Source organism: Typha angustifolia, chromosome 2 (genome assembly GCF_048772165.1).
Source record: "Typha angustifolia cultivar Huaian chromosome 2, ASM4877216v1, whole genome shotgun sequence".
Taxonomy (NCBI): domain Eukaryota; kingdom Viridiplantae; phylum Streptophyta; class Magnoliopsida; order Poales; family Typhaceae; genus Typha; species Typha angustifolia.
Genome location: NC_133240.1, coordinates 5833026 through 5905114, shown reverse-complemented (window position 1 = coordinate 5905114; position 72089 = coordinate 5833026). Strand labels below are relative to the sequence as shown.

General features: G+C 36.2%; 3 protein-coding genes across 4 annotated transcripts; 1 reads left to right on the top strand and 2 right to left on the bottom strand.

The window, feature by feature from the left end:
- Positions 1-22674: 22674 nt before the first annotated feature.
- On the bottom strand, positions 22675-27909 carry LOC140771343 (heterogeneous nuclear ribonucleoprotein Q). 2 transcript variants are annotated; one of them, XM_073112848.1, is made up of 9 exons: positions 27786-27909; positions 27062-27540; positions 26851-26967; positions 26608-26748; positions 26343-26519; positions 23914-24118; positions 23459-23652; positions 23234-23319; positions 22675-23146 (listed from the first exon to the last, which is right to left on the bottom strand). In XM_073112848.1, exons 2-9 carry the CDS (start codon positions 27464-27466, stop codon positions 23020-23022), a joined length of 1452 nt encoding a protein of 483 aa, XP_072968949.1. In that variant the 5' UTR covers positions 27467-27540; positions 27786-27909; the 3' UTR covers positions 22675-23019. The 2 variants fall into 2 exon arrangements, with proteins under 2 accessions (XP_072968949.1, XP_072968957.1); XM_073112856.1 differs by having other exon boundaries at positions 27628-27843.
- Positions 27910-40462: 12553 nt separating this feature from the next.
- Positions 40463-45564, bottom strand: LOC140768148 (L-gulonolactone oxidase 2-like). The gene is made up of 3 exons (XM_073108300.1): positions 44832-45564; positions 43663-43918; positions 40463-41432 (listed from the first exon to the last, which is right to left on the bottom strand). The coding sequence occupies exons 1-3, from the start codon at positions 45513-45515 to the stop codon at positions 40618-40620; spliced, it is 1755 nt and encodes a 584-aa protein (XP_072964401.1). The 5' UTR covers positions 45516-45564; the 3' UTR covers positions 40463-40617.
- A 15792-nt stretch (positions 45565-61356) lies between these two features.
- On the top strand, positions 61357-65889 carry LOC140775379 (probable L-gulonolactone oxidase 6). Its single transcript, XM_073118638.1, has 3 exons — positions 61357-62078; positions 63871-64126; positions 65053-65889. The coding sequence occupies exons 1-3, from the start codon at positions 61395-61397 to the stop codon at positions 65865-65867; spliced, it is 1755 nt and encodes a 584-aa protein (XP_072974739.1). The 5' UTR covers positions 61357-61394; the 3' UTR covers positions 65868-65889.
- The last annotated feature ends 6200 nt before the right edge of the window (positions 65890-72089 follow it).

Sequence of the window (72089 nt, the reverse complement as noted above, 5' to 3'; positions counted from 1 at the left end):
ATAAATTGCTACAATTAAAAGATAAAAGCAAGATAAATAAATTAGCTAAACTTAATATTCATTCAATGATGATAATTAACCCATGACTTCTCTTATATATAAGAGTAGAGTCATAGTGGTTCGAGTTCAATTTGCTATATTATGCTTACATCCACAGATTATCCACTTTAATTTAAATATAAAAGCAATCGATAAAATAAACTAACCAGACTCAACTCGACTTAACCTAATTGACTTGACTCTCATGGTTCGATCGCAATGCCTAGGCCACAAACATTAGGCTGCCACTTGGGTTGGGCCGCGGCCAAACTCGCAACCAACTTGGGCTGGCCTACAGCCCAACCCACCAGTTAGGTTGGGCTACCAACCAAGCCCAACAATCCAAGCCGAAGCTGGGCTAGCCTAGCCCATCCCATTCTTCTCCTTCTTCTCCCTCGATAGAATACCAGCCAAGAGAGAAGAAAAGAGGTGGTTGTCAGTAGTCACTATTGTTAGCAGCTAAGGTCAACCAACCAAAACTCTCGTGGGCCAAGGAGGAAGGCGTGAGGCACAACTTGATCAAAGGTGAAATAGGGGTTCACCTTGATGGGAAAAGGCTTGACGACAAAGGGAAGAGCAAATTGGCAAATCATTAGGGAGACCTACATAAAAACTAAACTAAAAGGATGAGGAGGTAGAGGAGAGTGTGTAAAGCCCAAAGCTTGGCCGACTAGGGTGGCTGAAGACAAGGGGATACCTTCTCCATGATTGGGCCATGAGAGGCCTAAGGGATGACTCGAACTGCTTCATCCCAAGAAGGGGAAGGTTCCAACTAGATATCAAGAGGAGATGCCAATGGAGAAGCCAAAAATATGCCTAAAAGTCAACAATAAGAGGCTACAAGATGTAGGCTCCACCAAATGCCTCAAGTACCTAAGAAGGGTATGTATATAAGGAAAGAGGATGCCAAGAGAAAACTTCTCAGACCAGTGGGAGAGGCATGGGGTTGACAGTATGTCGATTTCCTAACAAGGTCAAAACATTAAAGAAAAACAAACTAACCACGCCACTAAACTTAAATTAATTTGAAAAAAAATGTAAAGGACTCACCAGCAATTCGAACCATAGCGTGGCGGGCCCCAATGGTGCTCGGCAACAACAAAGGTGTGGCAAGAAAGAAAAGGGAGAAAAGAAGACCGCAGATAGGGGAGGAAATAAAAGAGAGGAAGAAAAAAATGAGGGTAAGGAAGGATAAGGCAGCACACATATGCTTGACTTTGATTTTTTTTTTTCTCAGGATGTCACAACAACCTCTCTATTAGAGTTATCAATGAGCTATCTTCCTTTCTTGCGTGTTAACCCTTCAATTTGGAGTTTGAAGTTCAATGACCTTCCTAGTCTAGAAGCTCTAGCAAGGGTATTGGGCTTCATCTTGGAGTCTTCCCCACATGGTGAGGCCTGATTTAGACCATCTATGAGTGTTCTATTAGTAGTCGGGTAACCAATAATTGCTTCCTCCATCATCCTCTGTGGACCATGACAACCTCTGACCACTTTTCCTCTTTGACTCCACTTTCACATTATCACTTATAGTGTCATTTTTTCCCCTATTTGACGCTAAATCCATCTCGACCTCAGCCTTTCTCACTCTCGTTGATAGCCACCTAATGCTTGCTGGTTCAAGCCACTTTTTTCTTCTTTGTTAGCCAACCTTTCACTTGACCCTAGTAGCCGGCCATTTATTAGTGTTCATCAGTGATCATCCTCTCCATTATGGGGGCTTGGGTGCGAGCAAGGAAGGGGAAGGGGATGAATCCTTTCTCCCTTCCTTCATTTCCCTATTTTGATTGCTAGAAGCCTAGAGTGGGTTGCAAGCTAGGCTAGACCGACCTCATGAGGGTTGCAAGCTGGCCCGAGCCTAGTATGGATTGTGAGCTTGGCTAGCCCAAGCGCATGCAAGTTATGCCTAGTCTCTTTTTGGCCTAACCCTATAATTTCTGAGTGGGTTTTTGCTAAGTCTATCGTGGGTGGTCTTAGCATTTTTATTATTTTATAGATTCAGAGAAGTTGGTGGAAACTCAGCTTTTGTCATAGACCTCCCTAGGACCAATGCGAACCTAGTTAGAGTGAGGTATTCCTGTCACTAGGGAATTTAACGTATTTAGGCAAGTGAACTCCTTTTTTGTTGTTATGAATTGATAGATTGTATGCTAGAACAATTTACATATGATATGGTAGCTTTAGCATTAATAGTTGCACATATTGATTTAGCATGATGATATTTTCTGTTATACTTGTTGTTTGACATGTTAATACTTTGCTTATATATCATTTATAATACAACACCTAGTTATCCTATAATAATGATGTTCTCGATTATGCTTGTCGATGTATTGTTATTCGACTTACATGATAGCATGACACTTTCACATGTCTACTATCTTGAGAAGTGTGACTTATATGTCGATAGTACTCGATACTTTCTCTACCAGGATAAAAGGTGAAAAAATTATACTATTAGTATTATATAGTAGGGTATAAGCTTGAGGTCTCAATTCGTAGAATCCCAGATAATTAGACATGTCATTCGCTAAATGATGAGAGATTATATTGTTGATTGGTGAAGGTAAAAAACCTTGGGTATTAAAATAAAATGAAGGTGGGATGGTGTAGACCTAGTGGTGATGCAGAGTTAGAGCTTCTATAAGTAGCAGCTCATGACTTCCGCATAGAGTGGGTAGCATCAATGCATGATATTGACTTATGGTGATACGACCTACAACTAAGCTCTTTAGTCTACAATGATGATCAATCAGATTGCGGTGATGAATAATCATTCAACTATTCACTGGGTATATGTAGACGATTCTACCACCAAGGTTATGCGCTCTTTATGCTTTACTGCTACTAGTGATAGTGTCACTTACTCAGCATTAGGCTCATCTATATTTGGTATATGATCCAAACTGATCATGGTCTGGCAAAAGCTTTTGTAACAATCCTTTTTGTGACGCGCTAGGCCTCCTTTTATCACTTATTTTTGTTATAACATTATAAAAGGTATGCTTTCCCCTTGTTATAGCTTAAATCTTGCATGCACTTTTATATTTTAGGTCTCCTCTCATCTTTGTATTAATGATAGACTTGATATGACCTACAAGCTGGTGATGGCGTATTAATTGTTAACTCTTTCAGCGTATATGTAGGTCTCATGTGAGGGCAATCTCACATGAGAGACGCGTCGAAGGTTTAAGGTGTTTTATCTAGTGTAATGGCAACTTTAGATGGTCTCTTATCTAGGGTGATGACAATTTCAAAGGGCCTCTCTTCTATTTAAAGTAATTTTCGCTATTCCACTATAATCTCCCAACACATTAATAAAATCTTTAGCCTTCAAGTTTAATATAAATTAATTTTGGTAATATATTATGGGCTTCTTTTATATATTCCCACTACTTCACCCGATGGATAATGAGAAAGGCACGTGTTAGCGGCCCGAACTTGAAATGCTCCATATACCAAGCCTTTGTAACCAAGATCATGGATGATCTAAAAAGTTATGCCAACACTATGGAATATTGAACAATACTTATAGTAAGCACTAGATAGCATCCATAGATATATATATATATATATATATATATATTTCAGTTGGTTCTATCCTTTTTTATTTTCTGCAACTTGGTTATAGTGGTAACAAGGGAGGGATAGCTTGGGATTATTATTATGCATGCGCCAAAGAATATCAATGGATGTCTTTCAATACTAAGCTAACTCTATCGAGCAAGCATAGTTGTACTTTTGAAATAGAATACTAATAAATATGCACAATATGTACGACCTAACAAAACTGAGGATGTTCGCTTTCAAATTACTATTGAACAGACGTTGTTAAACAAATTCCTAGCTCTCTTTGTTGATTTCCCTAGTGCTATCAACATGTCTTTGTAAAAGAGGAATTCATTTGAACATAATTGGACATATCAGAATGAATATAATCACCTTCCAATCACAAACCCAGTATAATAGTAGTCTCCTTCTCCTTCTCCTTCAACTAAACATGGTGGTCCTAAGAACAAATACGGTTCAAATTTTTTTGGGATTAATAATGTATGTCAATAACAGTTGGTGCCTGAAACACTAAGAGATTCTTGCATGAATGAGGAAAATTATTAGTGAAATTAGCGTTATGTGGGAAAGGAGCAACACGTTAGTTTTGTAAGTTTGCTCTTATGTTTGAAACAGTAATTACACATTACAAATTAATCTATTTATTTGAAAAGGAAATGGATGGTTGTAATGCCAGTGAGGAATAGAAGAATGGATGAAATCCATTGTGTATCTCTCATATCCATCGATTTAAAAAAAATATGTAATTTTATTATTACGATCCAAGTCAAAGTTGAATCTGAATATGAATATGCTCTAGTCTCAAAATCTTAGGTATTTACAATATGTGGAGTTTTGAAAAAATAATCATTACATATTCATATGATTTTTTTTTAAAAAAAATATATGAAACTAAAAAGATTGATTCAGTAACATTGTGATCTATGTTTTTCATATATAGATTTTAATCATATTTGGATTCTATCTGGGGATGAATTATGATATAATCTAGGAGAAAAGTATAATACTTGTTTGATAAGCTTATTAGTTTATTTCCTATTCCATTTTACTTATTTTAAGACTATTATATTATCTATAAATAAGGCCATATGACTCGTAACCTAGGAATAAATTGAATTATTGAATAAATATTATTTATTCTATCTCTCTCTATCACCCTATCCCTCTTGGCTATGGTCATATCTTTCGCCTCCAATTTTTCCCTCTTGTCTTTCTTTGTTTCAGTCATCTCTACTCTTGTACGGTATCATCCTTACATGTGCCACAACCGTCGGCCAATCATAATTATCAGCCATTTACTCATGTTTACAAACCACCACCATCATCTTTTGTCGAGCCACCTTTGTCACAACCCAAAATGGGAATCATGATCGGCCATGCATCTCAATATGCTTGAGATACAAGAAACCTTATTAATACTTTCTATATATATGATAGCAAAATAAATAAATAAAATGAAAATCTGCTTTATTAAATTTAAAACTAATTGCAATAAACATAAAACAATGTTAATATTTTTTTTTTGAATCTCTAAACGAAATAAATAAAACTTCTAATCTAAAATATAAAATCTAAAAGAGCGGAAAAGTAAATAGGTGATTCCTAAGTGGAGGTGGAGTCCAGATACATCTCGCTCAGTCGCCCCATTGACTATTACCTGAGATAGATAAATAAATACAAAAAAGAATCTATGAGCCAACAACTATAGCTCAGTGAATGGAATCCACTCAAAAACCAAATAAATTTTAAATCATATTAATGCTGAATAAAATTAAACTAAAAGCAACAATATCTATAACAATATACAATAGGCATGCTCTTTAAATAATAACAATGATAACATTTGAGATAGTCACAACTTGTAACTTTGCACGGTTTCAACATATTAACATCTTTTCAATATTTATACTGTCATATGTCTCAATAAGTCTAAACCCTATGGATCCACATCAACTAGAAGTCACCTCGAGATGACGCTTGGGACTTTTCTTCATAGCTGATCCGGTTAGAGTCATCAGATGGTATCACTATATGATCAACACACTCTGTCTTTTCTACTAATCGTTGAGAGAAGTTAGATCCTAGGACTGTTTCCTAACCCCGCCAGAGTCACCTAAGAAAGTCACTGCAGTGATCTGATTTAGGACTTTCCCTTAGACTTCCAAATAGATTTGAGTCACGATGAAAAATCACAAGCGATTTATACCGGGACTGTTCTCTAAGTCGTACCAATACTAGTCTCATTTTTCTTTTCACTAAATTTAATATTTGCACAAAGTATGCTGATACACCGAGTATAATGATTAAATGCACACAGAAAATATAACAATTAAATTTTTGCACATACGGATGAAATAAATAGATTTACACATAGAAAATATAACAATTAAATTTTTGCACGTAAGAGTGAAATAAATAATTTGCACATAGAAAATTTACATGGTCTGACAAATGTACGAAATATAATAAAATAAATATGTGAGTAAACCAACTCACCTAAGCCTAGGCAAGACAACCGAAATCTCAAATCTCTAGCTCACATACTAAAAATCACCACCTTAAATAATAAATAATAATAAAATTTTTAATTTAAATAATATCAATATTTTTAAAATTTAAAAACTAAAAAGAACTAAAATAGGTTTAATTTACCCATTGGATTGGGCTAGGCTATTGTTGGCCTGGTCCATTCCAAAAATGAAGCTAATTGGGCTGGGCCAAGGCCCAGTCGAGAAAATGGATTGGGCTACTGTTGGCCCGGCCCATTCCAAAAACAAAGCTAATTGGGCTAGGCCAAGGCCCAGCCAAGAAAATGGATTGGGCTGCGGTTTAGCACGTAGCCCATCCAATTTAATTGGTTCGGATCGGGTCTGTGGATCCAAAATCCGAACCCGAACCCAAATTCAAAAGAAAAAGGGGTTGGCTCGGGTTAAACCCGAGCCCAACCAACCCCTTCTCACATCCAACGCGAGGAAGGGAAGAATTGAAAGAGTGGCCGCCAGTGACGGGTCACGACCGCCTCTCTCTCTCTACTTCGTCGTCCTCACGAAGTGGAGGAGAACCCACCACCTACGGTCGACGCCAAGGCCGACGTCGATTAGAGCCACGAGGGCTCCCTAGAAGATATCACCGACACCGAGCTTAAAGCACGAAGCTTCCGGTGACGATGCGGTTGCGACCCGAAGCCGCCGGCCGGCTTGATTTATCGATAAAGCCGAGAAACCCAATTTAGGTATTTTCGCTATACTCTATTAATCTTTAATTAAATTTGAGGAGTGGGAGAAGGCTTACTAAGGAGTAACGTGGTGGTCTCCGTTGGCTCTGGCGGCGCTCCAGCAGATCGATTCCACGGCGTGACTCCATCGGTGAGGAAGAAGAAGGCGAAAGAGGGGAGGAAGAAAAGAGAGAAGAGGCTGAGGTGATTAAGCAGAGGGAGAAAAAAAATTAGGGTTTAATTTATAGATTAAAAGAGGATCAAATCTAATCCGATTCGGATTAGATGAAATCCTTTTCTGCACCTCGTCGCGTACCAAAGAGGGAGAGGGGAGGGGTCACACGTGCAGAGCACGTGAACCTTCTGTTAGGAGAAGGTGATGGTAAACTCAAGAGAAGAAGATTGTTCTCTTAACACTAGATGAAGTAGATAAAAAACTTTAAACTTTTCTTCATGTCCTTGCACAAGATAAGACCACATATATATAGTGGTTTACATGACTCTTGGATATACTATATGACTCTTAGTTATCATATATAACTCTTTGATTTTCATCATCTAGAGAATCCAAAGATTACTATCATTTAAAGGTATACAAACACTAAGAGTCACCTTAAAATCAAAGCATTTTTCTTGAATTCTATACTAGCCAATTAATCTAATTGACTAGTCAAATGGGCTAGCTTAATATTCTAACATTTTCCTCTTAAAGCTAGACCATTTCCACACCGAGTTTCTTCTTCAATTTGGTGAAGGTATCCATCTTGAGAGCTTTGGTGAGTATGTCTGTCTGCTAATTGATCTTGAGTCTTGCAATACTTGACCTCGATCTCACCATCTTTGACCAAATCTCGAATGAAATGATACCTAACTCGAATATGCTTGCTTCTACTATGGAAGACCGGGTTCTTTGTGAGTGCAATTGCTGATTTGTTATCACAAAATAAATTTGTGTCTTTTCCTTGTGGATGCTTGAGTTCTTCCAAAATCCACCTTAGCCATAATACTTAACAACCTGCTAACGACAAAACAATATACTCTGCTTCTGCAGTAGACAGAGCGACAACATCTTGCTTCTTTGAAGACTATGAGATTGCATCGGAGCCGACATTGAAAACATAGCCGGAAGTACTCTTGCTATCGTTGGTGCTTCCACCCCAATCACTATCACAATAACCAACTAAACATGAATTGTTAGTACTTTTATAAGTAATACCTTCATCCAATGTACCACTAATATATCTCAAAATTCTTTTCCCAGCATTCCAATGACATCTTCTTGGTGTTTCCATGAATCTGCTTAAAAGACTAATAGAGTACAAAATATCTGGTCTTGTACCTATTAAATACATGAGACTACCAACAAGACTTCTATAAAGAGTAGCATCTACAGATTTATCATCACCTTGCTTGCTTAATTTTAAGCCAACCTCCATTGGTGTGCTTATAGGTGAAGCACCTTCCATTCGAAATCTCTTCAAGAGATCCGTTGCATACTTCTTTTGTGAGATAGAAATTTTGTCTCCACTTTGTTTAACTTCAATGCCAAGAAAGAAATGTAGAAGTCCCATTTCTGTCATCTCAAATTCATGCATTATGCTTTTCTTGAAAGCTTCACAATAATTTGGACTATTGCCAGTGAAAATCAAATCATCAACATAAATGCATGTAATTAAAAACTTACCATGTGTACCTTCTTTGATGTAAAGAGTATGCTCAAATGGACACCTCTTGAATCCATTTTTCAAGAAATATCCATCTATGCGACTATACCATGCCCTTGGTGCTTGCTTTAAGCTATACAATGCTTTCTTCAACTTACATACTTTATGCTCTTCACCTTTCTTCACATAGCCTGGAGGTTGATCAATATAGACCTCCTCTTGAAGAACACCATTCAGGAATGCTGATTTGACATCCATTTGATGCATCTTCCATTTATTTTGAGCCGCCAAAGCCAAGACCATGCGAATAGTTTCAAGTTGAACAACAGGGGCAAAAACTTCGTCGTAGTCAACGCCATACTTTTGATTGTAGCCTTTTGCTACCAATCGAGCCTTGTGCTTCTCAACTTCACCTTTTTCATTCAACTTGGTCTTGTAAATCCATTTAACACCTGTTGGTTTATGCTCAGTAGGAAGATCTACAAGATCCCAAGTATCATTTTTTGTGATTGAATCAATTTCTTGATCCATAGCATGCCTCCATTTTTGTTGGTCTGAAGCCTCCTCAAAAGTGATAGGATCTGCATCAATAAATAGTGCAAAGTTGCTCATATCATCATATGATACTTCTCTTGCAGCTTCATAGATATCTCTAATGCTTCTTGTCTTCCTTGGAAGAGACTCCGATGATGAAGACGTTGAAGATGACGTGGAAGAAGAAGACGGGGAAGTAGGCGGAGTCCTTTCTTCTTCTCTAAGATCACAATCTTGACTTTCTTTTTCACCTGCAAGAATAGAATATTTTCTTTTCTCTTTTCTATCCCACCCCCAAGATTCTCTTTCATTAAATTTTACATCTCTACTTATAATAACCTTCTTGGTAAGGGGATTAAAGAGTTTATAGGCTTTGGACATTTCACTATAGCCTATAAGAATACATTTTTCAGATTTGTCATCCAATTTCTTCCTTTTTTCATTAGGCACATGCACATAGGCAATGCTTCCAAAAACCCTCAAGTGAGCAACACAAGGCTTGTGTCCACTCCAAGCTTCTTGAGGTGTCATGTCATGCACACTTTTGGAAGTTGCACGATTCAAAAGATAGACTACACATGCAACGGCTTCGGCCTAAAATGTATTAGGCATCCCTTTTGCCTTTAACATACTTCTAGCAAGCTCCATAATAGCCCGGTTCTTCCTTTCCACCACTCCATTTTGTTGTAGTGTATAGCGAGTAGTAACTTGATGTTTTATACCATGCTCTTTGAAAAAAGAGATAAAATCTTATGAATTATATTCACCTCCTTGATTGGAACGCAAAGTTTTTAATATATATTCACTTTGCTTTTCGACTAAGGCCTTGAATTCTTTAAACTTGTTCAATACATCTCTCTTTTCTTGAAGAAAATAAATCCATGTCTTTCTACTATAATCATCAATGAAGGTAAGGAAATAACGATTACCTCCGATGGATGTTGTGTGCATAGGGCCACATAGATCAGTATGAACAAGCTCAAGAGGTTTGGATGCTCTCCAAGCTTTTTCACTTGAAAAAGAGTCTCGATGATGTTTTTCAAGTGCACACCCTTCATATACTTGATCATGTTGATGAATATTTGGCATGCCTCATACCATATATTTCTTACACATGTGAGAAAGAGAGCTAAAACTCAAATGACCATACTGGAGATGCCAAAGCCATGACTCATCCTTTATGATGGTGTTGAAGCATGAAAGAACTTCACTTTGTATCTTCAAAGGAAACATCTTGTTTGATGTCATTTTCACTTTGGCTATAAGAATATTGTTCTTGTCTTTGATTTCGCATGAGTCTTCCTTGAAGAGAACATCATGACCCTTAGAAAGAAGTTGTCCAACACTTAAAAGATTTTGCTTAAGATCTGGAACATAGAAGACATTAGTAATGTATTTGACACCTTTATTTGTTTTGACAAAAATGTCACCACTCCCTTTGACCGGTAGCTTGTTGTTATCGCCAATGAGAACCTCACTTTGGATAGATTCATCCAAAGTGACAAAAGCACATTTGTTCCCTGTCATGTGGTTACTATAACCACTATCAACGTACCAAATATCATTAATAACATCTTCTTGTACATTACAAACAAGAAAGAGAGAACCATCATTCTTCTTTTGATCATTTTCTTGAGCATAGTTCGCATCTTTATTTTCCTCCTCGGCAATTCTTTTTCTACACATTCTTTTTATATGGCCATATTTGCCACAATGATGACATTAGACGTCTGCATATCGTCCTCGTCCTCTACCTCTACCTCTAGTTGAAGTAGATGAGAATGTATTGTCATTTTCATTTTCTTGGCCTCTTCCTCTATTGTTTCTACCTCTCCCACGGCCAAAATGCCGTCCTCCTCTCCCTCTAGAACCTCCTCTCAATGAAACTTGAGATTGAAAGGCTTGCTCTAAGGAAGGGGAATCAAATTGATTCATGCGATGTTCATGGGATTGGAATGATCCCAATAATCTTTCAATGGAGATAGTAGATAAATCTTTAGATTCTTCAATAGCAATAACAATATGCTCATACTTTTTAATTAAACTTCTAAGAATTTTTTTAACTACTCTTTGGTCTAAAGTTTTCTCACCATTAGTCCTCAATTGATTAACAATAGAGATTACCCGATTGAAGTAGTCTTCAACTACTTCGGAGTCCTTCATGTGAAGCGTGTCAAATTCAGCTCGAAGAGTTTGAAGCTGTACCATCTTCACCTTCTCCTCTCCTTTGTAGGACACATTGAGTATATCCCACGCTTCTTTTGCCGTCGACACGGTGGAGATTCGTTCAAAGATTGCCTCGTCCACCGCTTGATAAATGAAGAACAATGCCTTCTTGTCCTTCTTGCGAGTCTCCTTTAACTTATTGAGTTGTTGTGGGGTGAGTGTTGTCACGTTTTCTGGCTCAACATAGTCTTTCTCTATGATATCCCATAGATCTTGGGATCCATAGAGAACATTCATTTGGATACTCCATTGGTTGAAATTCTTTCCGGTGAAGCGAGGAAGTTGGGATTGCAACAAGCTATTGGAGGCCATTGTATTGTAAGGAAAGCTAGTTCTGATACCACTTTGTTAGGAGAAGGTGATAGTAAACTCAAGAGAAGAAGATTGTTCTCTTAACACTAGATGAAGTAGATAAAAAACTTTAAACTTTTCTTCATGTCCTTGCACAAGATAAGACCACATATATATAGTGGTTTACATGACTCTTGGATATACTATATGACTCTTAGTTATCATATATAACTCTTTGATTTTCATCATCTAGAGAATCAAAAGATTATTATCATTTAAAGGTATACAAACACTAAGAGTCACCTCAAAACCAAAGCATTTTTCTTGAATTCTATACTAGCCAATTAATCTAATTGACTAGTCAAATGGGCTAGCTTAATATTCTAACACCCTCCTCTCTCAACCCCTAAATTTTTTTTTTCTGGTTCTTATAACCTTTATCAACTACTTGATCTCCATTCTATCATCACCACCACCCCGTAGCCAACCTCTATCCTAATCGAGTTTCATGTGTAGCCCATAGATACTTTTCCACCATCATCCGCATTAGCCCTTGTGAACTATCAACTAGATCCACAACTTAGATCTTCGTACCACTTAGCTAAACCCTTCCATGGTCCTACCTTTACTCCAACCATCACTGGTTGGCCTCCTTCAATCCATAGATGCCTAGTGAGTCCCTAGAAGGCACAAGTGTATTGTTAACTACTCGAGACTGGTTACATTAGTTCCCTCACAATATACAAAAATTTTAGTTTAGTTGCACAAACAAAGGTAAATTTAACATTAGTTACAGGCTTAGAAAGGGCCCATATGGGCGGGGCTCAAGGCATGCAAGCAAGAGCTCGCTGCCATCTCGAAATCGATGCGGATTCCAAAGTATGGCCAGCTAATATAAGTCCTGGTCAAACTAGAGATATCCAACATTTGGTGCAATAGTGGACGAGGAGATCTAATAATCATAGGGATGGGATGGTAAGTAATTGGTCTAACTTCGTAAAAGCCAATCTAAACATGCTTTTGAAAGTGTGTTAATGCATGAATCCCACCTGTCTGGCAATTCTAATTATAATTAGTCAAATTCAACGATTGTTATATATCTTTCGAGCATGATAGGAGTCGTTGAATTTATAAATCGATGCGTTGGCACAAGCTCTCGAAATTAACCTCAATTAAGCACTAATTTATGCTAGTAGTGTTTTACTCTGCTTCAAAAATAATTGTTCACAAGAGTATTAGAAAATAGGAGGGAAAGAGTTTCTTCTCACCTCTAGGTCTCTTGTATAGGTTTATCAAAAGGTGATATAAAGGATCATAACTTACCACCATTAAGACATACAAGTTACAACTATGGTGTAACCCAAAAGATGAATATCATAGGAATTAAGTTACAAAAATATGGGGTTTTTCCCTAAGGTGGTCATCCACAAACATTATAGTGGGGAAAGCCTTTTAAATATCGAAGGAGAGTACATAATTCATTTGCAGATTAATATGATCGTCATACTTGCACTAATATAACCTTGCTAAGTAAAACTCAACGGGAAAATCTTAGCGAAGGAAAAAAAAAATACAACGGCCAAAAATTCTTTAATTACTTCCAGTAATTGATAGATAAGTTCTCCAGTAATTCAGCATGAGAAATCCTTGAGAGATGACTTATTCTAATTCATCGCAACAAAGAGAATTCTACCATGCATTCTATGGCAAATCTTTCCAAGGGTAGTATGGAAAAGTAACCATCACCACCTACCTCTTGATCTTACTGCGGAAAGTAACTTCTCCTTTCTAGTAGACATATTCTTCAGTTTTCCTTATTAAAATGACTCTCTCTCTCTCTCTCTCTCTCACTTTTGATCTTATGAAAACATCACCTTAAGGATACTTATCTTAGAATATAGTCAAAATATTCATGCAGATAAGATTCCTTGCAAATATAGATAAAAGGAGTCAATTTGCAAGGATATAAACCAAAAAAGATTCTTTGCAAATTATGCCTAAAGTATTAGGTGATTCTGCAAAAAGAAAATTATAAAGAGAAATCCTTTATTGTATATTTTTCTTTTAATCTCTCAAAAATATTTTGAATTAACGGAATAGAAATTTTGTATTACATTTTAAATATTAAAATAAAAGGAAATGGAGCAAAACATCCTACATTTTATTTTTATTATCGTTTGAACCTACCTTGTCGGTATTTATCATTCAACACAAGTATTATAGGTTTAATCCTTAAAAGCACTATGAGGTAAACTTAATTTGACGGCAGTTAATGGATTGGAGAATATTGTATTAATTTTAAAAATAAAAAAGTTAAACATGTAAATTATTTCTTGTTTTATTCTAAAATCGGTAGCAAAGGAGGAGTAGTGATGATGATCGTGAGCAGTACCGGTGGAGATCTAGAAGGTGTAGATAGAGGGGATAATGATAGCTAGGGTGGTGGTAATGACGTAGGGATTTAGAGGAGAAGAGGAGTAAGTAGATCCAAGATTTAGAGGAGAAGAGGCTGGCGATGTTCGAAGGACGATAACCTTAACTTGAGAGAACAAAAAGGAAGGAGATTGAGAGAGACTAGAGGTGAAAGAAGAGGCAAAATTGATTCCTAAATTAAGCTGCTCTCTGTATATTTATTTGAGGCATACCTAATGACCCAAAATTACTTAAGTCATAACCCTAAACAAACAAATCAAAAGAATCTTAATCAGACTGAAATTGATGTCCAAATATTCAAATGCCATTAGTTGGGTCTCCAAATGTCTCGACGAAGGCTAGTCTCGGGTTTGAGTGTTCAAAAGTCTCAATAGGGTCATAAAGCTAGGGGGTTCGAACATTATTAGCTAGGTATTCGAAGGCCTAAGCTTGAAACCAAAGGTCCTCCAACAATAGCAATGACTAAATTTATATAAACAAGTTTGATCCAACGAATCCAATGTCTCCCATGAGATGACCCGATTAGGCTCGAATCGCATAAGTTATTCAACGGCATATTGATCATTTTCACTTATGATTAAGTTAACTAATGTACATGGTAAAAATAATAACATTGAGATATCTTTTAGGATTAAAGCTATAATGCAAGGGCATCGAATGATAAATATCAATAAGATAGGATGCAAATAATAATAAAAGCAAAATACTTAGTATTTATAATTAATTTTTTATATAGAAATATCTAAAATATTCTTTGTTTGACTTTAAAAGACTGATTCTATATTTAACTTTTACGTTAATTGTAAAAAAACTTACCCAGATAACTAATTTTAAAATTATTTTACATCTATAGGTACGTAGAGTGTAAATATTAATAATAAAAGAAAAGAACGAGGTGTTTCTTGTAAATTTCCCCCAAAGAAAGAATCAAAGAAAATCACGGTTGGCGGCCACAGCTGACTCCCTAGTCTTCGTATTCCTTTCGCTCGTTCTCCCACACACACACACACACACACACTCTCTCTCTCTCTCTCTCTCTCTCTCTCTCTCTCTCTCTCTCTCCCCTCCTCTTCTGCCGCCTTGATAGACCAAACACATCCCTTAAAAGAAGACCCTCCTTCCTCCTCTTAAACCTCCATGGACGACCACCTTCGCCACCATCATAAATCCATCTACCCCCACGTCACCACTGCCGCCGCCGCCGCCGCTACTGCCACGAAGGCCGAGAAGCCGATGCTGATGCCGAAACCGATACTGATACTGTTCAACTTCTTCTTGCTTCTAGTTACTCTCTTGGGGGTAGCCATATTGGTTTGGTGGAGTCTCGTCTTCCACCCTTCCAATCGGCAGCTATGGATGGTTCCCGCCGGCTTGGTCTTCGCCGGCACGCCGGTCGTCGTTTGGTTTTCGCTCCTCGCTTCCTCGTCCGGCACCGGCCGGTGGCAAGATCAAGGTAAGGTGGTTGGATTGGTGGATGAGAGTAATAATGTGTAAATTTAGCATGGTTCCAATATATATATACACATATAGGTTGAGCCAATTCTTCTTTATATGGTTACATGTAATTCCTTTACCTCTTGCTCATCTTCATTCCCTTCTTCTTTTTTCCTCTTCTTTTTTCCTCTTCTTTTTTCCTTTTTAGAATCGGTTGGAATTTAGTTGTAAATTCTCTCTGGAAAGAAGAACTGAGGAAGATCTTTAAGCCAAAGGATATGTAGCTAGTTTCTTGATCTAAAAGCTTCTTCTTGGCAAGTTCAGATGATTTCCTCGAAGGTTTTGTACATATTTAGATTTCAAGACAAAATTGTGGCTAGAAAATTGTTTAATGCTTAACTAAATATTTAACATATGCTTTATTAAATTAAAAGATTTTATATGTAAAATGAGTCTTACCCTTTTCTCAAATATAAATATAAATTACTTTGTTGAATATAGGATTGATATTTAAATTTGAATTTTTTGATCAAACTTCTCCAAGGATGAGTTTCTCTCTGTATTGCCCAACTTATGGACATAATACAGTTTACAAACTATAGGGGGAAAAAGACTTATTTTGTCAAGTCAAGTAATTGCTTAATTTCTTGTAATGAAATTGTTCAGACTATAGAATTTTTATTTAATTATACAAACATAAAAGGAGTAGGTAATATCAGCAGCCAAAAATTATACAAGTATAACCAAAACTAATAAATCGTTAAGAATTCACCAACCAATAAATATATAAATATGATCACTATGAGAGATAGAGAAAGCAAGAGAAAAAAGAGGGCAAATCCAAGGAGCAGCTTTCTGCAGTTCTTTCCTTCTATAATTATTGGAATCTCATACGTAGAAAATGGAGTTGATGGTGAAAAAGGCTCATAAATTGTTAACTCGATAATTATTTTAAAAACTCAAGTTATTATAAAATAATTATTATTTTATAATTTTAAATAAAATATTTTAATCGGTCTAAGAAGTGGACAAATTTATGTTTTTAAACTAGCTCACCAAATAATAGCTGTTAAAGAATAAAAACTTTTAATATCTTATATTTTAATATGGATAAATAACTTTAGGGTTTCAAATCACTATCTTAATGAGCATTTTGTAATTAGGTCGCTAACTCAGTAACATAACAATTCATCTCAACTGAAGTCACCTGCTTTGGAGAATAAGTTTCAAAACTCAACTACTTTTGATACATTTTCTTTTCTTCTATTTTTGGTACACTTCTTGGTATGCAGGCCTAGTTTTGCAAAAGAAAAGATTCTTTTCTTTGCCTATGGTTTTTTTTTTTTTTTTTTTTGCATATTAAACCACGAATTCTAAAGATATTAACATGCTATTGCGTGTGGATGGAGTTCTCTTCCCTCCCTTCCTTTCTTTCACCTCCAACCAACGTGCCTTTCAGGTAGTGACTATCCGGGAAAGTTTGTATGCAAGGGAGGTGGAAAAGTGACATCCATTGGTACTAAAATCAATACTTCTCTATGGAAATATTTATATTTGATATATTGATCAAAACTATTATGCATCTTATTTTTATTATCAAATCTTATCTTATCAGTATTTATCATTCAAGATCCCTGTATTATGGGGTTTAATATTTCAAAATACTCTGAGTTAAAATTAACCTGAGAGCATTTGATGGAACAGAAAACATTCCATTTATTTTAAAAATAAAATATATAAATATATAAATTACTCTTTATCAACAATACTCTGAGTTGTGCCTTTTTTTTTTGTTACATTGTGTTAAATAAATTATAAAATATTTTTGATTAATTTTCTATTTATTTTTTTACTCTTTTTTATTGATACCCCCATTGCTTAGAAACATGCATAATTGGTAAGGAATATTCTTTTTCTTATCCAACTGAGATCATGCTGGGTTTGCAGAATCTTTCCTTTTAGAAGTTCTAGTCTAAGTAGGAGAATATTATTATTATTATTATTTTTCTTTTAGAAGTTTTATTTCTAATAAGATAGATAACAAATTTTGAGTCTAGATATAGTCCATGATGAGCTACTGCACTCTCGTATAACCCTGTAAACTTCATATATATAGAACCTTGAACACTGGGTTTCCAAAACATATAATTTATACTAAGTTTTTTATATATTCGACCCATTTCAAAGTCGAGCAAGCCGGCGAGCTTTTTTTGACAACCCTAGAGCTCTTTTAAGAATACTCTTATAAATTAACTAAATATATCAATATCCGAATCCTACTATAAGCTTGGAAAGCTCACATCATGTATATATCTTGGGCCCTGGAGATAAATATTAAGAAAAAGAGAGTTGAAATATCACTTTTTTAAATCATATATATTTATATATATATATATTTCAAGAGGTTGAAGTAGGGAGCTCCATAGTTGGGGAGTATCATATGGGTATGGAGGTCTCTTGGGTCGGTAGCATTTGGGGATCATTCGGTCTTCGGCTTAACGTGTGGATGCATATTTTTCTACACCCAGATTTATTTCCCCTCTAAAGCTCCAGTCCATGTCAAAGTCTTTCTTTCCTTTTCCACATATTATGTTTAAGATAGATAGATTGATAGATAGAAAGACAGATGGTTGGGAATTTGAGATGGTACCTGAGAATATTGTTATTACTCCTTGATTAGGATTTTGGGCACGTATTCTTATTTAATTAGTAGATATCAAAACATATTTCTATTATTTTCTATTTAAAAAAATTTATATATAACATCCTACTTTATAACATAATTATAATTTACACCCTATATTTTCACTATTTACAAATTAAGTATTATAATTTAGCAAATATGTATATTTTATTTTTAAAATAATTAAAATGCTCTTAGTATGATTTGATTGAGAATATTTTTATAATTTTCTAGTATAATTAACTTAATTTAGACCCTTATAGTATGTCTTAGGGATATTCTGGGTGATAATGAGAATGACGATGATGACAGACGAGACGAGGACGACTAGGATGACATGGATTGACCATGCGTCGAAACAGATGAGAGATCTAAATAGGATAATAGGAGGGTAGGTTGATGTGACTGTGGAGTGGGGCCCCCCAAGGTCCAATTGACTGTTGGGTTTGTAGAGAAGTCTTTGCCATGAGCTCGTGGGGTTTTTCTACTTGATCAACGTTAAACAATCGAAGGGGAAATCGCAGCGAAAAAGATTAGAGAGAGAGAGAGAGAGAGAGAGGGGAAGGAGACGAGTCAACGGTCAAAGGTCAAAGGTCAAAGGTGAAGGATTATCACTACTAGGACCTCAGAATTGTTGATAATTACATGGAAGAAAATTTTATATTTTAGGTCCGTGTGGTTTCGCTCAATTGCACAAAACTTTTATATATTATAAATTTAAGTACTTAACTAACTCGCTATGATACAACAATTATTTTTTCTATCTTAGACCAATATAAAAGTTGAATTAGATTCTGATTTGTGACCAAGTTTTAAAGGATTTGATAGATTTTCTAATATATCTAAAACAATATTGATTAGATTTTTAATGACAAAAAATATTAAACAAATGTATACTTTTATTATATCTTTGTCATCAAAAATTTTATAAGTATTATTTTAGATGTATTAAAAAATTTATTTAATTCTTTACAAGTTTTGTTTAATGGAAATATCCAAATTTCAATTCGTACTTGATTAAATATGATAAAAAATAACAGTTGTACTTTAGTCAAGAATTAAATGCTTAAGTTGAAAGTATACAAGGTTTTATAGAATTGAGCCAAACCACACAAGGTAAAGTGTAATTAATATCTAAAATATATTGAATAATTAAGGATAAAACTAGGTAATAAGATACCTAAATCTTAATATCTAGGATGAAGTGTCTATTTAGGGCAGTTATGTATTTATTTATTTTTAAAGCGCATCGTCCATTTTTTTATGGTAAGACTAGATGTGATTATTGGGCAGGCTGAGTCGAGTTCGGGTTGAGCTTTTCGGGATAACTAGGCTTAAATATTTGTTCACGACTCAACCCACCAATCACTCGGGTCGAGCTAGGCTAGAATAGTCTAGCCCATTATCGCTCGTTGGCCCATGAGAGATCAGGCTAGCCGAGCCAAGCTTTGCCTCATAATGGGGATTTCCTTACTGAGATGGATTTTCAGTGACGAGTTCTCTTTCTTGTTCTCAAAGAGAAAATTTTCTGGCTTGAGATCGTAGTGGATCACATAGTGTCGGTGGCAGAGCTGCACAACCTCGACGATGGTCCTTATGACTATGGCGGCGGCTCTCTCCATGTAATGCCCCCTCACTATGATCCATTCAAAGAGCTCTCTACCCTGGTAGAGCTCCATGACAAAATGCACTACGCTCTCGTCCTCAGAGCTCCATGACAAAATGCACCGCGCTCTCATCCTCACATGCCTCTAAGATCACGATGCTAGGATTCCGGGGCAAATGGCACATGATGGTGACCTCGTGGCTCACATCCTCGACGTCAACAGCAGTGCGTAGCTTGTGGTTCGAGATTGACTTGCAAGTTAGGAGCTCCTTCGTGTTGCGATCCATGCGAAGGTAGGTCACGCCAAACGAGCGAGCCAAATTAGCAAGCTTCCGGGCAGGGCCAAGCGAGCAAAGAGCTGGCCCATGTCGCCCATGGGTGGTTCGGGTTCGGGCCGGGCTGGGCTTAGCCCGGTCCAAATTGGGCTGGGTCGGGCGGGGCACAGGTGGGTTGGGCCTTTTATCAGGTCTAGGTAAGACCTTAACCATTTGTGATAAGTAGTCATACCTTTCTATGCAACTTTGAGATTAGTAAAAGAAATAGGATATTTTACAAATCACACTCTATATTTTATTTATTTTGTGATTCATATTTCGTTTCTGACGATTTTGTAACCTGATCCTTTATTTTTCTCTATAATTCTCGTTTAACATTTTGATATTATGTTGACTAATTGATATCGACTAAATTACTAAAATATCATCACCACTATTTTTTTTTCTCCTCTCTACCTCTTCTCTAAAGAAATCTTGGGTAATTTAGGTATTTATAAATTATTTCATATATTATGATGAAATATACATTTGCTAATTGCTGGTATCGTTTAAATTAACGAATGGTGTTAAATAAGAATTATAAGGAAAACGTCTTAGTCGAGTTACAAAAACCTCAAAGACGAAATATGAATCTTAAAATAAATAAAATATAGGATGTAATTTTTAAAATTTCCAAGAAACTATTATTAGATTTTCTTGGCTCAGAATATTGACGAAAAGAAACGGTAAAGTGGATAGAAAAATAAGCTAACATTTATTAGTAATGTTTGATTATTTTTCATACATAAGGAAGTGTTAATTCAGGGATAAAAGTACGTCTTCTTGTGGGCCCTAACTGGGCCTAATTTCCTGCTTAAGCTCTTATTGGGCCTAGTAATTGCAATCTAACAATAATTAGTGAGAATTTTGTCATTTCACCCCCCATAATACGTGTTTATTCCTTATAGCCATACGGCCCATGCTACTTCTCAATTGGACTTTTCTGAAGACATCCCCAAATAAAATGTTTATTTAGTGGAAACTGTAAAAGTGAATTAAAAATAGTGAAAAGAAAAGATGAGCTGCAAATCCAAATAAGCACATAACATATGGTGTGAAATGAAAATAATCCGTTCAATCTCTTGGCTCTCCCCAGCCGAATCCAACGATGTTCTCCAACGCCCACGCGGCCCACTCCTACCCTCTCTTCCCCTACTCCTCCTCTCGCGGCCGCCGCCACGCCGCCGCCGACTCTGTCGAGCTTCGCCGGAGGAGGATCACCTCGTCCCAAGCGAGCGAGGAGGCCTCGGAAGTCGCGCACGAGGGCCCGCCGGATGGGTCTTCTCTGAGAGGCGCCGACGTTCTAAGGGCGCTCCAAAAGGCCGTCGCAGCGAAGGAGACGGCGCTGAGAGAGAAGAGGAGGAGGAAGAAGAAGCGATCGCCGACGCCGGCGGTCGAAGGCGGAGGCATGGAATTCGAAGACGTCCAACCGATCGAGATCCGCAGCGATTGGGACACGCGGATCGAGGAGCTGGAGAAGCGAATCCAAGAACTCCAAGAGTGGTACTACGATTAGTAGAGTCGATTCACTGAGTTAGAATCAGAAATCTACTCTTGATTCTACTCTATGACAAATAGGCAATGGAGTCGAACTCACGTTTGAAATTTGAGAAATTTCCCTCTGATCTTTTTGATGATTTTTGTATACATGATAAGAAGTTTAGCTTGTTAGTATCTTTGCATGCTTAGTGTTCTATCTATATGGCATGGCATACTAAATGTACGTTTGATTACTTGACAAGAAAATTTTGAGAAAGTTATCCTTGGAATAGGTAAGTTTATATCCTAAATCCTCTATAAACCATTCTGATGAGAGGGTGTATAAGGGTTGGGATGCGCCTATGCTTTCACTGACGCGTAACCGATGGTTCTGATCGATCTCACACGAATCTGTTTGAATGAAAACCGTGCTTGTAATAAGACTCGATCTTATCTTAGGACACAATCAAACTAGGTTATTCCTCTCAACATCTATGGCTGCTAGGCTTTACCTCTTCTTCCACACCAAAACTCCACCAATGAAAGTAAATGACTGGTGAGAATGCTTCATTTGTGTCTCCACCTTGGCCTCAAGTATGTGGTGGTAACACACATCACTGCAAAGTCTACAGATAGTTCTTTCTCCACTGCAGTTCCAGCTCTGTCTACATTCCAATACCACTGTGGTGGCAACTATCCTTTTTAGCCATAAGATTTACCCATGGAAATTTTGTGGCATGCCCATATCTTGGTTCCTGATAGGGAGGGTTGGCCACTATTGTTGTGGCTCTATCAGATTGCAGTGGTCTAGTGATTGGTTCTTTGTGAAAGCTTTGGAAAAATGAGTTCCCACACAAGTCTCACACCTTTGTAGTGATTCCAAACTGATCCAGTTCCAGCGTTTCGTTCTAGTAGGAACTGGATTGGAAATTGCATTAAATGGTCATGTGGTACGGCCATTCCTATTAATGTAAGAAGAAACCTGAGCATCGAATATCAGGCCTATGCATTCCAATGGCCATAACACTGGACATAATAATTTGTAAAAAATAGATATTTGTGCATCTTAAATAAGTTTAATTAATCAATGAGGAGGGAAAAGTAGAGATGCTATCGAACTGGGACACAACAACCCAACCTAGTCATTGCAATTATGGAACCTTTTAATTCTTGCAAGATCATTGATATACGTAATGATAAGTTCATTTTCAGTTTTAAATACTTCATAATAGATTATATCACAAACACAACAACAACATGAATCATACAGTAACTGGGAAAGAGAAAGCACATTAAAAATTTCTCCTGTGTTTTTTACCAGATTGCTAAATTACCCAGTCAACTGCTTACGCTCAAAGGTAGCTAGTGCAATTCGATCATATGTTAGATATGGAACCATGTGACAAATTTCTACATCTTTTTACTCTATTAAGTACGCTGATGAATGGCCAGGAATGCAGTGATGATGATACTGGAACGGAACCAATGTCTCATGGAAGGTAGCAGCAAATAGAAGCTCAAAATTTTTTAAATTAGTAAGGATGGTATCGTCGTCCACGGCTGCCTTCGCTGTTTCTACCACCTCCACTGTCACTTGAGCCACCCCTGCGGTCACTTCTTCGAGGCGGGGGCGGTGGAGCTTGTGCACCAGGCTGCTGCCTGAATAGTTTGAAACTTATGAAAATAAGGTGCTGACCCCAAGAGTGCTAGCATACATAAGTACATAATAGATGACAATCTTCTTACAGAACATATCCCAGGCGACCATCAGGAAGTACCATCGGCACCATCCTCATCCCTGACGGCATTGGTCCTCTACCATATATTACGGGCTGCAAGATTTTCCATACAAAAAACTACTTCACAAACCAAAGCAACAAGCATATCCAGTTGATTTAAAGAACAGAAATGGAGCCAAAGATGCAAGAAAGAGGATTATCCAACTCCACTGAAAGTGAAAGAAATATAAACCTGGTTATATCCTGAAGAACCATATCCACCACTGCCACCACCGCCACCACCACCACCACCATACGCACCATATGGATCTGCAGGATAACCGTAAGGAGGATATGGAGGAAAACTTGGAAGTAACCCAGGCTTCTGTGAATAATCAGGCTTCTTATCTGCTTGAGGTTTGGCAAGGGAAGCTTCCACAACATGTCCTGTGGTCCAATAAAATTTAGATATCTAATATTATATAGCACCAGACAATATAGATTTCATTTACTAACTAGTTACAGAAAGCTGAAGATATATGATGGAATAGGTATACATGGAGCTAATCAGAAACAACTAGACACAAAATTAATTTTCTTGAAATGCCTTCAATCGGGACCAATTAAATAATAGACATGTTAACTCAAAAAATAATCATGATCCACTAAGATGGATGAAATGCATGACAAATACACAGAAAGGAATACCGTCAATTTCATATTTTTCAGTTCCTTTTACTGCCTTCAATGCACTAGATCTCTCTGCAAAATGAATAAACCCAAAATCCCGCTTCTGTCCAGCTTTAGCAGGTGGCAGGACAACTTTTGTAATCTCTCCATGACGTTCAAAAATCTCCTTAATCTTTTCTTTTGTGATATTCTCTGGCAGATTTTTCACATAAATAGCTTTCACCTGCAATTTAAAAGGGCATCACCCAAAGCGTTGTAATTGGTCATAACATGCAGCACAGTCTTCAGTGATTCTTGCAATAAATTTCCAAACAATAGGAACATAAAAAATAGAGCTTTATTTTACCTTTTACTTTACATGCACTGTGTGGAAAACAGATGATGAAAGAGATTAGTTCAACAACATATGCTCGAGTGCCAACAAATCAGATATGTAAAATAAAACCATCAAATGAAATTTTATTATTCCATAAATAGAAAAAAGATGACTCAGCAGTTCCATAACTGACAGAAGATACAATTAGGTTCAGAACTTCAACTTGAATCACAAAAGTGTGGTAAGCACCAGCCGAGAGAAGATACACTAACATTAGTGCATCACATAAGCAAGGAGAGTAAAGAGATGAAGATAGGTACAGGTGGGCAAAACTACACCATAAAAATATCAAACATGGAAAATCAGTTGCTTCTTGCAAGGTACTAAGAAAAGATGCCAACATCAACATATATCATAAAACAAATACAAGAAGATACACTAACATTAATGCATCACAAAAGCAAGCAAATGTGGAGAGATGAAGTTAGGTATGGGAGGTTGAATTGATAAATCCGGTGGGCAAAACTACACCATAGAATCAAAGACATGGCAAACCAGTTGCTTCTCATAAGGTACAGAGAAAAGATGTCAAATCAACATAAATAGCAAGAAAAATATAACTTCTATGCTAACAACTATTGACGGTACCTTGTGCAATATACAACTGGCAACACAATGTGCATCAAGTTCTATGATGTTTATACATGGACAGTAAATACAATTTTACAAGACAAAATGGTTTATCCTTGTGGCTTCATGATTGGACCTAGACCTGGATGCCGGAATACATGAGGATTATCCCCCTTTTGTGCAACCCAATAGCCGATTAATGCCATAATTATCCCATAAGACACCAACATTTCTCAGAGTTGCACAAAGTACCAGCCATAAAAAGAGAAAGTAAACTGCAACACTGGAAGGGCAGAACATGCTTAAAAGTGGTCATCTAAATTGTAGCTCGCAGCAACTAAAGCATAAGAGACAATAATCAGGTGAATTATATGAACTTCAAAAATCAGTCTACCAAGATGCACAGTACTGCAGCAATTCTAAGCTGTATACAGATTAGTGGCTCTGTGCAGCAGCAGAGAAAATGAACTAGAATGGAGGCCATAAAGGAAGAAAACCACACTGATCTTACAACAAAGATCACGATGGTATGACATGTAAGCAGATGTACATGAGACACAAGAAGTGCAAATATACAGACTGAATTTCAAGATTTGCAGGGCTCATGGTTATTACATTTCCCAGGTACATGGACAGCAACAATAAGTTACAATATGGTGATTGGCCAAGCAGCGCTTTATATGTAAAGAAAGGAAGAGACAGGTCACTAGAAAAGAAGAAGCTGCAGAGGAGCCTTCAGCATAGATTATACCACAAGCACCAAGAAGATAATAACCAATAATGCAAGAAAATTTCATTTCAAATTATCTAGGATGGTTAGTCCGTGAATAAAAACAATGACCTAGTTTTGTATAACCCTTGTTAGAGATCTAGGAATAGACATACATGGCACTGAAGAGATAGAAATCTCAAGTTAAAATTGAAAATTCAATGCCACGTAAAAACACAAAATTAGTTAATAACTTAAATATATCTGGGATTAATCAGAATCAACTGAAACTCTGGCACCAAATTAATGTAACTGAAAGGTAGCTGCTGAGAACCAACAAAAATAGCATCAGAAGGTAACATATCTCAAAACAAATCTCGAACAGACAACATAGTACATAATATGACCCCAAGCAACATTCTATTGGAAGGCTAATAACCAAAGGAGTAAATTATTATAAAATATTTGCTTCTATGATTCTTCTAAATACAGTTTCATTCTACTTCTAATGTAGTACCAATGAAAAATCTCTTCCTTATTTCATTATGATCCTATTCTGGCAATAATTTATCCTTCTGTGTCAAGTAGTTTCTGCTCAATGCCACAATAGTCCACCACATGGTCACTATCCTAGCTTCCGAAATACATCAATCGTATTATAAATGGCCATTAAGTCTATCAGCGCTATCAAACATAATAGCTAATCACACTGAGAATATAGCATGATGTATGTACCATACAGAATGTTAGAAGTTAGAACAAAGCACAATTTGTTCTGCATTTGACCACTACCTGAGCAGCAGCAGAAGAATCAGATGAGCTCTTAGGGTCAGCCCAGCTGACAGTCAAATTGCTTCCCTCAATTTTGAAATCAGAATTTGACATTTTCTGCCTTGCGTAGTCAGCACAAGCATTGTTATGATACTCAACAAAAAGAAAACCACGGTTACGGCTAGGATCATGTTGATCCTGCAATTGTCAAGGAAATGAAACATAATTAAGCATGTAAACAGAGCTCAAAGATGTGCAGAGCCATTAATTTCATCAAAAGAATAACCTTAAAGAATTCAACATTTTCAACACCAGGGCCACTCTCTTCAAGCATTTTTCTCAGTTCTTCCTCTGTCAAGCTCTTTGGGACATTCCCTACGAACAACCTGTGCTTAGCTTGTGACAAGGAACACCTCAGGGTTCTCCCCTAAATGAAACAAGAGAATGACCAATTACCACCTCATCAAAAAAGTAAAAATAAAAAAAATGTAAAGAAGGGACCAGACCCAAGACACCATTGAAAGCGCACCTTGAATTCTTTATCATGGATCTCTTCAATCGCATTTTGTGCAGCATCCCTAGTAGTGAATGTTATGAAGGCAAAACCTTTACTTTCTCCGGTATCCTTATCCTTCATCAACCTTACCTGATTCCCATCACCCAAACTTAACACAAGATCCTAGTATAGAAAAACCCACTGGAGAAAAAACAGATGGCATCACAGTTATCCCTTCTCTCACCTCAAAGATCTCACCAAAAGGTTGACAAAGCTCTCGCAAGTCCTCTTCCTTCGCATCTCGCGGCAACCCACCAATAAACACCTCCGACCCATGAGGTGGAAGGGCGAGCAGCTCAGCCCACTTCCTCCTACCCTCCTCGTCCTTCGGCCCGACTGCGTTCTCTACTTCTTCTCCTTCCTGAATCGATCCAGGAGCTTCGTCGGCCCCATCAGACGCCCCCGAAACTTTCTCCTGCCCCTCGCCTTCCGACCCCCACTCCTCCGCCGGCTCGTCCTCCTCCTCCTCCTCGAATCCCTCCCCAACCTTCCTATACCCCTCATCCTCCCCGCCATCCTCGTCGTCCATTATGTCCTCCTCGATGTCGTTGTCGCCCTCGAGGTCGATTTGCTCCTCCGGCTCCGCCATAACTCACTACCTCTCTCTCTCTCTCTCTCTACTCACCTCTCTCTACAAATTTCCGTTTAATAACCCTATCCAGACTATAAACCACGAAATATTAGTATGAGAGCAAATCCCAAATACGGATAAAAATGAGTGCGTAATAAGATCTATGGAATTATGGATACCTTCGGGAGGGATAAAAACGCGGATTGTTAAAACCCTAATCTCCAAATCGGGATAAAAATAGGGGATAAGGGTAGGAGGCATGAGGAATTTGGGGAATAGAGCATGAATAAATCTTTGTTCCATGAGAATTAGATTTAGAGTGAGAAGGCGAGCTTACTATTTCCTTTTTTTCTTCGGCGATCGATCGCTTGTGGTGTGTGGATTGAGGAAGAAGGGGGAAAGGCCGATAGAAATGGTGGTGGCATTTTATACAGGAAAGAAGACCGTCGGATGGAGAGCGGACGGATGGTGATGAAAGTGTGGCTTGGCGAAAGTGGCAAAGTTGGCAAGTTGGTCACGAGCTATTTTACCAAACTAGCCCTTTTGCCAATTTTATTTTCTGAAATAGACCCCCACCCAACCTTAATACTAAAACGGAGGCAGAAAAATACCATGTTCAACATTTTATATATAAAATATTAATCGGTTAGACATCTTATTATTAAAATTTATTTTAAGGTCATAATTTTCTAACTAATAATCTACTTTATTAATTTTAACCGAAAATTAATAAAAAATTTAGAGTGTCAGTATCTATTTCCCATAATTAACTGCTCTCAGAATTATAAATAGGAAGGATAGCTCATCCACCACTAGTGGATCACCTCATGTCTTCTGTCAGAAATAGCTAAGTAGGAGAAAAACATCATTTGTTTCTGGTAGCTATAGCTAATATATATATATAATTATTGAATAATGGTTGATGGTATTAGTTTAAACTATTGAGGGAGTAGGCAATTGTCCCCCTTGGATCCTTCTCGCTATTAAGGAACATTCATGCCGCAGGCAATCAGACACTAACAAGAAGGCTTAGAATATACATTAGTATTAACTACCAATATAGGTATTAATATTATACCTACGTTCTTTTTTCAGTATAGGAATATTATTCACCAGAAGTCCATTTCAAATCCCCCTTCACCAGCTTCACAGTTAAGGAACACTTTGTGTTAGGTTATTATTGAATGGTTGTAAAATCTCTAGACTCAAAGGAGAAATTTTATTGTGAGAATATCATGACTACTACTTTGGCTGCAACTCCAAAGCCTGAAAAAAGGTAGTTGAGTGGTTGACTCATCCTAATTAGCTATCACCATCAAGTCCTTAGCTATCACCATCAAGTCCTTAGTTATCATCATCATTATCAACTCCTCTATGTCAACCATCAACATCGACTCCTCAATTTTCGTCGTTACCGTCAACTTCTTTACATTCGTTGTTACCATTGACTCCTCCACGAATTTGAGTGAGCTCCCCGGTACTAGGTAACTGTTAACTATCAACACATGTTATAATATACATTTCTTGTCAAAATAAAGGTATTCTTCACCAAAAATCCATTTATGTCAAGAAAATATATTCACAAAATGTTACTAACAAAGTTTCGTGGGTTAACCCCAACTCATACTTTGTTGAGTTCCCCCGCCAATTTTATAGTTAGCTTTTACTGTGGTTCGTGAATAATCATTAACTGTTGATGCAGCTTTGTCTCTTTAGTAGAGACTTAAAGTGACCCTAAAAAAATGAAAGTCTACTGTGAGCATACTTCAATAAAAACTCTAGCTCAACTTCAAAGACTCTAAAGGAAAACTGCAGTCAACTCCTCTCTCGATTCTCTAGGGTTTCTACAATAATCTTAAGATGTCATCCTCTATAAATTCATGCTAGTGCGAATGATAGACTCACATGTTGAGTTTCTCATATAGTGTTACAGCACTTGTTGGCCTATTGAACTATCTACTCTTTGTCTGATTCTCCTACTATGATTGTTTCTTCCAACGTACCGATTGTGAAGTCAACCACTTCAAGAGATTTCCTCCAAACTTCTTGCCCCAAATTATGTAGTTTTTAAGATGCAAGTGCTCCCTGTCCTACCCCGCCATGTAGGGGTGTAAATGAGCCGAGCAGCCTGAGCCCAGCTTGGCTCAGCTTGAGAGATGGAAAATTTCAGCTCGGCTTGAGCTTGAGCTCGATTTGAGCTAGAAAAACTGAGATCGGCTTAGCTCATCTCCAACTCGATGAGGCTCGAGCTCTGGTCGACAGCTCAACTCACTATGGAGGATTTGAGTCGAGCATCAATGAGGCAGCAGAAGGAGGGAGAGGGTCTCGACATTGTCACCATCTTCAGTTTAGCCACGTTAGAAGAAACCCTCACTAGTGGCGGGGATAGCTTGCTGAAGAGCAAAGTGATGGAGGGTCCGATTGGAGAAGTCTTTGTAGACTCACATTGGCCAGAGCAAAGCTCTCATACCACCAACATCAACACTGCAAGTCACCACCTCGACCGCATCGATCACGCCCGCTTGCTTCCGTTGTAGCCCCACAAAGGACTTTGTTGAATCCTAACCCTAGCCCTAGTATTGCTCCAGGCTTAGTGAGGAGGGGAACGACTTCGATGAGGACATTTGGTGTGGCTTCGGTGAGGATGCTCTATGTAAATGAGCCAAGCTTGAGCAATGGAGATGTTTAAAAAAGATCTAAAAAATTATAAATAATCCAAGCATGCATGCAGGTTCGGCTCAGGCAGCTAAAGTATGCCCATCAAATCATTCAACTAGTCATCCTCAAGCTCATACTCGAGCCTAAGGTCTTGCTCATGGGTCCAAAGTTAGTCCACATGAGGTGGTAGAATTGATTCCCAAAAATTTAGCTTGCCTCGAGATTTGTTCACTTCATCTCCTCCATGCAAATGCCTTAACCCTAACTCTAGGGCTAAAAATAAATTTTGGCCTAAGGAAATTACCACAAGCCACTATAGCCTTAGTGGTGGCTGGGCAAAATTATTGGTCGATGACAAGTATTGTCCGGTAGGACCTTGCAGCAACAAAATGACGGTGGAGGACCAAAATCGAGCTCAAGCTTGATCTATTTCAACGATGGCTAGGGTGCGTCGTCGATGGGTCCACCAGCCCTTGGTGACTACAGATGGGGCCTAGGGCCCCACTATAATGGAGCGATGGCGATAGGAAGCCTCGACGAATCCACACCAATGAAGACGTAGCTTGCAATGATAGTAGTCATTAAGTTCGGCCACTCAATGATCATCATCAATTGTGGTGGCCACCATTGGTTGGCAGTCGAGCCAAATAAGCCGGCCATGGGCGTTAGTGGTCATGGAAGCATCGCACTCACGGTCACCAGCCATAGAATTGCTGTCGGGAGATTGGTCGTCGATAGCGAACTTCTGGCCTATGCTTATGCGAACGGTGGCCATGGTTCATGTGCGGGTGGTCTGAGAAAGGAAATGGATGTTAGGGTTTGGACTGAGCAGGCATGTTTCATCACCAGTAAAATGCTAAGGTTTCAACCCTAGCTTCCATCGTGGCTGGGGAAGACAGCGATGGGCACATCACGAGAGGCTGCACCAGTGTCTCTCTGATGGTGACCTAGGTTTGTAGGGGTGGAGGGTGCCCTATCACGACTAGAGGAAGGGTGGTTGCTACGGTTTGAGACTCCCTTCCACCTCCCTCACGGGTGGACTCATCTAGCTATGGCTAGCCCTTTCTACCGTAGTCGGGGTGACAATTTAGATAGAGTTATTTTGGATCTAGTTTGACGTGATTCTGAGATCGAGGTGACAAGATATGATCAAAATAATGGAGAAAGGTCAAAATAGAATAGAAATAAAAATATCTAATATTGCAGTGGTCGTCGAAGGGTGGTGGTTGGTCGGAAGGTGGTGGTGGATAGTTGTAGGTGTGGGTGGCTCATGGAGGGTGATGCTGGCTAGGGTTTGAAAGTGGAAGTAGGATTTTCTAATTAAATATACTCCTAAAAAAATAAATGGATATGATTAAAAAGTAAATAATGCTAAAAGAAATGGATTAAATCCCTAAAATAAATGTCTAACTTAATTTTTCTTTTAACATCCAATAATATCAAATGAACCATGATCACTCATATTTATAAGAGTAGAGTCCTAATAGATCAGATTCACATGTGAGTTATCTACTTTAATTCAAAATTAAAGACAATAAACAAATATAACCAACTTGACTTGACTCGACAATTGTGGTTGGATCATAATAATGATGTACTATTGTTGTTTAGCATATGTTGCTTGTAAATATGATCATTGGACGTTTTGGGTTATAAAAAAGATTAGTTGGAAATAGGCATGTGCATATCACTTTTCTATGTAATTTCCATGTTGCACGTTCATATTTGATCTATGCTATTAATTGTATTAGTACTATGATTATTCTTGTTAGAAATATAGTAGCAAAGACCACTTTAATCCAATACTTATTAAGTAAATGAACCATATTATTTAATTGGTATTTCTATAGTTGAATGGCATTTTTAAGCTCTACAATTATTTTTATCATGTGTATTATCCGGTGACATATGTAGCCTAAGTGGAAGATTGTTAATAATTTGACAATTAGTTAATTTCAATGTTTAATAAGATACGCATGAGTCTGCTATTTATGTTAAGCCCATTTAAGTAATCTACACATTTAAATTTATTATGGGCTTTAGAGTACAATTAAGTTCATATGATTCCAAATGTGTAGAAGCCTCGGTCACAATTGATGGCCTTGTGACAATAAAGCTTATTGGGTTGTGATCCCCAATAGTGGTTTGATAAAAACACATTCAGTTCATGCTCCCAATTGTTATGAAATTGCAAAATATGAAACCATCCCTTGGAAGTTTCCAACCGTCTCCCTTGTCTTCTTTTCGACATCAATAGCAATGATGATCGATTCAGGTTAGTTTTAATTGTTTATAATATCTCTAGAATTATATCTATATGATTCACCTGATTTTGTTTCGGATTCAAGAAAATTTTCATAGAATTAAGAGGGATTGTTAGATTATAGAATATAAAAATCATGTTTTCCTAAAAGCTTAAGCTTTTTAGAGTAGTTTGTAAGTCATCATCATTATCATTATCATTATTATTTTTTGTGAATCCAGTTTTTCATTATTGAAGCTGAGGGGCTTTTGTATTGATAGTTAGTAGGTTTCTATCTTTGAAGGATTGCACATAAGCAAGTTTCTTGATAATTTGTGGGTTACACTAATCTTCGATAAGGTGAAAGGTTTTTAAATAATTATTCCTGATTCCATCATATACCAAAGTTTCATCTCATCCACTTTGCTAGTATGCAAGTGCTACAACTCTTGTTTAATAAGTTCTTTAATAATTTAAATGTCTAAGAGCATCTCCAATCGAGGACTCTATATTTGGATCCTAACTCTAATGCACCTGGCTCTATATTAATTAAATAAGATATATATATATATATATATATATATTATTTATTTTAAATCACTTAATAGATCCTCTTAGTGTTATTATTTTTAGTAAAAAATATATAGTTAGAAAATTCTCATCGAGATCTTCAAGATAAGAATAATATTCAATAGTTTCGGAAGTAATTTTAAATTACTAATTTTTTAATTAAATGCATTGAAATTATATTACACAAAATAAACATTACATAGCATTACTAAAAATATTAAAATTACATTATACAAAATAAGTAGAAATGAACATTTAATAATAGAAATAATAACTATTTAATAGTCTGGTAAATATCTCTCATGCCACGATTTCAATAATTTCTTACTCGACATAGGAAGATCCAAAATAGAGAGGATCATTCTGAGTTTTAAAATGCACTGATTGAGCACTTACAAAAGAATATAATTTTTAATATAATTTTTATTTGATATATTTTATGTTTGAGGTTTTTAAATAATTAATGTATTTCATATTTAATGTATTAATATTTAATATTTACATTTGAAAATAATTTTGAGTCATTACTCGAATAATTTTAGGACATATCGATCTTAAATAATAAAAAAATTTATGTAATTTAAAATTTTAAAAATTTTAATTAACTTAAAAATAATTTAATATTAGACTCATTTTAAAGGTCTTGATGAGACCTTTTTAAAGATACTATTTTTGTTAAAAATTGATTAGTAAAACTAATTATATATTCAGTTTAATTAACTATATTATTTAATAGAGGATATAGATGAAACTAAAATTATTGAATTAAATATTTAAAAGGCAAAATTGAAAATTTTAAAAATCTGAAATAATATGGAGCCAGGGTCCAAATCTTTTGGTGGGGCATCTAGAGCTACGCTGTAGCTGTGGAGCCCGGTAGGAGATGCTCTAGCTTATCCGGATCCCATTGATTTTAACTTTTGTTATGTTTTATATTTACTTTATAACTTGTTACATGTGTTCTTATTGAAAAGACATATCCTCATACTATTTAATCTCATAGAGAAAAAAAAAATGCAGGATGATGAGAATTTGACAAAAGAACAGATTGAAGCAGATATAAAAAAGATTAAGGATGAAAAAGCTGATGATGAAAATCTGAAACAAAGGTTTTTTTAGTTCATATAATATGCTATTTTATTTCTAATTCGTGGTACAATCTAGTGAGTTGTACGAGGTGTTCTAGGCTTTTTTTAGGCATGATCATCGTACCTAATGGAAAGAGGGATGCATGGAAGCAGAGGCTAAACTCATTGTGAATATCATGTGTCATTCATGCTAAGGTTCTGAGAATTCATTGCAGTGAATTTAGCCCCGGATGACTTACTGTATTACGATTGCAGATTATTAGTAAGGCCTTCTTCATTATAACAGTGGTATAGTTGTAACCTTTGAAGAAGGAAATAAATATATTATATAGCATGAACTTTTGTGTACTAAATGTACCTTTTTAAGACAATATGACTTTCTTGGTGCTTTAAGTTACAGGCGTAAGCTGATATTATCTTACTTGTATCTAGTAAAATCTGAAACTTTTTTTATCTCAGGAAGTTCTAATTAGCTTTCGTTCTTCCAAATTTTTTCAGAATTTTCGGATGAAGTAGATACATCATTGGTTTTTCCAGCTAAAATCCTTTTTGCTAAATAGAAAAGGTCTGAAGTCCTTCAGGACATCATCATGAGATTCTAAGGTGAGTATGTTTATTAGCTTTTCTATGAAATCTATGTGCCCTATGGCCTTCTCTTTAAATGCTATGACTTTGTAATCTAGTAAGCTTATCTTGTTATCTTTGGTTTCTATGTAGTATTATTTTGGATCTAATTTACAGTGAAAGTGAATGCTCACATAACAGCAAGGTTGTGAAAACATATTTGGTCTGAAGCAGATGTTGAAAGGTGTTACGTAATTACTGTGACATTCATAAAGAAAATGAGTTGTTCATTGAGGTTACACTAGTACATAGGTGTATATTTCATCGTAATCATGCGCAATTAGATAAAGGAAGTTTAAGATCTTGCTTCATATCTGAATCTAATAAAACTTTGCTTTCACCCATGATTAGCAGGTGTTCTCTTCTTTCCTCTCACTTCTTCTGATTATCTTATCGTGCTCATATGGAGAAAATTCTTGGAGATGAGAAAAGGCTTTCTGAGCTTCCTCAACTTGGTATCAGGGGCAAATTCCAATCCATAAGATAAAATCCAAATGCTAAATGTGAAGATGGGACTACCTGAGTGAGGGTCCCTTTAGAGAGCCACAATCACGATCAAGTTTTCTTATTATTAGGATTTCATTGTCTTTGTATATGATGCAAATGTAGTTACTAATTCACTGCACAGTAATCATAAGATGGAAACATAATGAGCATTTGCTTCCCTATGCCTCTACTTGTTTTTCTTCTCTTCCTGTGATTGTCTTGAAGAATAGGGATGGCGAGACACCTTCCGTTGCTGCAGTTGGTTCCTTGAAAAGTGTGGATCCGGACAAGATTATTCTCAAGTTACTTGCGAGTCTTTATTACATATTTTACGTAGTGAAAACAGCTTCCTTCCATGAAAATGTGATGCATGAATGGTTCCAATGTATGATGAGTTCTTACTACATACAACACAATTTCTGTGTCACCCAAGCTGGACTTTCAAAAATCATCTTCATGTGTACCAGTAAATGCCCAACAAATTTCATAAGTTGTTCTTTAACCTACCTTTTGTATAAACTGTTAGCTTATCAATTACTCTAGTACTAGGTTATTCTAAGACGACCCTGTCGTGTGGGCTCAAGTGCAAGACATTTTAATGCTTGGAAGTTTCATAATTTAATTAATATTAACAAAGTTGGATTTCTTGTTGTTCCCTTTTCCTATGAACATGATACTTTGTGTATTCTTGTCATCCTCTTGCATTATTTTTTAAATTTTGGACTGTTACCCGTGTTATGTCTCGTGCACATGCTAGTTAACAACCCAAGAATTATGTCTCGTCAATTTTAGAAGCGTTTTTACTTCAAATAATTTGATAATTAGATCTACGAATTTGTTAGTAAAAATGTCAAATGCCCTCTCGTTTTCTCTTTGTGCAGTATTCATGTAAAATATTAAATTTAAAAGAAATAATTTTCTTGTGCAATTAACCCCCAATTGATCAGTATATGTTTCACAATCCAGATGATGTTAAAAGGTTCAAGGCAAGTTAAGATTTGAAGTTCATTTGATTTTGAGTGCAAAATTCTAACTTCTAGTTTTGAAGAAGGTCCATCTTTACTACTAGCAATGCTCCATCTCTTCTGCAAGAGGATGCAGCTTCAAGGCCGCATTTTGCTACGAGTCCAATATCGGCTGACCAATCTCTCCTTTCCATGCCTACAGATGAGGAAATATTCACTATTATCTCATTTTTTGCGACAAATAAAGCTCCAAGTATTGATGGATTAAATGCTAAATTTTACACATCTAATTAGAGTTTCTTAAAGCAGGATGTTTATCAATTGATCCGGTAAGTTTTTCAATAAGGTCGGCTTGATTTTGATCTTAACAGAACACTTATGGTGTTTATTCCTAAGAAGGATAATGCTGAGAAAATTGGTGACTACCGGCCCATTAGCTTATGTAACACCATTTAATTATAAGCTAATATCTAAGCTCTTGGCGACCCATAAGAAGCCTCTTATGAACTCTATAATCTCTTCTATTCAAAATGCATTTATTAGGTAGATCATTGATAATCATGTGCTTGCTCAAGAGGTGATGTTTTATATGGAATCGTCGAGCTCTAGGCAGGGTATGTTCACTCTCAAAGCGGATCTTTCCAAAGCATTTGACAGGATGGAATGACGATTTCTATGTGATTGTATGCTCCTTCATGGCTTACCATAGCACTTTATATCATTGGTGTATGCTTGTCTTTCATCTACTTCTTTGTCAGTAGACTTGGATGGTCAAATTGGAGGCTTCTATTATATTCAGAAAGCATACTAATGCAGCAAGAGATTATGCATGCTCTTAGTGTGATATCATTTTTGCCTGAAGATAAATATCTAGGTTCCCCCACTCATTCATGAAAGATCTAAATACCAAACCTTCATATTTATCTATGAAAGACTTTAGTGTCATCTAGCTATGTAGAAAACAAAATATCTAAGTCATACTGTCTTATCTTCTATACCAATTTATTTCATGTCTAATATGCTCATGCCCAAATTTTTGATAGAGAAGCTTGACGGCGTTATGAGGAATTTTTGGTGGAACCCTTCTATGACTAGACTTGGTGCTATGCCAACTTAAGAATAAAGAAGGTCTTGGTATCCGATCCTTGGAGATTGTCAATAAAGCTCTCATATTCAAGTAGGCATGGCGCCTTAACACTAAGACGTATTTCTAGAGAGAACTAAAAGCCAAATATCTTACCAATGTCTCCTTTTAGAAGGTACCTCATAAATTTAACTCTTCTTGTACATGGTAATACATTCTAAACTACCACAGCAAATTAGAGCAATTTATTGTTTGGGAGATTCACTCAAGGGCTTCAGTCTCTATATTGCATGATCGATGGATTCACAATATGGATATGTCATCCTATCGACTGCATGAAAGTATCACCACTATCAATCATCTCCTCCACTCTAATGGCACCTGGAATCCCACTACATTCCTATTTTCCTCCTGATGTTGTATCACACATTGTCTCTATCTATGTCTCTGAGACATTCTTAAATGAAAGAGACAAGCTCCTTTGAACTCCAGCTAAGAATGGACATTTCTCTTGCAAATCTGCATACCATTCTCTAGCGAGTGGTATTATGATGCATCTTCTTCAAGCTCTTATGTGCACAAGCTTTGGCGTTGGGTATGGAGTTCTAAAAAACTTCTCCCTCGAATGCAAACCTTTCTTTGGAGATGTCTTCAGGATGCACTTCCCTCTAAATTGACATTGCATTCTCGTCTGCCTCAAATAGATCCTTATTGCCTACATTGCCTTAAAATGCAAGAATCTACCTTTCATTTATTAGTGGAATGTGCTTATGCCCGTGGGATTTGATTTAGATTTGTCTACAGATAGATTGAAAATGCATCTAATTTCTTCCAATAGTATTCAAACATTATATTATCTGAACATAAGTATGATCTTGATCATATTACCATTGTATTATGGAATAATTCTGCTATATTTTATCATATCACATTTGATCCTGAACAGATTTCAGGTTGGATTTATAAAGACATGGTAGTAGTAGATCTAATGCATGAACTCCGTTCCAATGAAATTGCTAGCAATTCCCCTCAATTGGATAACTCTATCACATATGGGAATTACAATATTTGTTGGATAGATGCTACTTGGAACAAAAATTTAGATGGAGATTTGGTCTTTATTTTTGCGTAAGTAATCTGGGTATTTCGATTAAGCAATTTCTTTATCTGCCACATTGCTCATCGGCACTTGAAGAGGTGGTGCGTGCCATTCTAGTTGCATGTAGATTGATCTAAGATTATGAGCCTGCTGCCAAAACAATCATACTTTCTGATTGCCTTCACTTAATTAAATCCATCAGAGATTGTTTGTACAACATCATCAACTGGACTATTCGTCCGATCATCAATGATTGCAAAGCTGGGCTTAATGAGCTTTCTTTAGTTCAAATTTTGTTCACAGAATGTGAGAATAATCAAACTTCTCATGATTTTACTGCTTTAGTTTTATCTTCAAAGTCTTCTTCATTAATGTATGATCTTTTAAGCTCAAACTCTTTTGTTGAATGAAATGACTACGGTCTTTTTCCTTAAAAAAAAAGGTTTTCTTTGCAGCAAGTGGAGGTGTACTCAAAAACAAGGTTGCAGTGGCCAAATTAAGGAACATGTTGGTACTCATGGTATGCTTTGTCTGTTTATAGTTGCAACAACATTAATTGGTTAGGCTGATCAAAGTAGTTAGCTTACTTTGCTACACAAATTTCTTTCACAATTCAAGCTTGTTCTCTTACAGTGAATGGGTTTATTTAAAATCAAAAAATTTCAACCTAGTTTTTTTTTTTACTATCTCCGATCTTATTTCAGCCCTTTATTTTTTATTGGGTTACATAAATTTTAACCCTACCCCCGCCCCCAATACTTATACCTAAAATTATTTTACCTTCTGTACTTCAAAAAGTCTCAAACTAATCCCTATACTTATAACTAAAGTGAAACTGTTAGTTTTTCTGTTAAATTTAGTTGAGTTCTATACACATTTTGGTCATTTATCTATATTATCTCAAACTCTGTATTTCTTCTCTAACAAATATGATACAGGCATTTTGATTATTTTTTGTGCCATTTAGTTAAGTTTAACAAAAAACTAATAGTTTCATTTTAGTCATAAGTATAAGAGCTAGTTTGAGACTTTTTAAAATATAGGGAGGTAAAATAATTTTGGTCATAAGTATAGGAGGATAAAATATATTTAACTATTTTTAATTATATCATTAACCATTGTTCCTACATCATTGTATATATGATGTATATTTTTCATTGACCGTAAAATCTAAGATGTCAGCTAGTTAAATATTTGTAAGACTAACATTTTGCTATTCAAAGTATTTGATTGCATGCACTGGTTATCCAATGCACTTGAGAGTAGTACTCTCTTTTATAGATTTTCTTTTCTTTGAGGTAAGTTGTTGATAAATGATTAATAGTCACAGTAAACTTAAACCACCCTGCAAGGGAAATGTTAATACAACATGCTGCCAATTGCATGGATTTGCATTCATGGGAGGTTCTTCGAATAATTTTACTTTGTGATATAATCATAGTTGCATCTTATGATTAATAGTGTTTCATTTCTTGCAAAGCTCTTATTCATGAACATTTATATCTTTGCTTTCCTTACTGCAACTTCTTTTGTGATAAGAAACCTCCCTTTCAGATGTCTTTAAATTTTTATTTCGATTCAAAACACGGCAGATTTGATTTCATAGTACAATTGTTAAGATTATGTACGCTGAGTACATTCAGATGAGTAGATTATTTCAAAGTGAAAGTTTGGCTTGTTACTTTTGATGTAACTCGCTCTCTTTTTAATGAAAAATGTTGGATTTTACCTCGACATATCTTGGTTTACCACCTTAATGAAATTTTCTCCATAGAAATTAAAGATACATTTATCTTGCTTGAATTCCTCATTTAGATGTTAGTTATAAAGATTTATAAGAGGTTTATTTACAAATTTATTGGATGTGATACTAAACAATACAATATCTACTATAAATTCCTTGCTCTCTGAGACTTTTTTTTTTATGTTGTTAGAAAACCAGTTGATCAAAATCTTAAAGTTTTTAAGTAACAAGCCAATATTATACGAATGTGATATTAATGGGTTAGTTAATAAGTTTATATTGTATGAATATTCTCATGTTTGTATGAATAATTCTGGATTTGAATCCAAGGGCATCGGTTAAGACATCATTTGAGAAAAAGAAAAAAAAAAGCTACAAAATACAAACCAACATTATTATATACCATTCATTTATGAAGATGTAACACTTACTAATATCATATCGAATTTCTAAATTAATCCAAAAGTTATTATATAGCAAAGCAACAAGGTATAATACTATTATATAAACAAACACTCAAAACTCTCATTATAAACATTTGTTTTAAGAAAATCACACATATACAAAGACATGGATCTTACCACAGTAGGTTTGCGAAATAATTTTTCTTTATGCTTTCAAGTAAGTGCACACTCTTGCATCCTTGTAAACTTTTCCAGGCTGGCAAAAGTATCCTTTACTAGGAGCACAATGTTTGTCCTCAGAACAAATACATAGCCCTTCCAATGCACAACCCTCTTTTGTTATGCTTGTTCTCCCATTTATTCCAAGCACTTGGTCACTCCACTCACTTGAAAATAACCCATTAGGATCATACTTCTGTTTCACCTTCATAAACTCCCCACTCTTCGCATACTTTTTAATCACTCTGTCAAATGCAAGGTTGCGATTCTTCCCCCAATGCGGAAGCCCGTTATATTTGAACAACGCCATCTGCTCAATCTCTTCTATCACATCCTCATAAAGCCTCGGAGCCATCGGATCATGACTTCTATAATAAGTTATGTCGAAGTCTAACATGTCCACATGCTTACCTAAATATGCGGTCGACGCCTTGACGTAGCGCATGAGGATCCCATTATAGAGCTCGACACCACAAAGGGCTTTTGGGTTCATGTCACGGAGTTTTTGGACGTCAAGAATAAAGTTCTTGACTTTGGAGAGTGCAATACTGATGGTTGTCTGGTGGAAGAATCCGCCTTTGATTCTTGGATCCCAAGGGCAAGCAGTGAGGAGAGCATCCTCTGGGCTGGTGATGCAACCCCCTGAGGATTGCATCCGATTTTGGTAACCAATCACCGGATAGCCCGTGAATAAAACACCATTGTTTGTTAAGCCATATCTACTGAGGGCGATCGCGGAGTTTGTCAAGGTAGCATCGGTGCATTTGCCGTCGCCGTTGCGGGTGGCCTCCAAGCCTTCCTCTTCATGTATTTGAGTTTGAAAAAATAGTCAAGATAAAATTTAGATAGAAGTTACATAATATTTAGAGAGACATGTCCATGGATTAGATGTCCCTTATTTAGGTGCAAAACACCATCTAAATTTATTGTAGTAATTATCATAGTTAACAATCTCACACGACACCTTATTCATATTTTCTTATTCTTACTAAATGGGGAAGAGAGGAGAGGCTATTTAATGATGTTTAAGATCAATTTAGATATCTATTGAAATACCCTAAAGCAAATAGCATGAGCACTGTTTTAGAAACATCAATTGCTTTGATGTTTTGCCTTAATCTTACTCCATGTTCATATTTTAACAACCAAAAACTTCCTTACTTACAGTTAAAGTCACACCTTCTATTCTAATAATGCAACTAAACACAAAATAAAAACATGATTGAAGATTATTCTCCTCCAAACTAAACAAAAAATGAGTATAAAACTTTCTTTGATTTATCAAAATTCAATGACTACTATATTTTCATTATTTATAAATTTGATTTGCTTCAAATATATTCGATCCTCGAAGCTAAATTTTAGGTCAACCTCGGTCCAAAATATTCATTACATGCTATATTTTTATTATTGATAGATCCAGTTTATGTTCAGTTTTTGACAAGAAACTTTGAGATTTAAGTCAACTCGGTCAGACAAAATTCATCAGCTTAGGATGAGGGTATTCTTGTAGTATCATAAAAGTGATGTTTTCTTTTACCTATTTATACTCCTTCAGAGTTTATTATTTCATATTTGTATATATATATACCTTTTTGCAACTATAAGTTTAATAATTAAATAGGGAAAAGAGTCAAATATTTTCTTAACGGAGAGCATACAATAATAAAGGCTAATTTCATCATTAAGAAATTAGATACGAGTAGGGCTGTCAAAATAATCGAGCCGGCTCGAGCTCGGCTCGAGTTTGGCTCGATAATGCTCGATCAAGCTTGACTTGAAAATAGACTGAGCCAAGTTTGATCATTAAAGCTAGGCTCGAAATTAAATTTGAGCCAAGTTTGATCCCGAGTCGGCTTGATAAGACTCGAATATATATATATATATATATATATATATATATATATATATATATATATATATATATATAATATAAGTAATATTAAACTAATATGAATCATCAGATCAAAACCCTTTCACCTATTCAGAATTTCAGCCATTATTTTCTGACACAATTATCTTTATTGTTTGTAATTTATATTTTGATTGCTTATTATTTTCTAACCCATTTATTTTTATTGCTTGTAATTTATATTTTGGTAATATTTATATCTTTATAGTTGAATTAGGTTTTATTTCAAGTTTGATTCAAGCCTAAATTAATTCAAGCTCGCGCAGGCTCGAAAATGATTTTAAAATGATAAGGCTTGAAATTACTAATTGAGCAGCTCGTTTAAGCTCGAAATTGGCTCGAGTTTGAAATTAGCTCGGATTGAAATTGTTTCAATCCAAGCTTGATCATATAGATAGGCTCAAAATTAATTTCAATCCAAGCTTGATTAGAGCCAGGTTCGATCAAGCCCAGCTTGTTTACACCCCTAAATATGAGAGTAGAGTATAACAGGATTAAAATATCATAATTTACTACAAATTTTTTTGACTTATTGCTTTAGAATAAAATTATTATATTTTTTATTTCATAGTATACCAGTTATTCGTTAGGAATCCAAATAAGATCTATTCATAAGTCCGACATAATATGATAATAAATATATTTAATATAAATATTATTCGAGGGTATCCAAGTAGGAAAACTAATAATATTTAGATAGAAATTTTATCAAAATAATATAAACACCCTTACATAGATTTACTAGAGTTTGGGGTGAAAACGAGTCAGAATCCATATCCATATTTTCTTTCTTCCGATAGGAATAAGAATGAGGATAGTAAATAGATAGTAATCACTATAAACCCATATTAGTACAGATTAATCCGATACGAATAAGAAAATCTCAATCCATCCAACAATGGTCGAATATGGGACCAAATCAAGTAGGATTTTATCCACCCCATTTCGCCATTAGCTAGAGTCACTCTAATAGAGTGGGTGACTAAATCTAACGAGACTTTAGTATGAGCATAATTATAATATTTTCTTATGACCTCTTTGTCAATAATAATCTTTCTCAACAAAGAATTTTTCCCTTAGAATAAGAAACAAATGGAACTCTTGATGACAAAGTAGTACCTGCTAGTCTAGTTGCTGCTATCACCAGTGTTGCAGTAGATCGGAAGCCAATGAAATCAAAACGGCCATTGCCTGAGGCATTGACGGGAACGCGATCGTCGATACGGTAGAGGGCTTTCCGGTGGCCAGGAAACCATGCAACGTCGGCGAACTCATGCTCGTCGCCGAAGGTGACGACTGATTCCGCTAAGTTCGAGTCACTGCGTTTGGAGAAGGTAATTGAACGCTTGAATAATGGTTGTAATACAAATGTCACCTGAAATTAACAAAGGAATGGATTGAATAAGCCATTGTTTAGCACTAGATAGTGGTTAGTGGGTGGGAGGAGGGAACCCAAGAGGTGAGGTAGGGGCAATTTTTATGAACAGAAAATTAATATATATATATATATATATATATATATATATATATATATATATATATATATATATATATATAAAAGCATGCAAATTTATAAATTATTTTAATTACTAATAATAATTTATAATTGTCCATGGTGAGTTCTTCTTTTGTGGAGTCATTATATGACAATTTCATCTTTTAAATTATATTAAAATTTCAAATTCAAATCCTTACACCTAAGAATTGCAAACGATAATGATGATTCCCACCAAAGAATTTTAGTAATTCTAAGTTGAGGAACATTTGGTTGTTAGAAAGTAAGGAAAAAAATTATTACTATTATTTAAAACTTCTCTACTTTAAATATTTAATTATAAAAAATAAATAAATAAATAAACGACATCCTTACCTAGCAAAAAGTAGATCAACTTTTTCATTTTAATACAAAACCTATGCAAATTGTAAAAGATACACGGGTTAGTGAAAGATTTAAGAGGGGTCCAAATTGCAAAATTACATAGATATTTCTCTAATTTGGTTGTGACTTGTGGGTTCTAACCTTGGCTAATGCAAAGCTCTTATACTTGTCAGGATTTTTAAGACAATTAGAGTGAAACTCAGGGGTTAAGTTATATAATGAAAATTAGGGTGTTTTTATAATTTTATCATTATTAAACACGTTGACCTCGGGAATAACACTATCATCACCTCTATTTAATTCAACAGAAATACATAGAAATGATATGCAGAGGGAGAGGAAACAAGATAACAATTATATATATAATATCTTAAAAGTATGTACCCGATGAGAAGGGAGGACTACGTACCTGAGAAATGACTCCAAGAACCCCAAGAGAAACCTTAACCGCATCCATGTCAGGGTCAGTAACGTCCAACACCCTAACCTTCGCGTACCCTTCCTCCGCCGGCGCCGGCGTGACGATCCTAATCCCGACGACGTACTCATGCACGGCGCTCCCCTTCCCCGTTAGAGAGCTCCCGTGCGCGCCGGTCCCCAGCATCCCGCCGACCGTCAACCCCCACCAGTAGGGCGCGTAGGGCAGCGCCAGCCCGGCCTTCGCCGCCGCCTCGATCAAATCCTTCAGCACCACTCCGCTCTCAACCACGGCCGTCATCTCGTCCGCGTCCACGCTGACGATACGGTTGAGGCGCCTCGTACTAACGATAACGCCGTCTTCCCCTCCAGGGCAAGCTATCTTCGGAATGCTATGAGAGTACCTCGTCGCCGCCTTCATCTTCTTCCCGCGAGCCGCGGCGTCCGCCACCGCCGCGACCAGCTCCTCCTCGGTGGCAGGGAACACGGCGGCCGCGGCGCGGCAGGTGGAGCGGTCGGGGAAGGCACCGGAGGCGTTGCTGACAGTGCAATTGGTTGTGCCCGAGGAGCACACTATCGTGTCCGGTGGCGGGCTCGGAGAGGCAAGGTTGGCCAAAAGTAGGAAGCCCAGAAGGAGAGTAACTGTGGTGAATTCTTGCATTGCGTTGGTGTTCATCGTCTAAGTGGAGTCGCCACTACTATAAATGAGTGAAAGTTTGGAGTCGTGGCACTAATAGTTGAAGATATATCGAGGATCTAGCTTTCTACTCCACCGACCTTATATTGCATGGGTGACAACTATGCTGGATATTGACGTTGTATAGTGGGAATGGGTGGGAGAAGGCTTAAGTTCAGACCTACCTACCTACCAAGGCTTGGGATTCCGCCCTGGCCCAATGGGAAGTTGTTCAATGAATAATACTCCACTTCAAGCTTAAGCTTGCCTTTCTTCTGAGATAATTAAAAAGAGTGAGTGCAATAGAGTTGCTTCGGATTCGGATTTATTAGCTTATTATGCTCATTTACTACTATTACACTCAACTGTTGCTTGGGATTAGGAATGAAAACGGCTCTGATAGGTGCTAAACATTAAATTCAATAAGTGATCACGTTTAATTTGGCTAATATAATACCAAAATTTTGTGTTTATTGTATTCCACGTTTTTTTTTCCGTTCTCTCCCACACTATTCTTTGCTTCTACAGCTTGTGCACACATTGCAATGTTTTAGCTGTATGTTATTAATTACCTCTTAATTTATATTAGTTGATCTATTTCAAAGAATAGTAGCACTGAGATTTCATTACTGAAGAGATATTTTTCTATTTTTTTTTAAGCTTGCCCTTCTGTTTTATTGTGCTTATTAAATACTTATGGGACACAATATAAAAGAAAAATAATTTGTACCATTTTCTTCTTATCCTCCTTAGTTCTTCTACTTCTTTTTCCTTTTGTCATTATTTCTTTTTCTTATTTTGCTACTGCTATTTTTCGTCTATATTTTAGTTTTCTTTATTTGTCTATATAAGTCTCTATAATTATTCTTTCATTAATATAGTAAAAGACTAATTAAAGATAGTTTAAATAAATAAATTTCTTTAATCAACTTTTCAAAATGAGAATTTATTCTATGTTGCAAATAAATTATAGTATTTAGTTAAAAAACTATCAATTACTATTAGAATTTTATACTTAAATTACGGTTCGTACTTAAACATTGAGATTTTTGTTTTACAAGAAAGATTTCAAATATGAAAAAACTCTAAATATAAAAGTTTTAGACATGATATCATGGATTTTATCCAGTTGGTTTTATAAATTTTGGACGTCAGATTATTATCTTTTGAATATTTTTTTGAAACTATGTAGAACTGAAATTTTATAATTTAAATACAAAATTTGTACCTAAACTATGAATTTCAATCTTAAATTATAAAATTTTAATTTTGTATAGTTTTAAAAAAATATTAAAAAGATATTCATTTGACCTTCAAAAATATGAAATTAATTGTATAAAATCCCTGACATCATGAACTAGAATTTTACTATTTAGAATTTCTTCATATTAGAAATATATTTGAAGGTTTTTTTTCACCCTAAAAAAATAAGAAGAAGAATAAATATGGTATAGGTCACATGTTTTCGTCCTTAAACTACAAAATTCCAATTTAGCGTAGTCTTAGAAAAATATTCTAAAGATTGTCGAAATATTATGAAAACCAATCGGATAAAATTGGTTACATCATAATCTAGAACTTTTATCTTCAAAATTTCTTCTGATTATAAATCTTTCTTCAATGGAACAAAGAATTTATAATTTAAGTACAAAATTCTAACTATTATTTAATTTTTTTAAGTAGATATTATAATTTATTTGCAACATAGATTAAGTTCTCTATTTGAAATTTTAAGTGAAGAGTTTTTATTTATCCAATTTATCCTAATTTCTTCATCTTCTTCTTTATTTTTGCTTCTTCTTATTCTTTTTTTTTATATATAAGTCTCTCTAATCGCTCATTAAATTTTAAATAGCGATTAGAGAGACTTGTATAAAAAAGAAGAAGATAAGAGATAGAAGAAAAAGAACTAAAAAACGAAGAAGAAGAAGAAAAAGAAGTAATAGTAGCATCATAAGAAGAAAAGGAAGAAAAAGAAGGTAGGAATCATTTCTCTCTTACGTTGTCCTATGAGTGTTTAATAAGCATTAGATAACAAAAGGAAAATCTTACAAAAAAATAATAGAAAAAAGCGTTATCTATAATGGAAATCGAAAATATGTCCGACTCACAGAGATAACTAAGAAATAGCATTGCTATTTCTACAGTTAACACGTTTTTCCGAAGTCACTGTAGTAGTTCATGGATTTAATAAAAATCAAATTAACCTACAAGATTAACTTCCAAAACTAATCACGATCCCTTATTAGATATTAATGTATATTTAGATATTCTACAGCTATTATATGTCAAATTGTAGACAACTCCCATCTCTTCTTCTAATTTTTCAAGAGAAGTTAAGGGGAAATTCTCCTCTTGAGAAGATAGGAGATAGCACACGTAATTAATTTAATTGGGTGTTAATTAATCATGACTTTCGATACCAAAAATGATTTCCATATTTGCTTTAATACATAAACATAAGATAAAAAAAAAATCTAAAAATTTGTTATGCAAAATTATAGGACAATAGATAAAGTAATTGATATCTAAGTTTACATAATTGCCACCAAAACTTCAAAATATTACTATTGCCACTATTTAGAAATTAAAAAAAATTGTATATAGCACCCTGCTTTATTGGTTTACATCCTATATTTTCACTATTTGTAAATCGAGCCCTCTAATTGAGCGAATATACGTAGAAAATACCCTAGGTTAAATTTGAACTAACATTGTTAGAATATTCGGTTAAGTAAAAGTATTTTATTTTAAAATGACTAAAATGTCTTTAGTATGATTTGGTTGAGGATATTTTCGTATTTTTATTTTACTTTAGTTAACTTAACTCAAAGATTTGGTTGAGTTTAACTAACTGATCTAATGGGAGGGTGTATTTTGCACATATTCGCTACATCATAGGACTCGATTTGCAAATAATAAAAATATAGGGTGTAAAACATAATTTGATTAAAAGAGGGTGTTATATGTAGATTTTCCTAAAAAAATATTAGAATTGCTATTAAAATCTTTTGACACTTTAAGAAATATTATCATGGCTAATTTTTAATAAGATATTTCTAACAGACTCTTATTAAAATTAATAAACACATGTAAATTACTAAAATACACCCATTATTTATTCACTTTAGGAGTAACTTTTTTCTTATTTTGAAATACAACATCTATAAATACTATTTATCAAAATTATATTTTATGCCACACATTAATTTATTACTAAGTTATCTTTGATATCTATCCTATCAATCTATTTTATATTAATTCTAAACGTATTTATCATAATTTTATGACCTACAAAACATATTTTCTCATTATTTCATTCACTTTGTATAACATCAAAGGTACTTATTACACCTTTATTCTAAAATAGTTATTTTAAAATAAAAGCCTTATATATATATATATATATGATGTGAATCGGGTTAGATTGGATCGCATCATGAGAACATTGGACTCGATGGATTAAGTCTATTTATCTTTTAATTGATTCATGCTTATGTAAGCCCTTAAGGCAAGTCTAGTTAAATCATGTAACCACTAAGATAAGTTCAATTAAGTTATGTAAGCCACTAAGGCAAGTTTAATTAAGTCATGTAAGCCTCTAAGATAAGTTCTTGTTTAAGTCATATAAGCATTTAGGGCTAAGTTTGAGTAGACTTATTATACCAGACCTCTATATATAGAGGGACTGGGCTTTATTTATTTAAGCATCCAATCATCTAAGCATTGAGAATTAATTAAGTTTAGTTAATTTTTTATTATCACATTTACTATTTTATCGTAATCGTTAGATTGTTTTTATCTTCATAGGAGTAGATCATAACCGTAGAATCCATTCAAACACCCAAACACTAGCCACCACCTTTCTCCAGCAGCCACCCTACTATACGACCATCCACCCCACCCTTGGCCATTCGCCACCTTCCGACGACTGCCACAATCTCAGATATTCACCGTTTTGCTCTATTCTGGTCTTGCTCCACTATTTTAGTTATATATTTTCATCCATACATTTGTTTTGAACTAGATCTAGATTGATCTAGATGTAAAAAAATTATAAAAATTTATATGGAGTTAGCCTCAAAAGTTACGGTTCTAATGGATCTGATTTCACGAGAATATAATTTTTAGATAAAAGGATATTAATAAAACAGTATAATAGGGTAAAATAGGATAAAACGATAAATATCCGATGTTGCGGTGGTCGTTAGAGGGTGGTGGATGACCAAGGGTGGTGGTGGAAGGCTGTAAGCTAGGGTGACCGAGGGTGGTTGTTGGTGGAAGGCTGTAAGCTAGGGTGATCGAGGGTGGTTGTTGGTGGAGGAAGATAGCTAGGATTTAAAAGATCGAAATGCTTCCACGTCTCTATTGTATTAAAATATGTTTAGGAACTTCTACAGCTTTTATATGTCAAATTGTAGATAACTCCCATCTCTTCTTCTAATTTTACGTGAGAAGTTAAAAGGACAAATTCTCCTCTTGAGAAGATAGGAGATAGCAGACGAATTTAAATGGGTGTTAGCTAATAATGACAACCGATACCAAAAATAATTTCCATATTTGCTTTAATACACATAAACATAAGATCACAAATTTAAAAAAAAATTATTATGAAAATTTATAGGATAATTGATAAAGTAATTGATATCTTTCTTAGTTTACATTGCCAACAAAAAATTTTAAAATATTATTATTCTATCATCTACTTTATATTAAATCTAAATACATTTATCATTAATAAAGGACAAAGCATGTTTTCTCATCATTTCGTTCACTTTATATATGACATGGTCCGAGTCCGATCAGATTGAATCATGAGGATATTGGCTCAATAGACCGAGTATATTTATATTTTAATTAGTTCATGAGATAAGCTCTAAAGGTAAGTCTAATTATGTCATGTAAGACTTTATGCAAGTCTAGTCAAGTTACGTAAGCCACAAAGACAAGTCTAATTAAGTCATATACGTATCTAAAGTAAATCATAAATCGAGTCGTATAAGCCTTTAGAGGTAGTCCGAGTATTACTCATTGCACTCAATCTCTATATATAGATAGGCTGGGCTTCTTTGCTAAGGTACCCAATCATTGAAAGTAATCGAGTTTAGTTATTTTATTATTATCACATTTATTATTTTACTCTAGCTGTTAAATCGTTTTTATTTTTCTAGGAGTATATCATTACTATAGAAACCCTCCAAACTTTCAAACCCTTATCACCATCTTCCTCCAGCAGCCATCCTACCTTATGGTAGTCCACTACCATCCTTGGCCATCCGGCATTCTCTGATGACCACCACAGCATCAGATATTTACCAATCTGACCTATTCTAACCTTCCTCTATTATTTTATTTATATCTTTTCATGTCAACCTCCTATTTATGTGAAACTAGATCCACTATAATCTTAACTGCTAAGGCTACCACCATATAGATTTTTATAATTTTCTTATGTTCAAATCGATCCAGATATGGTTCATAAAATTGATATTAGAGTCGACATTCATTAAATGATGGTTAACACATGATCCAAGACGAACAAGGAAGGAGCAATCATGGAGGATCAGGAACTCATCTCGATTCCTATGGGAGTATCTCTAGCACCCCCTCCACCACCAGCAATTGTTAATGACAAGCCGCCGGTTTGGGTGAAGGCAATTTTTAAAGAATTTTCGACCGAATTGAAAGAGAACATCGAGAGAATTAAGAAGGCAATCGAAGCCATGATAGGCGTTCTCCTAGCCTAGCACGGCCATATCACACTGCTAGCATCGTCGACTATGATGAAATCCAACAGGCCATGGCTAGAAAACTCTGCTAGTGAGGGAGGTGGAGAGGAGCCCCAAACTGTCGCAACCATGACTCCTTCGGCCATGGAGGTAAAACCCCCCACCACTATAGACCTAGAAATTGAGAATCATGACGAGGACAAAGTTGAAATGAACAAAAATGACTGCAACGTACCGGAACCATTTGCCAGAGTTAAATCAAATTATCGATTGTCACAAGTGATCGGAGACGTGAATGAACCAATTAAGACAAGACGACAAATCCAAAGTGAGGTATCATTTACTTGTTATACATCTTCTTTTGAACCTAAAAATGTGAAGGAAGCATTGTTAGACGATTCTTGGGTTAATGCTATGCATGAGGAATAAGAGCAATTTTCTAGGAATGATGTTTGGTATTTAGTTCCTAGACCTAAGAATGTGAACGTCATTGGGACAAAATGGATTTACAAGAATAAAAGTGATGAACATGACAATATAGTTCGAAATAAAGCCAAACTAGTAGCACAGGGATACACTCAGGTTGAGGGTATAGATTTTGATGAGACATTTGCTCCTGTTGCTAGATTAGAGTCTATTCGTATACTGCTTGCCATTGCTTGTCATTTAAAATTTAAATTGTTTCAAATGGATGTTAAAAGTGCTTTCTTGAATGGTATCCTGAATGAAGATATTATGTGGAACATCCTAAGGGTTTCGAAGATCAAAAATTTCCTTCTCATGTTTTTAAATTGAAAAAGGCTCTTTACGGGCTAAAACAAGCCCAAGAGCTTGGTATGAGAAGTTGACCACCTTTTTAGTGGATGCGGGGTTCACTCGAGGGGGAGTGGACAAGACATTGTTCATTAGACGTGAAAACAAGAGTTTAGTTATGGCACAAATATATGTGGATGATATTATTTTCGGGGCGACGAGTCAATTATTAGCTAAGGAGTTTGCAGATCTCATGCACAGTCATTTTGAGATGAGCATGATGGGTGAGTTGAAGTTCTTTTTAGGGCTTCAAATTACTCAATTAGAGAGAGGGATTTTTATCGCTCAAACCAAGTATGCTAAGGATCTTGTGACTAAATTTGGTTTAGAAAATGCAAAACATGCTAGAACTCCTATGAGTACAACTACCAAACTAGGTAAGGACATGTCAGGAAAAAGTGTTGATCAGACGCTGTATAGGAGCATGATTGGTAGCCTTTTGTACTTAACTGCTAGTAGACCTGCCATTGCATTTAGTGTCGGTGTGTGTGCTAGGTTTCAGTTTGAACCTAAGGAGTCATATTTGTTTGCTGTGAAACGTATCATAAAATATGTCAGTGGCACAGTTGATTTAGGTATCTGGTTTACTTATGACTCGGGTGCTATCATATCGGGATACACGGATTCTGATTGGACAGGTTCATGTGATGATAGAAAAAGTACCTCAGGTGGATGTTTTTATGTTGGAAACAATCTGGTTGCTTGGCACAGTAAGAAACAAAACTCGATATCTTTATCTACTGTAGAGGTCGAGTAAATTGCAGTAGGGAGTTGTTGTTCTCAGTTACTATGGATGAAACAGATGGTCAAGGATTATGACATTGAACAAGATACTATGGTGCTTTATTGTGACAACATGAGTGCTATTAATATATCAAAAAATCCTGTTCAATACTCGCGTACAAAACATATTGATATCCGACATCATTTTATATGCGAGTTAGTTGAAGACAAAACAATAGCACTAGAACATGTTGAGACGGAGAAACAGTTGGGTAATTTGTTTACAAAACCTTTGGATTTACAGAGATTTGAGTATCTTCGTACTTCTTTAGGGATTTGTGCTTTGGACTGATTTTATTAAGATTTGTGTTCTTTTTAGTTTGTGAGTTTCTTTTGTTTCGTTTTTTTTAGGTTTTCTTTTACTCTAAAATTTTCTTTGGTTTTAAGTTTCAGATTTGCCGAGAGTTTTTGTCATAAAAAAAATGATGCACTCCTAGATTCAATAATATACTCTTGACATAAAAATATGAATTTTCTCTTGATCATGAGTTATTATAGTCAATTTTGTCATCTTGTAGTATATTGTATCAATTTTGATTTTGTCACTCCCTCGACTTCTATTATAATGAAACTAAACTTAATGCACTCATAACGTATGTCTATTCTTGAGTGAGCATGATATCATGAATTTTTTTTTTAAATAGTTCACTATTAACCTTGATTTGCACAGTTTGACCTCATGATTAGTCATCAAAAATTTGTTCATAAAAGATCAATGAAAAGGGCTACAATGAGTTAGTGTGAAAGCCGTCTTGTTTAGAGTCCAGTTTGACTCAGTACATTATTTGCAAAATTAAAAAAATGACATATGTGAATTTCTTCTTGCACATTGTTGATTTGTACTACAAGAAAAGGGCTACCTACTCATGTGTGAAAGTAATCATTGCACATATATGTTTCAGTATAAAAAAAAATACTGGAAAAATTCCTGTTATGTTATGGAGAATAAGTCAAAAAGTGCAAAATTTCAATACATAGTCGGTTTGACTACTGTGTTGCATCATTGTTTATATAGGAAAGTTTGTTTAAGAAGATTGGTTCATGTTATCTATGCTCATCTTGCATATGCATATCGTTATGATCAATCAAGATTAATTTAATTTTGAGTGATGCATTCGAATTGATTATAATATGCTTTTGATGATTTAATTGATCTGTGTATGACTTATTTCATTTGATTATCATATTCTATGTCTTGAATATATTTTGAAATTCTAGAAGTGCATCTCCAAAAATATTTTTGATTTGTTTTAGTTTAAAATAAAAAAATGGGCATTCGAACGCAGATTTTTGAGTTCGAACGCGATGACTGGCGCGTTCGAACGCGATGACTGGCACATTCGAACGCGCAGACTGGTGCGTTCGGACGCACTCGTGGTTTCTTTAAATACTGCGTCCGAACCCAAGGGTTTCATCTTCCATTTTCCAAACCCTAAAAGCCCTTCATTTTCCCCTTCTCAAATCTTCAAGATCTTGGTGTTTTTCATCGAATTTTTTAGTTCAAATCATTTTAGAGGGTAGTTCTCCTCCGGATCTAGCGTCTTTCGACCAAATCTTTGAGTTTTTCTTCACTTTTGCAAGGTATGATCATCCATCATTTTTCCTATTTTTTATTCAATAAACATTCTTGATCTTGATTGATTTTGTGTGTTTTCACGTTTTGATCACGTTAATGTTAACACCTTGACGTTTCTTGTGAGATTGAACGTGATATCTTTGAGTTTTCAAGAGAAAGATGGGTTTCATTTAGGGCCTTCATGGTTTCTAAAATTTTTTGAAATTCTTATTTTTTTTTGTTGCTTTGGGCTTGTATTGAATCTTGCAACTTGTTTCTTTCTCAAGAATGCCTAAAAAAGTGACTGTGACCAAGAAACCAAGGCCGCCTTCGTCACCGTCTTCGGCTCCAAAATTTTCTTCATCAATGGCTGCCGGGCGCTACAAACACAATTTTGGCACTCATCCTATTATCTGTGAAAGACCCGTGGTTATTTCTGATTTTTCTGAATTGGGGATTGAACAGATCTTTACTAAGCGTGGATGGTTATCTGTGTGTCGAATGAGCGGGACTGCTTATGTGGAAGTTGTTCGAAAATTTTTTAGTAATGCCACAGTTTTAGATCGCTGTATACGTTCTACTGCTCGTGGTGTGTCTATGTACTTGGACTCAGATGTTATTCGCACTGAACTTCGTCTTCCTGATGGTGAGTTCCAGTATCCAACGTCTGCTCCACTTCCTGCTGTCAATGAATATGCTGGTACTGTACTGATCAAAAGGGAACATTGGAAGGGAAACATGATGCCGCATGCGAAGCTGACATCGGTGGCTCGCATGCTTCACCTTTTTTGTCTGTACAATGTCACCCCAAGACTCGACATTCCAGTATTAGTCTGGATCATGCATTCCTTCTTCATGCGATGTTATCTGGAGTCTCTATTGATTTGGCTGCCGTGATTTATGATTCGATTCTTACAGCTGCACAGAAAGAAGCACCTCGTGAGGGGTTGCCGTTTGGGATCTTTATTACAAATTTGTGCACTCAGAGTGGGGTGCGTGTGAATGTTTCGGAACCTTCCCTTACTTCGCAAAAACTGTTGGATCGGATTACTCTTAAGCGGAGTCAAGCTCACGACCAGTCGTCTCCTCTCAAGCCATCCTCTTCTGCCGCTAGTTGTTCATCGCACCTCGACAGTTCTGATGATAGCTCTGACGATGACTCATCTCACACTGAGGGGGAGTTACCACAGTACTCTGACCGTTTCGATCAGCTTAGTACTCAAGTACAGGATCTCCATTCGGTGGTGAATGATTTATGAGCTGAGCAAGCTTGTCAAGGGACTGTACTTGACTCTGTGTCGACGATTCTTCATCGTCAATTTCCTCCGAGTTCCTAGTCTTTGGCATTTATGTCAAAAAGGGGGAGAGAGTTTAGGTGTCTAGGTGTGTAGGGGGAGTATGGGCATAGGGGGAGTTTATTAGAGTCGGAGTTTATGAGAGTCTTTAGATTTATAACTTTGCTTGAAGTAACTGTGAACTTTGTCTGTGAATTTTGTCAGCTTAAGTACCTTTGAACTTATGCTCCATTGATAACTTGTGTTTCGATTGTTTATTCATTTCAAGTTATTTTCACTTGATCTTAGATTGGTATATATTGATTTGTAGGGATTGATGTGCAAAATATTCTAGACTTGTTGATTGCTCAGTTTGAAGTCTTTGTAATATCTTGTAACCTAGGTGTTTTGTCACAAATTGCCAAAGGGGGAGATTGTTAGGTTTTTATTTGTTAGCAAATGTGTACAAAATATTCTAAGTGTATTTTTTCATGTATATGAGCTTTACACAAGTCTAGAATATCTCTGGTTTGAAGAATTGCAAGATTAGTGGAGAAAAGCTGTTGAGTTCACACCGCGTTCATAAACGCATTCGAATGCGGATACTACGTTCACACAGATAGAGAGCCACGTTCACAAACGTGTTCGAACGCGGGTACTGCGTTCACATAGACCGAGAGCAGCGTTCACAAAAGCGTTCGAACGCGGGTAGTGTATTCACACAGATCGAGAGCAGCATTCACAAACGCATTCGAACGCAACCTGAAGAATTCAAGCTGTCGCGTTCGAACACACTTGGGCCCGTTCGTACGCACCTAAGATTAAGTCAGGTCGTTTGAACGCACTCGAGCCGCGTTCGAACGCACCTATGAAGTTTGCAATTTATTGGATTTTCGTGAGTACGGATAAGACTCGGATTTGGCTCTATCTTGAAGATCATATATAAGGATTGTGATGCCCTATCTCTAGGGTAGTTGAAGAAGCATTATTGAAGGAGATTTCTTGAGGTTACATCGGTTATTCAACGAACAAGGTTCTTCTCATCTACAAGAATTTAATCTTTCGTCTTAAGAGCTATCTAGATGAAAGATCAATCTCGAGGGCTACTGAGATTGGACTTCAATCACAAGAAGCAGTGAATCGTGGGTTCTAGCGATCAAGACTGAGAGGAACAAAGTCGTTTGGATCGACGGATTGTTTTGTGAGTCAGTCTTGTAACTGCTACTATTATAGTGATCGGTTTTGATCCGGGTTTTGGATCCGTAGTTTTTTTTTTCCCGTTTTGGGTTTTTCCACGTTAAAATCTTGGCGTTCATCTTTGCTTTCGTTCTTAATATTTCTTTAGAATTTTACTTAAGCGAACGAGCGATATCATTGCCTAGTGTTTAGATACATACGTGTGTCTAGGGATTTTTTCACATTTAATTCAGACATTAGATTGATGTAAAACTAAAGCTATTAGAACTTTGTCTCGTGAGACTACCAACACCAAAATTTTCATAATTTTCTCATGTCCGTATTGATCCAGGTCTGGTCTGGTCTGTAACATTGGTATCAAAGTTGGTGTTCCTCGAACGATGGTGAAAACGTGATCGAAATCTAACCCAAGGGATATCATGGCCATGGAGGACCAAAATCTTATCTCCATTCTTGTAGAGGTTTCCTTGGTATCATTAGCAACTATCGACGATGAGCCATTGACGTGGGTGAAGATGATATACAAATTTTTTTTCAAAGAAGTTGAAAGAGTAAAACCTTCCTTTAATATCTCGATCCAAGCTACGGTAGAGGGCATACTTGTCTCCCACTGTCGCCAACACTGTTGGCCATGGTGGAGCAAGCCCTCTCATGGAAAGAAAATCCAACTTGAGAAAGATAGGAGGTGTTGAAATCGCGGCCGCAACCCTTCCTTTGGCCGCGATGGAGGCACCCCACCATCACAGGCCATCCCCGCAGCTGCTACAACATTGGATTAGCCGCCAGCAGTGGCCACGAGGTCATCTTCCCCACTCACGATGGGAGCTAGAACTGAAAAGCTTAGCTTTTCATCGACCGCAATCTAGACACTCCTAACCCAAGTCGTCACATGCGGCACCTTCCACAGGACACCAGCACCCGAGCCATGGCCTAAACCATATACACTAGTACCTTGGCTCTAGCCACTCATGGCACGAATTTGGCCCGAGCCACTCGGGGCTAGGATAGAATATGGCTCAAATAAGTGGGCCCTTGAGTAGAACCCATCGTAGGGCCCTCCTCCTCGTGGTAGACAAGACCCACATAGAGATCGAGGATATACAGTTTGAGAGCGATAGAAGGTATGAAAACCATTATGACACTTTGAAGACAAAGTGGTTGAAATCATGGTGAATTGATGTGAATTAGGTTAGATCAGATCGCATCATGAGAACCTTGGGCTCAATGGGTTGATCCTATTTTATCTTTTAATTGATTCATACTAATATAAACCTTTAAGATAAGTCTAGTTAAGTTATGTAAGTTACTAAAATAAGTTCAATTAAGTCATGTAAACTACTAAGACAAATTTAATTATATCATATAAGCCTTTAAAATAAAACTTAGCTTAAATTGTATAAGCTTTTAGGGCTAAGTCCGAGTAGAACTTAACCCAACCTCTATATATAGAGAGGCTGGGCTTTTTGTTTATTCATCCAAGCATCCAAGAATTAAAAATTAATTGAGTTTAATTTTTTTATTATTGCATTTACCGTTTTTATCATAGCCATTAGATTATCTTTGTCTTCGTAGGAGTAGATCGTAACTATCGAACCCTTCCAAGCACCCAAACCTTGGCCACCACCTTTTTCCAGTAGCCACCCTACCCTAATATACGGTTGTCCACCACCATCCTTGCTCATCCGCCACCCTACGACGATCACCGCAACCTCAGATATTTACCATTCTGCCTTATTCTGGCCTTACTCCACTAGATCTAAATTGACCTAGATGTAAGAAAATAATAAAATATATATGGAGGTAGCCTCGGATGTTACGACTCTAATGGATCTAGTTTCATGAGAATCTGACGTCTGAGGAAAATGATATTAATAAAATAGTAGAGTAGGGTAAAATAGGGCAAAATGATAAATATCTGACGTTGTGACGGTCGTCAAAGGATGGTCGATAACCAAGGACGGTGGTGGACGACCATAAGGTAGAGTGGCTGTTAGTGGAGAAAGATGGCTAGAGTTTAGAAGATTGAAATATTTCTATGACTATGATTAACTCCTAGAAAGATAAGGACGATTTAACAACTATGGTAAAAGATAAATATGAAATAATGAAATAACTTAACTTAATCTTCATTCCATGACTCTCCTAATCATCATATGACGATCCAACCCCCACTAGTCTAAGTGGCCCCACATCCGATCCCGTCCACATGACCCCCGCACTTGAGCTAGGCCAGAAGTAGCTACTAAAATCGGCTAGAAAGCCACCCTCAATAGCCTTTCAAACTATAGCAAAATTGTGGCTCATGAACGTGGGTCCAACCCTTCTGCGGCCACCAGTGGCCATAGTTGGACTCCCCAGCTCAACTTCCATCTAGTGGTGGCCACCTCAGCCATAAGAGACTATCACGTGGCCGAACTTGACTTCCACGCTAGCGGCGATATCATCCGAGCCAAGCCGCATCGAGGTGGCTTCGCCAGGGGTCTTCTCTGCCTCTGCTCCATTGCAGTGGGACCATGACCATCAATCCCAACCACCAAGGATCGATGGGCTCTCCAGTGATGCGCCATGGCCACCATTGCTCCTTCTCGAGCTTGAGCTCAATAATTGGCTTCTATCGTTGCTCACCGCCATTCTGCCACTGTAAGGACAACTTGGAGGTAAACTGCCAATGACCCACGACCCTACCTAGCCATCGTTGGCGCCCACATAGCCCATAACAGCGCCCTTTGGCCAAAAAACTTTTCTAGCCCTAGGGTCAAGGTTTTGTCTATAGAGTGAGGGAGATGAAGTGCACGTATCTTGAGGCATATTAAATTTTACGAACCGGCTTGACCACCTTGGAATAACCAGTTGGAAAGCCATGATCATGACTTGGGCCCCGAGTACAAGATCGAGGATGATTGGTGGAACGACTTAGTGGATTCGCGTTAGCTGACTGAGCTAAATTGTATTCAAACTCGTCAACCCAGGAGTGTGACATGAGCTAGAATATCCAACTCGTGTACTAGTCTCCTTGAGGATAAGGTGTTGGAAATGTGGTGGATTGATATGATTAGGGTCTAATTAGATTGAATCATGGGGACATTGAGCTTGATGGATCAAATCTACTTATCTTTTAATCAATTCATAATGTAAGCCCTTAAGACAAATATTGTTATGCCATATAAGCCTTAAAAATAAGTCTTGTTAAGTTATTTAAACCACTAAGGTAAGTTCAATTAAGTCATGTAAGGTAAGTTATAGTTCGTATAAGTCTTTAGAGCTAGTCTGAATAGGACTCATTGTACCCAACCTCTATATATAGAGAGGTTGAACTTCTTTGTTAAGGCATCTAAGCATTAAGAAATAATTGAGTTTAGTTATTTATTATTATCACATTTACTATTTTATTATAGCCGTTAGATAGTCCTTATCTTTCCACGAGTAGATCGTAGAAGTTTTTTAAACTTTCAAATCATAACCACCATCTTCTTCCAGCAGCCACCCTACCTTACAACTGTCCACCATCATCCTTAGCTGTTCGCCACCCTCCAATGACCACCGCAACATCAGATATTTAGTAATCTAACATATTCAGACCTTTCTCCACTATTCTATTTATGTCTTTTAATTTTGACCTCCAATTTATTTGAAACTAAATCCATTATAATCATAATTTATGAGGCTATCACTATAAATTTTCATAATTTTTCTACGTCTAGATCGGTTCATATCTGGTTCGTAATAATATAACATCAAAAATAATTATTACACCTTATTCTAAAATAATTATTTCTAAAATGAAAGCCTCACTTTGTATATATATATATATATATATATTGTCGAATTGCTCTTGTTCCTTGAGTAAACAAACCCTGTTAAAATGTAAAATTTTTATCAATAGTTTTTACCTCATATAAAATAAGATATATTTCATTGTACTATTGTATTTGGTATATTATTGGATAATTTTTGATCTATTTTTAATAATCTATCCAAGAGCAAAGTAGGTATTTTGTAGATATAAGTTGTGTTTCAATTATGACTAATTAGATTTAACCAGCAGAGTGACTATTTTAAAAGTTTTCATTCGCAATCGTGTAAACATCTCTCTACATAAAGCTATTTTGGTTCGGAAATAAACTAATTTCAAGAATAACTTAAAACAGAACCGGATCGAATCGGATTCTTAATTCTTTTTTTTTTCTTTTTTTTGGAAAGAGTCGAAAGGCAATTGAGTTGCGTAGTAATAAAGGAGTCTAGTAAGCGAACGAATCCAAATTCGGGGCAAGCAATTCTCTTGTACCACGTGTTTTATTCATAGAACAACTTCCTGTTGGACCAGAGCGGTATCCCAAGACTTGGTAGATCTGAACTGATGCCTTCTTCCACCCATGCCCACTATACAACGTCAATATCCAGCATAGTTGTCACCCATGGAATATAATGTCAGTGGAGTAGAAAGCTAGATCCTCGATATATCTTCAACTATAAGTGCCACGACTCCAAATTTTCACTCATTTATAGTAGTGGCGACTCCACTTAGACAATGAACATCAACGCAATGCAAGAACTCACCACAGTTACTCTCCTGCTGGGGTTCCTACTTTTGGCCAATCTTTCCTCTCCAAGCCCGCCACCGGACCCGATAGTGTGCTCCTCGGGCACAACAAATTGCACCGTCAGCAACGCCTACGGAACATTCCCCGACCGCTCCACCTGCCGCGCCGCGGCCGCCGTCTTCCCAGCCTCCGAGGAGGAGCTCGTCGCGGCGGTGGCGGACGCCGCTGCTCGCGGGAAGAAGATGAAGGCGGCGACGAGGTACTCTCATAGCATTCCGAAGATAGCTTGCCCCGGAGGGGACGACGGCGTAATCATTAGCACGAGACGCCTCAACCGTATCATAAGCATCGACGCGAACGCGATGACGGCCGTGGTTGAGAGCGGAGTGGTGCTGAAGGATTTGATCGAGGCGGCGGGGAAGGCGGGGCTGGCGCTGCCCTACGCGCCGTATTGGTGGGGATTGACGGTCGGCGGGATGCTGGGGACCGGCGCCCACGGGAGCTCTTTCACGGGGAAGGGGAGCGCCGTGCATGAGTACGCCGTCGGGATTAGGATCGTCACGCCGGCGCCGGCGGAGGAAGGGTATGCGAAGGTTAGGGTGTTGGACGTTACTGACCCTGACATGGATGCGGTTAAGGTTTCTCTTGGGGTTCTTGGAGTCATTTCTCAGGTACATAGTCGTCCAACATCAAGGGTAAATTTTCCTTTAAAAAACATTAGGGGATTTTACCCAACTAAAGTCAACACTCACGTAATTAAAACCATAATCTTTTTATCAGATTTGACTAATATATTCTTTAGAGACAAAGTTACTAGATGAGTTTAAAGGCTTATCCAATTATCTACCATTTTGCTACTAAATAATTATCTTTAAATTTAAAATTTAGATAGTTAAATAGGATAATAAAAAAATAATAGTATCAGTTTGAATATAACCATAAGAAAGTAAATAACATAAATAAAACTATAAGGGAGTGAAGTGAATTTAGACCTAACCACAAGAGGTAAAATATAATTTTTCTCAAAATATTATTATTATCCCTGAATTTTTTTGTCATGATTTAAGTTTAGCTTCGTTCTGATTAGTTATATTTAACTGATATTTCAAATAAGACTACTGACTTTGGTGGGAATTATGATATTTTAAAAATATAGTTGCAATAATGAAAGCTTTTTTTTTTTTTTTTTATCTTTGACAATTATGAAAAAGATTAGCAATAGGTGGTATTTCTATACAACATTGATAGGAACGTAAGGACAATAATATATATATAAATTATTATATTTGAGTGTAATGTTAGAATATAAAGTATAAAATTATTATTCTTTTAACTGCTTAAAGTTTTAAAGTAATTAGTAATTTAACACGGTTTTAGAGCCTGAGGTCCATTCACTAATAAAGCAATAACTAGGATGCAAATAAGCCGAGCCTTAGCGAGCCGGCTCTGACTCAGGCTTGGCTCGAAATTAATTTCAAATCTTCATATTAGGCTCAGGCTCAGGCTCAGCTTGGCTCTTCTCAAGCCAAGCCCGAGCCTGGGCCTGATCGAGGGTGAGGTGGAGCTTAGAGGACGAGGTGGCACAACGACAGCTTGACGAGGCGACACTACAGTGGCTTACCGATGTCGAAAGAGGAGGAGGCGCCAGCACTGCGGTGACTTGGCGCCTTGGAGGAGGACGAGGCAGCACCGTGGCAGCTCGAGGAGATGAGCACGGGTGCCGACTACCGAAGGACGAGAAGGAGGCGGCAGCTTGGCGTCTTGGAGGAGGAGGACAAGTCAGCACCGCTGCAGCTCGAGGAAACGAGCACGGGTGACAAAGTTCTGAACTACCAACTGTCGAAGGAGGGGAGGAGGCGGCAGCTTGGCGTCCTGGCAAAGGAGGATGAGGCGGCACCGCGACAGCTCGAGGAGACGAGCACGGGTGCCGACTACCGTAGGAGTAGGAGGCAGGGATGTGGGATATAAGATTTGGGGATCATGGTTTTTTCACATCTTTTATACCAAGCTTATTGAGTTATAAGCCTAAACGAGCGTGCTCCAGCTCAGGCTTGGCTCGATATTAATTTTGAGCCTGTTTCAGTAGCTCGGGCTCGGCTTAGCTCTAACCGATTCTAGCCCGAGCCAAGCCCGAGCCGCTCGTAAAGCTTGACAACCCTAGCAATAACGATCTCCTTTGCGCGTAACAAGAAAATCGACTGATTATTTTAATTCTTATGGGTAGATATTTAAAAGATAAAGCTGTCATGCAAGTATGCAACAATTCTAGAATTAAAACGAAATTTTTTATGTATAAATTTTAAATTCTTTAATGTTGGCGCTTTTCATTGTATTCATGTTTGCCTCCAACCCTGTTCCTCTCTTAGAAAAACCGAGGCTATGCCACTGACCACTGACCACTGACCACTGACCACTGACTGAACCATCAATCGCTTACTCGATCTATGTCTTTGGTAATTTCAGGTAACACTGGCATTGCAACCATTATTTAAGCGTTCAATTACCTTCTCCGAACGCAGCGATAACAACTTGCAAGAATTAGCCGTCACCTTCGGCAATCAGCATAAGTTTGCCGACATTGCATGGTTTCCTGGCCATCGCAAAGCCCTCTACCGCATCGATGATCGTGTTCCTCTCAATGCATCAGGCAATGGCCTTTTTGATTTCATTGGCTTTCGGTCGACCGCCACATTTGTAACAACAGCCAATAGATTAACAGGTACTATTTTTTATTTTTTTTCTTGGGTTTTTCTATTCTAGGGGAAGAGATTAATATTGAGAATTATAAGAAAAAATGGGGAAATGCTCATACTCTGTCTCGTCAGACTCATCCACTTCTTCTATCCATCTTAATATTCAAATTTGTATCTAGATAGTTTATATGGATATGGGTATGTGCAAAAGAATAGCAACGGAATTAATACGTCGCATATCATTTCATGAAAATTACGGGACAAGAGATTTTTTTTTATACTCTTTATCTGGATCTCTAATCTAACTTTGTATCTATTTGTTGATTGCCTAAATATTTTAGTAATTATACTACCCACAGTTATAGATTTCAAAATAAATATAAATATATCCAATAATCCATCTATATTCATGACTATTTAGCGGACATATAATTAAGTAATATGTTTACTATCCATATTCGTATCTATATCCAAAAAAAATATGGATATAAATGTAATTTTACTACTATCTTAACATTTTCACAATTATTTTTATCATTTTGGAAAGATTGCTCTTTCCATATCATTTCTTTCTTAGCTTTTTATTTACTTATATATTCTCTCGGAGGTTAATATTGGTGTGTATCGTCCCTTAAAAACTCCCCCCTTTTCTTGGATACCCTCAAATATAATTTCTTAAAAATAAAATTATCGTACATATATTTCTCTCAATTGAAAAATAGATTTGCCTCTTCCCTTATTAATTAATAATATTTAAACTTATAGTTGTAATCCACATAAAAACCATAGATTTTGAACTGTACATATACAAATATGAAATCTAAGGTGTTTCCTAGTCCAAAACTAGAAACAAGCTCAAATTTTATAGTACGTGAACCGTACATTTTGCAACTTCTATCTAACCCTACCATGACTAGTTCTAATGATATTTTCTCAACTCAAATGTATGAAGAGGAAGATCTAGAGGCCACTCGCAACAGTGACGGCAAATGCACTGATGCTATTCTGATAAACTCAGCTATCACTCTTGCTGGATATGGCTTAACAAATGATGGTGTTTTATTCACGGGTTATCCAGTGATCGGCTACCAAAATCGAATGCAGGCCTCAGGGGGTTGCATCAGTAGTCCAAAGGATTCGCTCATCACTACTTGCCCTTGGGATCCAAGGATCAAAGGTGAGTTCTTCTACCATACAACCATCAGCATTGCACTCCCTAGAGTTAAGGCATTCATCCTCGATGTCCAAAAATTACGTGATATAAACTCAGAAGCCCTGTGTGGCGTCGAGCTTTACAACGGTATCCTCATGCGGTATGTTAAGGCATCAACCACATACTTAGGTAAACAGGAAGACATGATAGACTTCGACATTACATATTACAGAAGCCATGAGTCGATGGCTCCAAGGCTTTATGAGGATGTGATGGAAGAGATTGAACAAATGGCATTGTTCAAGTACAACGGACTACCGCACTGGGGGAAGAATCGAAATATCGCCTTCGATGGCGTGATCAAGAAGTATGCAAAGAGTGAGGAGTTTCTAAAGGTGAAGGAGAAGTATGATCCTAATGGATTATTTTCTAGTGAGTGGAGTGACCAAGTGCTTGGAATAAAAGGGAAAACAAACATAACAAAGGAGGGGTGTGCGCTAGAAGGATTGTGTATTTGTTCTGAGGATAAACATTGTGCTCCTAGTAAGGGATACTTTTGTCGGTCTGGAAAAGTTTACAAGGATGCAAGAGTGTGCACTTATTTGAAAGTATAAGAAGAATTATATTATAAACTTATTGCTGAAAGATTTGTGTGTGTGTGTCTAATTTCTTTATTTTGTGTATATGTGTGAGTTTGAATGCTTGTTTATGTGTTTGTATTATGTATTATGAAGATATGATTTGTAACATTCCTTTGTTATCTAATAATTTAAACTTTTAGATTAATTCGGTGATCTGATGTGATAATAAAGTCAATAAATTACCAAGGAATGATATATAATAGTGTTAGAATATACCGTTAAAATTTAATATAAGCATGCCCTTTTTTATTTTGAGAGTAATTTTTTTCTTATTCTTGAATATAACTCCTTATTTTAGAACAATAGTTAAACATCATAATAACTATATTTTGGAATATAAATACTATTGTTATGAACCAGATTTAGACATAAGAAAATTATAAATATTTAGATGGTGGTAGCCTTGTAAGTTAGGATTTTAATGGATTTAGTTTCACTTAATCAGAGGTCGGAATGAAATGATATAAATAAAAGAATGGCGCAAGGTTAGAATGGGGCAGAACCGTTAAATATCCGACGTTATGGCCATCGAAGAATGGCAGACGACCATAAGATAGGGTGGCTGCTGAAGAAAGATGGTGGCTAGGGTTTGAAATATCAGAAGGCTTCTACAATTACGATCTATTCCTAGAAAGATAAGGACAATTTAATGACTATATAAAAAAAACAAGACGAAAAGAATAATTTAGTTAAATTTAGATTCATTCAATAATAATTATCAACAAATGTCCAATCCTATTTAAAGAAATAAAATTCTAGCGAAACGGATCCACATTTGGATTATCCGATTTATTTTAAATTTAAAATAACAAGATAAATCTAACTAATTATTTCAAAGTTAACTCGACTCGACTCAACTAAATTAACTTAGACTCCCATGATTGAATTATAATATTCCACAATGCTTCCAACACCTTATTGCAAGGTGACTAGTACGCAAACTAGATCTTCCAGTTTATGTCAAGCTCGTTGGCCCGCGGATCAAAATGCAGCTATGACTCAATTAGCTTATGTGGGTTCATCAGATTGTTCCACCAGTTGTTGTTGGGATTGAACTCAGGCTCCGGGTCATGTACACAAGTCCCAAAATAGTTCACGCGAGGTGGTTGAGTTGAATCAAGAAAATTTAGCATGCATTGAAATACGTGCACTTCATCTCTCCTACTCAATAGCCGAAAGCCTAAATCTAGGGTTAAAATTATCTTGGTCTAGCAGCGCTGTTGTGGGCTGCATGGGCACTGGCGATAGCTAGGCAAGGTTTCTCGTCGGTGGTAGTTAGCATCACGCGTGCGATGGTGGTAGCTAAAAACTGAGCTTGGGCTTGTGTTGGTATAATGGTGGCCATGGCATGTTGTCGACGAGTCTTTTGGCCCCTAGCGATTGCGGTTGATGGTCGTAGTCCCACTATTGTGGAGCTGAGGTGGTGATGAGGCTTGTAGAAGCCACCCCGACATGGCCTTGCTCAGGCAATAATGCTACGAGCGTGGCTACCAGGTTTGGCCATGTAGTGGTCTCCGGAGGCTACGATGGCCTCCATTGGATGGCAGTTAGCCTGAGGAGGTTGACTGTGGCCACCGATGGTTGCTGGAATGCAATACCCGTGGCCACGCAACTCGGGTTCGTTGTAGTGAAGAGCATCGTCTATTGCGGCTACCATTGGCCTGGAGGGGGGGTCCTATGGAAGGGACTGGATATGGTCATTTGTGCCGAGAGCGCTTGGATCGCCGCTAGTGGAAGGCCAAAGTTCCGACCACTAGCTTCCACCACAACTAGGTAACACAGTGTCAAGGTTGTCGCTTGAGCTTCTTTGGTGCAGAAAAAGGTGGCTTAGAGGATTTCCACAATAGCTGGGGGAGGAATTTTGATCGCAATTTGGGACTCTCCTCCATCTCTCAGATGGGTGGAATCCTCTAGCCGCTGCTAGTCAGTTTTCGCCATGGGCGACGATATTGGTGGCTATGCTGGGCTAGAAGAATGGCCATCAAGGCTTGGATCACCTTCTCGATCCTCTCGGAGCTCTCTTTAGTTGACTTTATCAACGTCTTTGCCCATGTGGGTGGCGCATCGCCAGCTATAGTGGCAGCGTTGGGGAAACATCCACAATAATAGAGATGAGTTCTTGGTCCTCTAAGATTGCTCCTTCCTCGTTCATCTTCTTTGATCTCGTGCTAACTATTAGACAAGGAAAGTCTGTTCGGATACCAGTGTTATGAACTATATTTGGATCGATATGGACATAAGAAAACTATTAAAAACTTATGTGGTAGTAGCCTTGTGAGTTAAGGTTCTAGTGGCTTTGATTTACCTAAATCGGAGTTCGGGATGAAAAGATATAAATAAAAGAGTGCAGTATCATCAAAACAGTAAATATCCAATGTTGAAGCGGTCGTTAGAGGGTGGCAGATGGCCACAGGTGGTGGTGGACAACTATAAGGTAAGGTGCCTGCTGAAAAAAGATAGTGGCTGGAATTTAAAATATCGGAAGGCTTTTACGATTATAATCTTTCTCTCCTAGAAAGATAAGGATAATCTATAAAAGGTAAAGACGAAAAGAATAATTTAGCCAAATTTAGATTCATTCAACACATATCCAATCCTATTTATAAAAATAAAAATCCTAGCAGATCGCATCTACATACAGATTATCCAATTTATTTAAAATTTAAAATAATAAGATAATATAACTAACTAACTCAAAGTTGACTCGACTCAACTGAATTGACTCGACTCCCATGATTAGATTATAATAATTATTCATCAAAATTACATCTTGTATCACACACTAACTGAATTATCAATTTACCCTTGATATTTATCGATCATCCTACTTTATATCAACTCAAAAAGTATTAATCATAATTTTATAAGAATTAAAATATCTTTTGCTCAACTTTTTTTTTTATTTTATATCACATCAAAAGTAATTATTATATTTTTATTTAAAAAAATATTAGTTCAGAGAGAAATAGTTATTCATAAAATAATTCCTTATTTTAATAATAATAAATAGAAATTGCTACTCTTATTTTTATCCTATTCCACACGTGAACTAGGTTTAGATTATAATATATATTACCATAATTAGTAGTAGAATATTCTCAAAACATTTCCATATATTATCAAAGAAAAATCTTTATTCATAGCACATAAATACATAATGATAATAAGATTTTAATAGTAATTATAATATTTTAGAAAATTTGCATATAACTCTTTTAAAAAAATTATGCTTTACACTTTATATTTTTATTATTTACAAATCGAGCCCTATAATTAAATTAATATGTGCATAAAACACCTTAATCTATTACGTCTGTTAGTTAAACTTAGCTAAACATCTAGGTTAAGTTAATTATACTAAAAAATTATAAAAATACCGGTAACCAAATCATACTAAAGGTATTTTAGTAATTTTAAAAATAAAATATTTCTACTTAATGGAATATTCTTTAGTTGTTAATTCAAATCTTCTCGGGGTGTTTTCTACGTATATTTATTAAAACATATGGTTTGAATTGTATATAGTGAAAATATATGATAAACATCACAATTTTGTTTGAAAAATATGGTGTTATATACAAATTCTCATAATATTTTAAAAGTTTTCAGTAGCAATTATGTAAAAAAAAGGAAAACTTAAAAATAGATTACTCGTAAAACCATTAAAAATAAATTGTTACGCAAATTTATAAGACAATTGAAAAACTCCGTATGGGTAATTTCGATAAACCTATTTCGACTCGGATATAAACTATAGACAAACCTAAATCTATATACAATAGAACCGGTTGAATCAGACTTTGTTTTCTTCTTATCTATTTTTGAAGAAAAGTCCAACAGACGCAATCGAGTATCGTGATATTAAAGGAGTCTAGGAATGTATAAAGCCAAATCCAAGGCAAGCAATTCTATTGTACGACATGTTTAATATATTCTTAGAAGAAAGGTGACTTTTGTCTTATTGACGTATCAACTTCCCATTGGTGGGAAGTTAAAACGTGGCAAGTCCCCGCCGTAGATACTAGCTCTATTAAAGTTTGGCACTGGGATGATTCAGATGTCTAGATCCGACAGCAAAATTTAAAATTATATTTTAAAATTTAAAATATGTAAACTTAGAGAAATTAATCTTTATAAATAATATATAATATATTATTAGTAATATTTACTATTTAAATAAGCAAACTAAAATCTATAAATCATTCAAAATAATATGCGGGTAAACGGATATCCGATATCCGTATCTGAATCAGAAAAATATATCCAACCCATATCCAAATTCATATCCGAATTTTTTTCAAAAACTCTATCCGTATCCGAATCGGATAGAAATTTTCTATTCGAATTCGATCCGAATCGGATCAGACAACGGGTCGGATAGCGGGTCGGATCGGAGTCCGACCCATTTTCACCCTATTTGGCACAGATTTTTCTCTCTTATCTCGGATGAGGGAGGCTTTTTCCCTCGCTACCGCCGGTTAGATTCTACCGCTACCCTGCTTGACCAAAGGTGTTAGCCCTTTTTGTACTTCAAGTTTTCTTTTATCTTAGCTGAGTGCGTACCCTATCCGTCTTTTAAAAATATAAAGTTTGAAACTATTTCTTTTCAAGATTCTTATAGTACAAATTCTAGAAGTTCATCCACACTTAATATAAAAGTTGTAGATAATTATTTCACCGATTTTATCTCATTGGTTTCAAAATAATTGGACACGATTGGTTATCCCTGAAATACCTTTTTTTATCGAAACTACGTTAAACTGAAAGTTTGTAGTTTAAGTAAGAAAATTATGTGACTGGTACTTTGTTTTTCTTCTTATTATTATTATATTACGAATTAGATCTAGATTAATCTGGATACAAAAAGATTATGAAAATTTAAGTGGTGGTAGTCTCATGAGTTAGGGTTCTAATGACCCTGATTTCATCTAAATCAGAAGTCAGGATGAAAAAAATATAAATAAAAGAGTGTAGTAAGGTTAGAATGGGGCAGAACGATAAATATCTGACTTTATGGCGATTATCAGAGCGTGGCGAATGACCGGAAGTAGTGGTCGACGATCGTAAGGTAGGTTCCTCTTAGAATTTTGAATGGAAAGTTGTAGATCATGATATCACTAATTTTATATAATTTGTTTCATAATATTTGTACATTAAATAATTATGTATGAATATTTTTTTTTAAACTGTGCTAAAATTAGATTTTGTAATTTAAGTACGAAAGTTATACGACTCAAATCTTATAATATTTTTCAAGAACTACACATAATTAGAATTCTTAATTTTTTGAATGAAATTCATAGTTAAAGTACAAAATTTATACATAAACTATGAAATTTCATTCCTGCACAATTTTGAAAAAATATTCAGAAAATCATTGATTAAAATCTTTGACATTAAAATCTAGAATTTTTGTATTCAAGGTTTCTTTAGATTTGAAATCTATTTACAGTGAAACTAAGAATTCATAATTTAAGTACAAAATTTATTTACAACATAGATTAAGTTCTTTTTTAAAATATTAATTAAAGAGCTTTTATTTATTTAAACTATTTCTAATTAGTTTCTTACTATATTAATAAATTAAGAGCAATTAGAAAGATTTGTATATAAAAAAATAGAAGGAAATTAGGAGCAGCAAAAAAAGAAAAAAAAAATTAAAAACAAAGAAGAAGAACTAGCAACATCACAAGAAGCAAACGAAGAAGAAAGTGTATGAATCATTTCTCTCTTATATTATGTTATGATCCGATCACATGAGTTAAGTTGAATTAAGTCGAGTCGAGTCAAGTTACTTAGTTTTATCTTATTGTTTTGAAGTTCAAATTAATTAGATAATTTGCATGTGGATCTGATACGCTATGGATTTTACTCCTATAAATAGGAGTGGAGATATGTTGATAATTATCAATCGAAGAAATCTAAGTTTAGCCAAGTTATTATTTTCATCATTATCTTTCATCTAGCTGTTAGATCGCTTTATCTTTCTAGGAGTAGATCATAGCCGTAAAATATCTCAACTTTCTAAACCCTAGTCACCTTTCTCCTTCAACAGCCATCCTACCCTACTGTCGTCCACCACCGCTCATGGTGAGTGGTCGTTCTCCACTCTCTAACGACCGCTGTAATGTCAAATATTTACTGTTCTGTCCTCTCTGACCTATCTCTACTGTCAAATATCTCAACATTATATGC

Bases quoted from the DNA above. Each gene is read 5' to 3' on its own strand.
- LOC140771343 (XM_073112848.1), bottom strand. From the start codon at position 27,466: ATGGCGGAGCCGGAGGAGCAAATCGACCTCGAGGGCGACAACGACATC. The intron at 26,520-26,607 runs GTTATTCTTTTG...TGACAATTGCAG, and splicing joins AAAATGTTGAATTCTTTAAG to GATCAACATGATCCTAGCCG. The intron at 23,653-23,913 runs GTATTCCTTTCT...ATTGGACCACAG, and splicing joins TGAAAAATATGAAATTGACG to GACATGTTGTGGAAGCTTCC.
- LOC140768148 (XM_073108300.1), bottom strand. From the start codon at position 45,515: ATGAACACCAACGCAATGCAAGAATTCACCACAGTTACTCTCCTTCTG. The intron at 43,919-44,831 runs GTACGTAGTCCT...TGTTAATTTCAG, and splicing joins TTCTTGGAGTCATTTCTCAG to GTGACATTTGTATTACAACC. The intron at 41,433-43,662 runs GTACTACTTTGT...AAATACATGAAG, and splicing joins AGCAGCAACTAGACTAGCAG to AGGAAGGCTTGGAGGCCACC.
- LOC140775379 (XM_073118638.1), top strand. From the start codon at position 61,395: ATGAACATCAACGCAATGCAAGAACTCACCACAGTTACTCTCCTGCTG. The intron at 62,079-63,870 runs GTACATAGTCGT...TGGTAATTTCAG, and splicing joins TTCTTGGAGTCATTTCTCAG to GTAACACTGGCATTGCAACC. The intron at 64,127-65,052 runs GTACTATTTTTT...AAATGTATGAAG, and splicing joins AACAGCCAATAGATTAACAG to AGGAAGATCTAGAGGCCACT.